At 49.8% G+C, this 71,893-nt stretch overlaps 1 protein-coding gene across 1 annotated transcript; it reads left to right on the top strand.

The window, feature by feature from the left end:
* Nucleotides 1-21,672: 21,672 nt before the first annotated feature.
* Nucleotides 21,673-67,061, top strand: LOC144164361 (2-acylglycerol O-acyltransferase 2-A-like). Its single transcript, XM_077694873.1, has 6 exons — nucleotides 21,673-21,801; nucleotides 30,259-30,451; nucleotides 41,993-42,300; nucleotides 45,359-45,539; nucleotides 47,146-47,345; nucleotides 66,617-67,061. Exons 2-6 carry the CDS (start codon nucleotides 30,270-30,272, stop codon nucleotides 66,766-66,768), a joined length of 1,023 nt encoding a protein of 340 aa, XP_077550999.1. The 5' UTR covers nucleotides 21,673-21,801; nucleotides 30,259-30,269; the 3' UTR covers nucleotides 66,769-67,061.
* Nucleotides 67,062-71,893: the final 4,832 nt, after the last annotated feature.

Genomic DNA, 71,893 nt, shown 5'->3' with positions numbered 1-71,893 from the left:
GCGTCGAAAATATAGACATTGTGAGTGCGCTTCTGTGCTGAATTATTTTTTTGTCAACTTTTCCCACCTCAAGGTAGGGGGTCGACCTATAATCCGGTTTATACGGTAATTCAGGTATAAGGAATGATGATGGTTGGATGTTTATGGCGCAAGGCCAACTAGGGCAAAGAGCGCCAATTCAGGTATAAGTAAGTAGGGGTTATGCTCGAACGCAATTTATAACGGTGTTTGCTTCGTGCACTTGTACCGTGCCCATCTCCGCAGGTCATTCTTATTCGCAGGCTGGAAGGCCACTCATTTCTTTCCCATTTATTTTCAAAAAAGACCAATTGTGTGCTCCGCCATTTACGTTCGGTGCACCTCTCGTCATCACAGGAAAAAACCTTGCGTATGAACGGCATATTTGCTATGCACGCAGCAGTTTGGAGTTTCCCTTGACTTATGTGAGGGTACGTAAAAGTGGTTTTCCCTGATTTGAGTCTGTAATTTATTGCCATTTTGCCGTCCTAGCGCCAGTTTCAGTATGATTTCTTATTGATACCTAGATTAGATTGGAGCTACAGAGCATTGACCGGAAAGTTGGCTTTCCCCCATCACACATTGTCGACGCGCGCAGTTTTCTTCAGATCTTGGCCCATAACAGGTGCGCTGTAGCTACCCTAATGGTCGACCAGCGCGTCTCTTCGTAGATAGCACATATTCAGACAGACTCGACGTCCGCGCACAAGGCGGAAGTGAGCTACGTTTTTTTTTTTTTTTTTTTTTTTTTTTTTGAAGGGCTTGCGTTCGGGCTAGTTGGTATTCCATAACATTCATCTTAAAGGGACACTGAAGTGATTTGTAAACATTGCGGGATTACGAGCCCAAATTGTATAGTCCGGAGTCCCTAGGCGCTGTTTCGACCACTCTGAGCGTGTTTACGCGAATTTATTTAGTAGAAAAATCAATTCGAAAATGCTGTCCTCCTCTCTGCACGCTCGCCCATTTTCTGTGGCGTTTTCGTGTGACGTGAGGAGGAGATGAGCTGGCAATTGGCTGCGCTATTGCTCAGCTCGTCGACCTTCCGACAGAGTCAGTCGGCCGAGCGTTTCGTCCGCCGGCCGCCAACGGGTCATCGCAATTCGTTCGCTCAGTTGAAACGAAGCCAAGACACGTTTGTGAATGGAAGAATGTGCCTTTCTTTACTTGGTTAGTTTGTACACTGTATCTAGCTCTAAGTCAAAGTCGCTTCACACAAGCGCTGCACAAGCGCACATGCGACGCTTCGCTGTCTGGTACGCCAGTAGAAAAATATAAGGTCACTTGAAGGCTGGAGAAGAGTCAGTGAACACAATATAGGTACTAAGGCAATAAAATCATCTGATACTTTTACCGTACAGCGTAAAACTAGGGTGCAGGAAGCACTTTTTTGCGCTGGGCGAACAAGCACAGTGGTCAGGAGCACGACAGGGCATTTTCTACCATCCCTACCCATTCACCCGCCGAGTAACATGTCAGTGTAGAGATTCTGGCAAACCTCTCGGCTTTCTTCTTTAATAAAGAGCTTTCTCTCTCTCTCTCTCTACGCATCTGCGAACGCATTTCCGTCTAAGAAATGCAATTGCTAGACGTGAGATATTGTGGAAACTTGGGGGACGCTTACTGCACGAGCGCAATATAGTCACCTAAGCTGCTTGAAATGCTAAAACTAAATAAAAGTGTAAACTGGTTATACATTATATACCTTATATTTCCAAGGTCAGCAGCGCTCTCCCGTGGCCGAGTGGTCTGGAGCGCTAGGTATGCTGTTGCAAGTGTTTTGCAAGTCACGAGTTGGAATCCCCGAGGGTGCATTCTTTTTGTTATATGTTGACTTTATCGTTTTCAGGCGACGTTTTCTGTGCTGAGTTCACCTTTTTTGGGCCGTAACGTTCACTGCTCCACGAACTAGTTCACAGAACGCGCGCGGGCTGACACTGGCGCGCTAGCGAATTCTCGTTGGCGTGCTGTTGCCAAAAGCACCGACTGCTTGCGGGCAATGGGCACAGGCCAGATTTAACAGACCCTTGGCCTGGTGCGAACACGCTTTTTACGATACAAGCATGAGTGAGGCAAGCTCCAAATATGGTGGAAAGCGCATGGCATTTGAGCATCTGCGGTGACGCGGAGGGCGTTCATCCACTGCGTAGGCCTCGGCTAGTGATTGCTACGATTCCAAGCCGTCCTGGGAGGCTTATGCATTTTACAGCCGACCACATGGCAGAAGCGCGGTACGACGATTACTGAGATATCGAGAACGCCCATCCAACGATGCCGTCGGATGTCAAGCATGTTGTTTTACAGAAACGAAACCGAAACTTGTTTGTATGCTAACCTTCGACATCGTCCAATCACGGTGCGTCTCCTCCCGTCGTCACAGCCTTTAGTTGGTGCGGCCGCCTCAAACCACGCATAGTAGTTTTTCTTCTTTCGCGCTTTGTAAAATAATTACCGACTTGTCAACCGGATAAACGATGAAAAGTGTGCTAATTTGAGCCAGTATACGCAGTGCAAGCAAAAACGGGAGCTTGACAAATTCACTTCAGTGTACCTTAAAAACACACGGATACAGAAGACAAGGACAAGCGCTTCCACATACTGTTGCGACCGGGAAGGCCGACTGCAGCCGGGAAGATGTCCAGAGCTGATAGGCCAACGTAACTGTTTACTTCATAGCGAGAGGTGAGCCGAAGCCAAAGAACAATGCCCCGACGGGCGAGGTTACAATACAGGACTCGAGCAGAGCGACAACATCGATTCGCTGCTCTAACAGGAATGAGTTACAACGCTTGGGCAGCTCTATTTATACCCAAAAGCGATAACGGTCAAACGAAACAAGCGGCAACACGCCACGAACGTCACAGACACACACAGCACTCTTTCCAGAGTTCGTAAGCCGTTCATAGCCTCGGCGCGCGTTGAGTTCGGGAGAGGGGAGAGAGGAGGACTTCGCTGAGTTCGCGGGGCCTCTGTGTCCTAGAAGAGCGTGGAGACGAGCCTCGCAGGCAGCCGCCGAAGTTTTGAAATGCGCCGAAAGTGAAGCGTCTGACGCGGCTTGTCGCAACCTGTTACCGACATGGTGGCGCACGCACGTAGTCGCTTCACCGCACAGCCGAGGAGTGATGCGGGGAAGTACTGCGGCGCTGGCCGATTCGTAACAGTTCCAAAACAAGTACTCGAAATGCGATAGAGGGGTTGTGTACCGTGTTCCATTGGCCTGTGGAAGGGTATATGTAGGACAGACGGCGCGGTTCACGCCAACTCGAGGTTACGCGAACATTAGAATAACGTACAGAAAAGAAAGGATGGGAGCCTGTCAACTTACTGCGGTGAAGTTAGAGCCGTACTTTCAAAACTCTGCGATATTGTTTCATGACTCTGATCAGCGCACGCGTGAGATAGCGGAGGCAGCTGAAATGCAACTAGGCGATTTCCAGCGTGTCAGTACATCGGTGGCCTTGTCGGATAAGGAGGCGGCGTTCTTAAAACATAACTGGTCACGTTAATGACTGACACGTGTGGGACAGCGCCAAATGATTCCGTTATTCTAATATCTTTATAATCGCAACCTTTTCTGTATCTCTTGTCTTTTTGCCGGTATATTTCACCCTGATTCAATAAAATTCAGTTGGATGAGCGCTTGTCCTAGTCTGCTGTGTCCGTGTGTTTTTTGTGCGCTTAAGATGAACACTACATTTCTTTTTTGTTGCACCAGGAAGAGCAAACCCACGGCCATGGTCACGCGGCGCCGCAGCGGCTGTCCTGAATATCAAAAGCATGTCCCGGGAACCGAGTGACTACAAATTCTTGATAACGAAGTGAGGACAAGCATGCGCAAAGGGTAGAGTTTCATAATAATATACGCTAGAGGGGGCACTGGCGCTAGTGTCTATGCGAGGCGCCGAATGGCGGCTTCAACCCCGGAGGAGGTGGCCATGACCAGTGTGGAGATTGCGTGATTTTCGAACTTGGCTTGACCAGGCCGTTGACAAAAGCACTTTTTTTGAATATAGAAGATATAACTAATGTTGATTTCTGTATAAATTATTCATCCTGAAATCAAATTAATCTTCCCGTTCATTTTATATTGAAGTTTAGAAGAATTCTTCTATCAGACTGGAAGATATTCGTACACTGTATGCACGGCTGAGCTTACCGGAGCCGACGATTAGGCCGATTAGGCGGGGAAGCGTTTAGTTTTCTTTTTTTTTTTTTTTTTTTTTTTTGCGAGCGAGTCGGCGATGGCGTGCGGCAGAAGCAGGGCGGCTGCACTGTATTCCTCAAGTTTGCATGGTCCCGCGGGTGGTGACAGCGATTGGGCTTGCACCTTGTTCACTCCAATAATTGCGGGCAGCTGATTACCGGCCGAAAAGGGCAGCCTAGCTGATGATGGTTGCATCGGCGGAATCTATCTGTGAATGCGACCTACTCTCGCTTGTTCCGCCGCTGCTTTCTACCGTGATACGGTGCTGACCACGATCAACTTGGTGCTGACCCACCCGCCGAACGAAGCTTGTGAAGAAGAACGATTGTTTTGTGAAGAGAAATTGGACCCGAACGATTGTTTTGTGAAGAAGACTTAGACGGCTGCACACATGTACAGCCTCCCAAATTTTTAATAATATAGCGGGAGCGACGACCGATCGGCATGCCAGCGCCTTATCACGGTGTTCACCGACCAAATGGGCGAGAGTACGCGCATACGCATGTAACTGTCTGTTGTTGGACTCCGCTGTTCTCCTCAGGACAGCGCACCCCCTGTTTTTAGGGGCGAAGCTCCTTAAGTCATGGGTCTGTCCATCCCTTGTGTCTCGTGGTACGTGACCGCCGCATGCTTTCGGAGATGTCGCAAAGTGGGCCGCGTTGCACGCGCAAGAACCGGCTGCAACCGGCAGCGCAAACTCTGCACCGGGAGCGCGAGCTTGTCTGTGTTCGCCAACGGAGGCGCGAGCGCACGTGCACTGCGAGGGGGAGATCACGCAAGAGATCACGCCACGAACGCAGGCAGTCGTTCTCGGAGATCGAACGAGACGCAAGGACCTTTGCTCGTTTCCTCTCGTCTTGTTCGGGCACAAGTTCGCCCTAAATAAAAGTTCTTTCTTTACTGTTGTGTCCCATCCTACGTGACAAATTGTGGTGGAGGTGCGGGGTAGTCCTCGATGGCGCGGGGTCTTTCACCAGGTCTGGGCCTGGGAGCATTGACTCCGAAAATAAAAGTTGATTTGTACGATGTACGCACACAGTCTTGCGTCTTTCTTAATGATGTAATGGGCGAACTTTCACGGGAGAGTTACGGTTACCGATGATATCCCCCTCTCGAGCTTCGCCCCACTTATCATCATTCATTCCGTGGATATGGCGTGATTTTTTTTTCTTATCTTGCAAAGTCGTTTTGCTACCGCAAAAGGTAGCTAAGCACCGTGGGGCACAAGTTAATAATGTTATCAGATTTGTTATTCATCACTTTATATAGCACAGCGGCCTAAGGCCATTCCGGCCATAAAACTGGTCCTGTTCTAATTTTATTTATCTTCTATGTGACATTCCTCACGCTGGGAGGGGCACGTGAACCGAAAAAAAAAAAATCACACGCATATTTGATATGCGCATGCGCGTCAAATAATCACGGTTTAGAAGAACTTGTTGTTGGGCGAGTTGGTGCATCTTGGTGAATGAACACGGGCCTTGCGCGAAAAAGAACCACACACAGGACGCTCGTCCCGTCCGTTCTGTGTGGTCCTTTTTCGCGCAAGGCCCGTGTTCATTAACCACGGTTTCTCGTGAACGAAGTTATTCACATGCAGTGGCAGGGATGTTCCACTCTCAAGGAAACAGTGTAGCAGACGACACTTATACAGCCGATAGCCCTATGCGCGTGCGCGTACTCTCGCCTATTTTGCCGGTGAACACCTGGATAAGGCGCTGACATGCCGGTTTGTCGTCGCTCCCGCTATATTATTAAAATTTTGGGAGGCTGTACTTACTGCTGGTAAAGATTCTTTTTTTTTTTTTTTTTTGGCCGAGCCGCTACCGCGCTCGTGTTGTCCTCGCGAGCGTCGTCATGAACTGGACATATATAGGATGGAACAGCGTGCTCGTACCATCTACCTTGTGCGAAATCTCGAGTTCGCGTCCGTTTTCAGAAATTCTGTAGAACATGACTATACTTAGAGTAGGGGCTACACGGCACTGCTTTCCGCACCTACTTCATTGCAGTCGAGAACTATTTGATAATTTCAGCCCCTGGAATCGGGCGCTAGCAGCAATTCTGACCCGGAACGGGCCCTCGATGCTTTCTACACCGAAACTGAAACCGATGGCGCAGAAAAATCCGAAGACAAGTGCACATAACAACCACCAAAGCTCAAGTTAAGCCAAGTTTGAAAATCAGGAGTGCACGTCACACATTGCGTCCCATGGTGGTTGAACGATTGCAGCGCCGGTGTCCCTTCTAGCGCACATTAGTGGGGAACTCTATGGCACAAAGGGAGCCTGACGCGCAAGTTTCTTGCGAATCGACCAGGCGGTTTGTGGCGGCAGATGGCGCAGCAATGCAGATTTGCGACGCTCCGCCACGCACTGCACATCCCGCAAACTTTTGCGGCCGACAGTATGTGAACCAGCTGTTCGCTTCTTAGTACGTCCGATTTCTCCTAATCATTTCACCGGCGCCTTGATAGTGTTTTCCTGCCCCCAAAATAAGTGACGGCACCCCTTCCCGCTTCTGGTCTAAAAATCACCCAGTGTGAAAGCGCACGCATTCGATTCGCGTCAAACTGCCGTTATACAGCGAGTGGATTGGGGGATAGGATTGTGTATACTACCCGTTCTGTACAAGTGTGCGGAATGAATAAAGCGTCTCTCTCTCTCTCTCTCTCTCTCTCTCTCTCTCTCTCTCTCTCTCTCTCTCTCTCTCTCTCTCACAAGAATTTTGATTTGAGGACACAAGAATTTTGATCGAAAAATTTCCAGAGTGTTATCAGCAAAACCGTTTCTCGTTGAGGTGCTTTAAGGGATGCCCTTTCATTTGGTCATTTGGGATAGAGAATATATACTCGACAGAAATCGGTCTTCTGTCCCTTTAAGTACAGCGGAATCTCGTTAAACCGTACCCGCATAAGCCGTAGTTTCTTTTTGTGCGTAGTTTAGCCGAATCCCCGACTCGGATTCTCTGTAACCTAATGCATTCGGAAAAACCGTCGTGCCGGTCAGTAAGTACTTTCTTCGCGTCCCCCTCAGGTACGGTTGAACGAGGTTAGTTTCACTGTAGTTGGGTTTTTTTTTTTTCGTTTGCTACAATAAAAACCAATCCGTTAGGTATTCTCTATTAGAAGACGCTGTTACTCTCGATTATGCACTTACATTTTCCTTCAAATGTGCCTGGGGGTTCCGTTGTCCTTTATAATGTGTATATGTATGAGCTGTGCCAACAGTTCACTCGCAGCGAAGATTGCGGCTATGCGGCCATCATTTTTTAACAGCACAGCTGCTTAGGCTCTTTGCTTCGCCGTCCATACGCAGAAAAAATGCGGTTGCTCCCTCTTCCATAGGAACCGGTAAAACACGACAATGAAATGTGCCTTCACAGGAGCAGTCGAATGTTTATTGTGCATCCATATGAACTTGCACATCGCTATTTAAATTACGCCGGTATGGCACCGTAAGACGCATGAACGTTAGACACCGGATTCCATGCGCCGGAACATTGCGTAAATCCGACTGAAATGACAGGCCCTTGAAAACCGTGCGAACTAAACCGAACCGAAACCAAAACCGCACGCAGTAGGTGGCGGAGGGTGCCTCTGGGTGCGTTCCAATTTACCGCCTAGACAGCTTCGTTGCCGTCTTCGCGGACAGTACTTGTGAGGAGGGCTTGAGCTGTAGTCACAACAGCGGTCATAGCTCTCCTCCCGGGATAGGATGCTGCGTCCGTGTATACTGTGGTGGAGTTTTGGCCGTACCGTTTGAAGATTGCTTTCGCTCTGGCATCTCTGCGATCCTGACGGTGTGTTGGATGCATGTTCCGAGGCAGTGGGGCCCTGCCCTTCCCCTCCCCTGAGCACTGGGAGAGAGCACTGTCCAGCTCGGACCCTGACAACCAGCTTTGGCTGGTGAAGAGGGCTCAAGAAGCCGGACGGCCTCAAGGGGTCCTGGAATAAGGACTCTTCCCCAAGGCGAACTGCTTTATAGGGACGTTTATTCCTCCTCCTCCTCGCGGACAGTACGCCATGTTAAGCCCCGTTCCAATTCGAGCGAAGACTGCTTCGAGGAGACAGCATCGAAGTCAGCAACGATGCAGGCTACCTTCCTGTCTAAACTAACAAGTGACGCGAGCGCCACCCATTTGCGTATTAAGGTTAAAACAAAAGCCCTTGTTCCTTTATTTAAATATTTAGTATAATTTACTAGTAATGAAAATGACTTTGTTTAATTTTTAAATTACGTAACGTTTGTAATAACGGTAATATTACTTACAAAACGTGCGGCTTGCGCACCTCAACATGTCTGCTACGACGCTGTCGTCTGCGCTGGTGTTGCGTTCGCGACCGCGACGCCGTTCCAATTTTGTTCCTTTAGACGTCTAGTTAGACTGCTTCGTAGACTGTCTACGAAGCTGTCCGCGAATTGGAACGCAGCCTCAATTCACCCGCGTCCCGCATACAAGAAGACGCTGCCACCGAAGCGCCAACTGTCGGCGCTCATTAGAGTCATGATGAACTACTTCGCTTCGCCTCTCCTAGACATTAGCACCATCTGAATGAATGAGGCAGTGGGAAAGGTGCAAGACGCATTTGTAGACCTACTTGCGCTTAAATTCGTAGCGCAGTGGACGTAGTGATGCGTACCTCCCGTTGCGGCGAGAGAGTTCGTGGCTCGAATCCGGGCGGAGCCGCATCCATTGAACTTTTTCTGGCGATGTCATTTTCGTGACGGATACGACGTTGGTGAGATCTTGGTGTACCCGGGCATAAAACACTTTCGTGTTAAAAGTACCAAGAAAATGCCGAGCGCACGTACCCACGAGGGGGATGCAACAGGAACCGGATGTAAAGAGGAATAATTATCACGCTGCGCAAAACTGCGAATCAGAAACTTAATCATTTTAATGAAGAAAGATCATATAATCACAAGCGAGAATTCGCGAAACATCCGGAAGTAGAGGTTGGAACGAAAGAATGAGCGTTTTGAACAGGGCAAGAATAAAAGCTAACAGTGCAGGCGCCCAGTCTCAGGTACGTACCCAGGCTAGCGCCACGGGAGGGGCTCGCAAAAAGAAACGAAAAAAAAATTGGCTCTAATCCACGCTGTGTAGGTGATTGGGCTGCGATGCTGCAAACAACACCCACAGCGATTGCCCATGCGACGTGACTCGAATTCACACGCGTGGCTCTACAAAGAGTGAAACCAGAGGCTGCGTTCCAATTCGCGGACAGCTTCGTAGACAGCCTACGAAGCAGTCTAACTAGACGTCTAAAGGAACAAAATTGGAACGACGCCGCGGACCTAAACGCAACAACAATGCAGACGACAGCCTCGTAGCAGACATGTTGAGTAACGCAAACCTCAGGTTTCGTAAATGATATTATCGTTATAATTACAAATATTACGTAACTTAAAAATTAAACAAAGCCATTTTAACCACTAATATATTATACTAAATATTTAAATAAATGAACAAGTGCTTTTGTTCCAACATTATTATGCAAAAAGGTGGCCCTGGCGGCACTTATCAGATATCAGTTTAGATGGTTTAGACAGGAACGTAGCCTGCGTCGTTGCCCTCCATGGTCGTTGCTGACTTTGATGCCGTCTCTTCGAAGCAGTCTTCGTTGACTGCTTCTTTCGAATTGGAACGGTGCTTAACATGGCGAGCTGTCCGCGAAGACGGCAACGAAGCCGTTTAAAGGGGAAATTGGAACGCACCCAGAGACTTTGCCAGCCGTCCCAAACGCCGCAGCGAAAGCGGAGTACGCCGCCGTGGCCGCCGCCGCTCTAGCGCGGCCGTGTGCCGGCAGAAACAACACGTAGAAAGAGAGAAAACATTTATTGTCCATTAACCGACCTGAGGAGTGTCTTTCGAAGGGTGAAGAGGAGGGCGGCACGCGCGACTGTGGCGCAGTGTTGTACACGTTCCTCTAAGACGGGAACGAAAGCTCGTGCCTCGTTCTTTCGCAATTTTGAAACGAGTTCCCGTTACAAGTTCCTTTATTGCGAAAGGAACGCGTTCCAGTTCCACTTAGAACATGGAACCTGTCGTTACATTTACGTTACACCTCATTTTTTTTTCAGTTAAAATATGGTTCCGGATTCCTGAGGCGAAATCAAGTGAGAAAGTTGAAACTCACATCGAACGACGTATATTATAGGAATATGAACACCGCCGGCAGGAGTTTATCTGGAGGCAAATAGAATCCAAAGAAACGTTCCTGGACGATTTTTTTTCTTCCAGGGAACACCGGACAAACTCCATATATCTTTAACTGCGATTGTGGTGCACGTTTGTAATAGGTGCAACACATGTGACCCTTCCCACTTCGGTCTTAAAAATGCGCAGTAAGGTTACTGCACTTCAGATGGGCAAATAGAAAGTTACTCACATGCACGAACGCAATTAAATGCCTTGCATTCGAAACCGCGTCCAAAGGAACAATTCAAAGGCCTTTAATGAATGCTGATTTAGTATTACAGTTTATTTAAAATACCATAGGCCCTTTGCAGGGGATTTGGTGAGGGGGTTACAAAAGTGATGCTTCGCGGATCATACACCACAAATTTGCGAAAAAAACAAAACACGGCATACAAGTAATGACTACGAGGTTCGCAATCCAAGTTTAGGTTGGAAGACGTAACAAGAAAAATAAAAATAAAAGTAAACAGCGTAGTCACACACGAAATCTACGCACAAGAATTACAACTTATGCCGAACACAATCAGGGTAATAGATAAAGGAAACAACCATTTATGGCCAAGTATGTGGACGCGACGCACGAATCAGTTGCGGTGGTTAGAAATACGCATAAGGAAAAATCATTGGAAATAACACGGAGCCTAATCACGTGCGTAAAAACATTTACACTATAAAAAATATAGTCGGACACAAAGTGAGACACTATAACGTAAAATAAACAACAACACATACATAAAACAATAATGAGAAAACAAGAAAAGACGTGCCGTGTTACAGAAACGACGTATTCTGTGGTTTCTCAAGCAGAAAAAAGTTAAGTACATAACAAAGTTACTGGATATGGCAGAAGAAAAAAATGTAGAATGAATGAAAAAAATATATGAAAGCAATGAGTGGGAGAACAATTTCCGAATTCATAGTCGCAACAAAGTAGAGTCCCTTGTTTGAACTCAGCAAGAGTTGCATGCCGATGCTGGAGTCAGGCAGACAAACCCGTTTTTTCGTCAACACTTCGTTGGCAATGTTGAAGAGCCGTTCTACGGAAGCGCTTGAGGGTGCTGACGTGTTGTTCTTGAAGAAAAGTTGGTTCAGATCCTCGAAGTTCTTCATCTGCGACAGCGGGTAGTCAACTGATACCAGCAGGTACAGCCACAGCTCATCCTGTGCCTGGGCTGGAAGGGTTTGCTACCCAAAGGAAAAGAAACTATCGGCCGCGGACGAGGTGGTAAAATCTGCACTGGCTGGCTGGATCACCGCAGCCAGCTCTGTCTTTATGTCGTTGGTCGCCTTATCTAGCATAAAACTGTCTGGGATCCATGATAGCTTAAGCCTTGCGATTACGCAACAGACGACAACGAGCTCGCGCTTTCCTTTGAATGGTTCAAACCTGCAATCGCGAACAATTCCCGGTGACCCGGTGACCCTGCAATCCGGGTGACCCTTCGAATGGCCACACAGCGAGAGCAACTCCATCAACAAAAACGCACCCGCGTCTCGCGCGCACTAATGCGGTAATTACCCCTGATAATATGCGGTGGTTTCTCAAGGTACCTGCAGCGCCGCTCGGACGTAGAAACCTTTCCCCGCCAGGGAACACTACTATCGGCCAGACGCGCATCCTGGCCTCACCAGACAAACGATGAAAGGTGAAAAGAACTTTCGCGGCTGCGCTATTCACCCGTCGAACGCCACGAAAGCTCACCCGGCATGAAAGCAAGCACAAGCTGCGGCCCGCTGCGTGGTTATTCTTCTGCCTTCAACCTTCGAGGAAGCACGTTCCTGTGAAGGGCGGGCTAATTCGCCAGCTTATAGGAAGAGAAGCACAATGGCGACTTGTGGATTTTTGTACTAGGGCCTTGGCATCAAAAACAGCCAATTCCTGGCGATGTAACGTTTGCAAAGGAACGCCGTTCCTGTCATTCCTTCAAAAACCTAACGAGTTACCGTTACAGTTCCACCGACCCTTAATGGAACGGTGGCATTCCTCCGTTCCTCCAAAAATTACTCCCACCTCCCCTTGCGGGAACCCCTGTGTAGATGCGACGCATAGGGGGTTCCGTTGTTGTTTCCGTTAGGTTGATCGCGTGAAACGTGCCGTGAACCCCCTGCCGCGGCTATGACGCAACGTGGCGCGGCTATGACGCAACACAATCCAACACAATCCACTTTAATCAAATCCAATCCAAATCCAATTCAAGCCAATGCAAGCCAAGCCAATCCAATCCAATCGAATCCAATCCAATGCCCCTCGCGAGAGAGTGTTCGCTATCGGAGAGGGGGTGAGCGGCGGAGAGCGCAGCTCGCGCGGCGAGGAGAATGGGGGAGGGGTGTGGACGGACAACAACAACGCCGTATGGAGGGACAAGGCGAGTGAATGAGATGCAGTCGCATCTAAAAGCAACTAGTTCCAGGAACGCAGCTCCGTACAACACAGCTATGGCGTAACCTCTCTCATTGCCTCCCCTCACTTTTGTTTCATGTGTAGCGTCCAATCAGCGCCCTCCCCCTCTCAGACGGTGAATACAAAGCCATCCTCTGTCAATCCCCAACTTCACATGTAGCCGTAGCTTAGTCGGCAAGCCGACGGTCTCTCGCGCCGCGTGTCTTCGGGCCCAGGTGCAATCCCTGTTGGTGCCAGTAGTTTGCTTGTGTAGCTTGGACGTAGACAGTAGCCAATAGTAGCCTGGGATGCTTCTTAGTGTAGCCAGTAGTAGCATGGGAGTTTTCAGCTGACGCGGACACAAAGATATCCTTGGCTGGTTACGGGTATACTCCTTCGCAGTAAAAATACCAAGCGCACGTGCCAGTCCGCGTTTAATAAGCAAAAGGAGTCACCGCCAGCTCCTGACGTCCCTCGCTTTGCGCTGCTATAGGGGCAACCGTTACCTGAACTCATAAAACACGGAGACTCCGTGGCGGTGGCGGCAGCACCTTCTCCGACTGTGTCGCGGCCATTGGCGATGGGGCGACCAAAAAAGATCCGGACGCCCATGAAGAAACGGCTTACCAGAACATGCGCAGCGCGCGCTGCCAGGAGAGAATGCAATCGCCAAGAAGAATAAGAAGCAGTGCAGGTCTTCAACGGCGCGGGAGCTCTCGACGAAGACTTTGCGGCGGCGGACGATAAATTATACGATGAGTGGTGTGAGTACTGCACAAATAAAGCGCTCATATACTTTATGTTGCGTCTGATTTCGTCTTCTGCTGGCAAGTGACATATATATACGCAGGGTAAACGGTAATCGAATTTGTTAAGGGTGAAGGGATGAAACTGCGCTTTGTGGTCTTCGGAAACGCGGCAGCAGAAAGAGGGTAAGAGTGCGCCAGATTGGACGCATCGCATCGTGACTTTCTGCCAACGACCGAACAGATGGCCAGGAAAAGGAGGGATGCCCAAGAGGTTTTAGGCATCCGTTAGGTGTGGCCGACAGTACTTAGCTTGAACGATGGTGTTTCCCTTGGATCGTAACTTGTTGCTGACGTTTCGGTTCCATCTTCGATGTATAGAACTCCGAACTATAGGACGCCTTATCTGCGCGGGTTGTAGTAGAGCGCGCGCAAGTCGGTGGTTTGCCTTTTCGTTACCCGGTATATACGAGTGGCCAGGTCCGGTGAGTATAAGGTGTCGCGCTTTCGGGTTGAGGTAGTAGCCAAATAACGCCTAAATATAAAGCGAACGCTGAAACTCCTGCGCCGTTTCGGCCTTAGAAGCACGAACGGAGTCTGCGCTCCATTAAGCTGTGGCGACCGCTAAAGAAGGTTTGCCCAAGCAGGCGATACCCGACTGCGAGGAGCGCGAAATGTTCAATGTGTGCCCTCGTGTCCAGATGTTTTTTTCTGCGTTATTCTGCTGTAAGTAATTGTTTTATCGCGCCAGCAGGAGAGGGAAATTAGCAAAGTATTTTCGGAAGTAAAGTGGCAGCTTGTAGACTGTTTATTTTTAATGTCTTTAGGGCACTTGCAATAAAAGAAACTAATTACGGGTGTAACGCGCCGACGTTACACAGGCTATGAGGCGCGCCGTAGTGGAGGGCTTCGGGTTACTGTTGAGCACCTGAGGGGAATATTTGACGTGCGCCGGAACGTCGACCACGCGGGCGTTTTAAATGCAGAGCATTTCTTTAACTCACGATGTCACCCGGCGTTGGCGTGCCTCGGCGTCCGCAACAGCCGTTCCAGGTGCGCCCTCTCCCCCACTCCTCCTCTCCCGCATCACGCTACCCGCCTCGCTCTCAACAACAGGTCCGCAGTCCGCACCCCTCCCCCTACACTATATAAAAAAAATAATACGTACCGGCGCCTGGTTTCGATCCCACGACCCTGCGGGCGGAACGCAAGGTACATGGTGCTCTACCCACTGCGCCACAAAGCCGACACAGAATGGGAGGCTACGAACGCGCCTTATATCCTTGACTCATTCAAACTACGTCAAGAAGCTGCTGATACAACGCATTCACTACCTGTGGGCGGAACGCGAGGTACATGGTGCTCTTCCCACTGCGCCACAAAGCCGACACAGAATGGGAGGCTACGAACGCGCCTTATATCCTTGACTACGTCAAGAAGCTGCTGATACAACGCATTCACTACCACCAACTCCCCAAACACTAAACGTTAACGCAATACACCCACCCCCCAAGCGACGCAATTACTCGAGTCCCCCTCGCGGGGAGATGGGCCCTTTTTTCACTTTTCGCCTCCATCAGAAAAGCGGCCGCCCCGGCCGGAAATCGAACCCGCGTCCTCCGGCTCCGCAGCACAACGCCTTGGCCACTGATCCACCGCTAAGGCGGGTGGGTCCGTAAAGGCAGGCACCCATTTTTAGGGGCGAAGCATCTTAGGACCTCGCTTCTTCCGGGGCAATTGGCGCCCGTGTAGTGTTGCGCATGCGCGAGGAGTATTCGATTGGATTGTATTGGATTGGATTGGATTGGATTTGGATTGGATTGAAATGAATTGGGTTGGATTGGAATAAATTGAATCTTATCGGATTGGATTGGATTGGAATTGCATATACTGTACTCACGCGTTGTCACTCATTTACATGCGCGAGTGGGCAGTGCCACGGGTGATTTACGGTAACAATGATCCCCAGTGCTTCGCCCACTCGTCATGATTCACTTCGGGGAGATGCGTGATTTTTTTTTAATTACACTGCTACGTACTTAAGAAGCGCCGTGACCCAATGAAAGTAAGGGCCGCTTTTTTGTAACTTTCTAATTTTCTCATGTCGCCTGATCGTGGTTGAACAGAGGCACAAAATCCCCAGTTTTCTGCCTACCAATCGCGCAAGAGAAAAATGGCAGACTGCTGCTGATGTTATTCTGACGTCTTTCAGTGGACTGTAAAAGGGTGCTTGGAAAACGATTATCACTGCACGTTTACACACGCACGTAGAAACACATAAGGGCTAAAGTAACGTCTCGTTTAGACGAACTCGGCTGGGCCCATTTCTCGCATCCGCTAACGTGGGAAAGGTGGTTTCGAAAAAAAAAACATTCGTTGCGGGGCAGTGAAGACAAAACAGTGTGCAGAAATTCAGAGAATTGTCTAATAATCCGTAGCATTTTTACGCCAATCATCTACATTGGGAGTTCTTTACAGCCAGATTTGGCTGTAAGTAGTCAAACGTGCTGGGTTACTTTATTGTTTTAACACGAACGTGTTTTATGCCAGGGTACACCCCGTACTCAGGCGCGTCATATCCGCCACGGAAGTGACGTCGCCAGAAAAAGTGCCATTGGCGCTGCGGCGCCCGGTTTCGAGCCCGTGCGCTCTCGCTGCAACGGGAAGTACGTGGCAATCCACCGACTGCGATATGGGCAGCGACGTGGGCAGCTTTCCGAACGCGCTTTATGTCCTTCTCTATGACTCACTCAGATGGTGCTGCCGTCTAGTCGTTTTAAATAAGCAGCACCGGTGCAGCATTTCAATTCCCGGACACAACCCTCCCCAAGCCGAGGAAGTGGCGATAGCACTTGCGCTTAGCCGAAGCGACGCCAAAGTTATAATCTCAGACTCCCAGCAGGCGTGCCGCAACTTTGCCAACGGTCGCTTGCACGTTACAACACTTCGACTAATCAATCAGAGGCTACCAACGAGACCAGTGAGGATTGTATGGGCACCAGCTCATAGCGGAATCCCCGGCAACGAGATCGCCAACCTCGTGGCTCGAGATTTGACCCACCGAGCCAGCGCTGGTGAAGCCGAAGCCGAGCCCGAGCGCATGCAACCTCTTGTCACGTACCAGGAAATCACGCAACACTATAGGCTGTCCCGAAAAACTTACTCTTCGCCACACAAATCACTACCGAGTGACCAGGAAAGATTATTGCGTACCCAGCAGGTCAACACCTTCCCGCATCCCACCAGACTACACCTCTTTGACCGGACACACGTTTCTCCCCTTTGCCGCTTCTGTGGAGAGCCTGGGACACTCAAACACATAGTGGGCGGCTCCGACAAGTCCACCCTAGACACCCCTAACATCCATCTTTCCACAGAGCTTTGGGAGAGAGCCTTGGCCAGCTCCGGCCTCGAAGATCAGCTGCGCCTGATCGAAAGGGCTGTCGACGCGGCCTGAGCTCAAGGCATCCTGGAATGAGGACGCCTCTCTCACGCATTTTCTGGTTTAATTAAACTTTATTCTCTCTCTCTCTATCTAGGACAGGCGAAGCGAAGTAGCGCATCATGACGCTAATGAGCGCTGACAGTTTCGTCTCTTGCCAGCGCCTTTGTGTACGTGGACGCGCGTGAATTGAGCAAGAGAGAGAGAGAGAGAAAGAACTTTATTCGCCCAGAAGTAGAGAGCTTGGACTCTCTTTGCCGCGTTAGTCAGCCAGAAGATCTTGGATAGAGCAAGGCTCCGCTGTGGCGTTGTTCCCATGACCGCTGTGTTTCAAGCTGCTGTTTCTGTGCATGTCATTTTTTATTTTGTTGTCCCGGAATAAACCGTTTGTGTGCGTGTGTGTGTGTGTGTGTGTGTGTGTGTGCGCGTGCGTGCGTACGTGCGTGCGTGTGTGTGTGTGCGTGTGTGTGTGCGTGTGTGTGTGTGTGCGTGTATGTGTGTGCGTGCGTGTGTGTGTGTGTGTGCGTGTGTGTGTGTGTGTGTGTGTGCGTGTGTGTGTGTGTGTGTGTGTGTGTGTGTGTGTGTGTGTGTGTGTGTGTGTGTGTGTGTGTGTGTGTGTGTGTGTGTGTGTGTGTGTGTGTGTGTGTGTGTGTGTGTGTGTCAGCGCCACTTCGTCTGGCGGGGTCAGGCTCGCGAGCCTTTCGCATATGAGAGAGAAAGAGAGAGACAGAACTTTATTCTGGAACCATTGGGTCAACGACGAGTGGTGACCAGCGCTTGGAGGGCCCCGGTGACCTAAGCTGCTCGTTCAGCGAGTCCTTGATGGACCTGCGGATCCGAGCTGCCTAACGCCGCCTCCCAGGGCTCCACACAAGAGATGAGGGGAAATTAGTTTTGAGGGCATTGCCAAATGACATGAGCAACTGTTTCGTGGGCTCCAGAGATGGGACATTCGAAAGAGGGAAATACAGATGGATAAATTGCGTGTAGTCTGTCGCGACAGGGGAGGCTGTTGGTTTGGAGAAGGCGCCAGTACCGGTCCTCGGTGATAGAGAGTGACAAATGGGGTGGAGGGTAGAGCCGGCGAGAGAGGCGGTAGTGACAAGTAATCTCGTGGAAAGTCAGAAGGCTGTCGCAAGTTGATTGGGCTCCGCGGGAAGGGGTGCGACCTAGGTTCATTTAACATTTTAAACATAGGTTCCTTCGCATTTTACCGATTCCTATGACAGAGGGATCAACTACAATTTTTTTAAGCTTCCTCGTGCTTCTTTTCGCCAATGATGTAAATTTACAACTTTATAGTGATTAAGCGCCTTTACTTGACCAATTAAGTATTTTCCCGCAGATTCAAGGCTAGGTGGAGGGGAGGTCTGCTTTCGCGATTTCTTTATTCGTGTTTTTATTTCGGTCTTCGTTTTTGGTAGATCTCTAGGATGCACATTCTTGGTCTCTTCAGTTAATTTTTGAAAAAAAATTCATACTTTGCATTATTTGTATTTTGTGGTTTTCCAAAATTCCGTGCGATTAATCAACTTCGTTGACGCTGTTATAGCGATTTAATGTATTACTTCCGCCGTTCCCACATATGTGTGCGAATGCAAGATGTTACATGGTTCTGGTTGTGGCGGCACTGGATCGACAAAAAAATACTACACGTTAATACAAGTTTGGGTAATTAAAAGCACTGCTGTGTACCGATAACAATTATACCAATTTTATCGCCAGACTTCAACCGAATAATCGAGATATTAAATACAATTGTTCGGTTTCCGGTCGCAGCGGCCGCTTCTCTGATGGAGGCGAAAAGCGAAAGCGCCCGCGTGTTCGGCATTTCGACGCACGTTTAAGATCGCCAGATGGTCAAAATGCATCCAGAGCTCTCCACTACGACTGCGCCCCTTTGCCTGTGTAGCGTCGGCGCCTTAAATCCCCGCAATGAATCAATAAAATCACAAAAAATATACGAAGCAGTGGCGAGTTCTCATCTACTTTCCGGCGGTCTTCCTATGACGTCACAAAATCTGGTTTGAGCCTTTGGTGGCAGCAGGCCAATGCCAACGCCAAGAATCACGGCCTAGCAATTATAGTGGGTCCTCAAATTGCGTTTGGTCGCATCACTTTATAGCTAACGTGCGTTGGCACACTGGCAATTATGTTTTTAGTGCTGGTTCATATTATCTAACTGCGGCCCATATACTACGTCACTGGAGCCCGCAACATAATTTCTTTTCCGTATTTCTTGCATTCCTCGCTTTTGAAAAAACGTCTTTCGTGGCTGGAATGGAGCGGAGTGAGTTACCGATAGCTCGTTTTCTGAAACTGAACAAGGCTTCATTTAGTCTTCGTGGCCACATTGAAAGGCGACAGCTTGAAACGCGCACTTTTGTTAAGACTATCTACTCTAGTGACCGTCAGCACAAGGCATTCTCCGCAACAACATGGAAGTCTTCTGCAATGCGACCGGAGGGAAATAAACCAAATGAAGGATAACATCGGCGGGGTCTTCTATTCTTGGCGCGCATGGCTGCCGTGAAGAGGTACTTGAGTCGCCTTTGTAGGATACTTCTAACTGCGACGACGACGACGGTGCTGGCACGGGGGCTGCAGCTACGGCGTACACAACACAGCAGATTCTCGCCCAAATACTTTAGTGACTTTTTTTCAGCAGCATCAAGGCACGTAAGATTTTTAGCACATTTAACCACATGCCGATTTCCGCGGCGGACTAGTTGATACCGAGAAAATGTGGTTAAGAACAAGTTTTTCTATCAATTAGAGACAAATATATGTACCTTTTCTTCGTCGTTATTTCCAATGCACATCTACCTCATTCGTCGCTTTAAAGCAATTGGGCATTTAGACGCACTCTAACGTGTTGCCAATTCTTTTTGCAGGAGGCTTTTACAGCCGAGCTTCAGATATGACGAAAAAAAATGGCCACGTATCTGCTCCTTTCGTCGCAAATGTCGACAAAAGACGATAGTCTTTATCGACTTTTGTCAAGTAAAAACCTCCCTTCGCTTTCCCGCTCACCTCTCATGTTGTACCTCTTGCGTCGCGCTCCTCCCAAGGTAAAGACGCCAAAGGTTTGCTTAAATCATTTTAAATTTACCGCGTTCCACTGCTTCAGGCCGGGTGTCTCGATGCCAACGCTGCCGTACGACGAAGACGCGCGTGAATCCAGGCGCCCTACTTCAACCTTTATAGAACCGCGTTTCCCTACTCCACGTGCGTTGCAAACAGAACGTGGAACCTATCTAGTGGAACCTTTCGTGACTGTTGTCGGTTGAGATTTCTTAAAATGGCGCAAGAAGCTGTAGTGGCGCGGGCGACAGCAGGTGACGGCGGAGTGAATTTTTTTTCTGCAGTTTATGAAGTATTTAATTTCGCAAAACTGAAGCATGTATGACTTTTTATAAAGGAACATTGCAAATATCACTTCTGTATTAATTTGTTGTCTTATATTTGCGTAATGCCTTGTTCTTCTTCAACAATGTTGACAAGTATGAACATTACAGCGGACTTAGACGGGTAGATTTAGCTGTTACTATATAAGACTATTGCGCAGGCATTGTTTTACTTTGGCCGGGTGGCTGAATCAGGTCACAGACAGACAGACAGACAGACAGAGTAAAATTTCTGGGTTTAAGTAGCCCAAGAAAGACTATCGTCTTTAAAAATCGCGCACCCCTCCGTCAACCGACAACGATGGTTCAACGCGAACCTTTCTCTTGACGGATTCTTTGGCTGTTGCCTAAGTTTTCCAAACCGCTTCGACATTGTCGAAATGAAGCACTCGGATAGACGCCGGCTTAATAACGCGAGGGACTCAGGCTCGGTTCTGGCCAGCGGAAGCGTTTTTTTCTTTTTATTCATTTCGGTGTTTTCGCGCTACAGACACCATTAGTGAGAGCACCAAAGCTTCGCTTTAAAAGTTGGTACGCGTTCCTTCCAGTTCGTGTTAACGGGACTTCACTTTAATAAATGTAAAAATAAATTCGTTTTGCGTTGAAAGCGAGTATTGATGCAACTACGTACGGAGGGGTGGCGCTAGGCGTGCCCCCAGCGGTTTGACACACTTTCTTGTCTTACTTTGCGACCCGTTTAAGCCCATCTTAACTATATCGTTTGAGTCAGTACACTAACTCCATGGTTTAAACTTATCTTAACTTCTAGCTTGCTTGAGTTCCTCAAAACAGTCATACTACGAATTACATGGGTTAAAATTCAAGATGCAGGCATAAATACGATTTCGACAAACTGACTATGGTGACTCCAGAAGTAGTGCTTGTGTAGGGAGCTCTTTTGTAGGAACAAAACGTTATAAAAATATTTTTGAGACAAGAAGGTGATATAGGCTGACGTGTAGTAGCTACTAAAAACTGACGTCACTTGTTTATTTTTCTCCTCTTTTCTCGGTAGAAGAGCTAAATTTACTGTTATTTGTATCAGCCAAATAGACGGACCACCCTTGTAAGAGCTTCACCGCTTCTGGCTGTCGCAGCTCTGAGTTCAAGTTGCGGCGGGGGGCGTTACAAGTATACCGGCCGATAAACAGGCGCCCTGGTTTCAAAGTGGACTTATCGCTGCTACCGAAACTAGCGTCGGATATCGCGCTTCTGGCAGATGCGTTGCCGTTGCTAAATGCTAGAATGATAAAGCGTCTTTTTTTTATCTCTTTGCCTTTTTTTCTCTTTTTCATCTGCGGCAGCATCGACTTGATGGCTCGCCAGACGGTCGTACACCGGAGCGCCGGCTTTCGTCCCAGCGCGGCGGACGTCCTGTAATTACGGATTGCATGCGAGTGGTGAGTCTGCTTGCTTGAATTTCAACGTTTTTTTCGTTGCTGCTTACAAATTCACTTTGACTGGGACATACACTTCACGCACGTGAAGTCACATAGCAATAATGTAATGTATGTGTTTCATCGCGTGGATTGAATCGTTAGGTCGCACACGCACGAAATGAACCGCTACTATATTACCCCCATTTTCGCTCTCTCCTTGGGTCCACCAACGAAAATGTTTCGTACAAACACATGAGTGACTTTTGCCCCTAATTCACAATGTTGCCTGCAGCCTGTAAGAAAATGAGATTACGACTGCATGCTTCTGACCATTTCAAGCGCTTAAGTGGCATTAATTTTGGCTTCAACTCCGTCTTCCAAGAGTGTCGCGTCATCGCGTATAAAAAGGTCTGACCCAACTCCTGGGTAACACTGAACAGCCGAACGTGAGCGGCGACTATTAAACTTTCAAGGTTTAATAGTCATGATTGCCTGTCATTCACATCAGAGTGGAGTCTGTCTATGTTTACGAAGGGAGATAGCATGGATGAATAAGCCAATGAATGTTCAGGAGCATCTGAAAAAAAAAGCTGATTAAAGCCTTCAGATTTGCCTTATACTCAAGTTGTGAAGCTTTTGTGTTCAAACAGTGCTATTTTGCATGAATAAAAGATTGGCGCACAGATGCCTAGGTTGCAGAGTGTCAATTGTGATGCAGTTTTCGTACGGTGAAACATGCAGTTTGGATTTTTTATTCGAGAGTGGTCCAGAGGCTTGTCCTGGTGGTTGCCCCGCCGCTATGAAGATGAAAATATAAACAACTACAGTAACAGCACAACCTTGCTGTGAGTTCGAACTTGTATATATGTGCGGAAAAAGCAAGCGGTCAAGAGCAGGAAGGTGTTCATCAATTTTTTGTGTTGAGATATTTTTAAGTCATGCGTTCGATTTCCACCCGGGCGGACTGTTTGTCCCACTTTGCTTTAAAATATAAACGTTCTTCAAAACAAAAAATGAATGAACTTTTTTCCAAATGCCCCTTTTGGCGTTCTTGACTGCCACATATCCTTTCTGTGTCAATTCAACGAACCATTAATTACCAATTCTGACAAAGCACACACACACACACACACACACACACACACACACACACACACACACACACACACACACACACACACACACACACACACACACACACACACACACACACACACACACACACACACACACACACACATGCACAGCACATGCACACTGTCTCATTGGTTGTGCCACCATGAGCTTCTCTTGCTATATTATTTGACTTTGGGCATTTGACTTTCCTACTTGCCTCGTACCACGTCCCATTTAGGTTGATTAGGCTGATTAGGTGCCTTTGGGCGCGTAAGTCGAGGCTGGCGAGGGCGGCCCCCAAAGGGCTCTATGATTCCTTATGCCGCGTTTCGCCTCTAACCTTAACTCCTTCGTGACCGCGGAAAAATGTCGATTTTGATCGCTTCCAGGCAACTTTTTCTTCTCTCTTGAGCTACTGGGCACGTTTGGCATTGCCATGCAGTAAATTGTAGCTTATAGATTCCTCTTTTAAACTTACAACAGCAGTTTTGTGAAAGGTGTAATATTTGACAGTTTATTGGTCAAAGAAACAAAAAATGTGCACAAAAAGTATACACAAAACACAAATAGGCGATTTAATTTATCCTTAGAATTATTTGAGGAATTCTGAGATATATAAATTGTTTCTACGTTTCTTGGCTATGATTCAATATATACATCAACGCTGTATACCAAGTTCTGGATTCGTGCGGGCCTACCAACCCAATGGCCCTGAAATCTGTGCCACTCCGCGAAGCCACTCAAGAGTCACAAGAGTCAGTCGGTCACTCAAAAATATGCATCCAAGCATACTTGTTTGTGTTCTCAAACCAAATTCTTATCACTGCGTTGATAAAAAACAAGAAAAAATTTGGCGCTCTTGAGTAGCAGCGTGCGTCGCTCCGCAGCTCTAATTTAACACGAGCGCCACGCTATCTTGAAGGTGATAACGCAATGCGGCGCGGTGCATTTGGCGAAATATACCCGCTGCATGTTGTCCAGACCCTACCCATAAAAGTAACGCCGGAGTCGTCAGAAATTAGGTACTTTTGTTTGTAAATACTGTGCAAAGTCAAAAACGAACCTTCCCTGGCAGCACCTGTCGAAGTTTGAGGCTGTTGAATGGGAGAGTATTCATCAGAACTAAAATCTGAAGGCTCCGCATCGTTGCTGGAATCATCGCTGCTGCCGAGGTAAAAAAAAATCAGCAGCAGCAGTGGCTGAAGTCTCTCACCGCTGTCCGCCTTGGCATAGCGCGCAGCAAAACAGGGCGCCATTTTCGTCCAACTCGCTTCTACCTTGGGTTCTGACTGAATAAGCTATACCCGGTGACAACTTAAGAACGGCACCGGAAGTTGCCGCTGTGCCTTATCACCGTAGCCGGATGTTTCTCCGCGCGGCGCAAGTAGGGCATTACTGGGAATATTTTGAACATGGCGTTAGCCGTTCCTGTGATGTTTTGGCTTAATATGCTTATAAACGACTCCAGTTACGACAAACAAACTGCGTGAGACAAGGCAGACGACATCACGCATTCATAGCAAACCCCTTTCAAAACGCTCGCGCACTGACGTCACGGGTCCGGCGCTTTGGCGGAGTGATACACTACATGAGGTGGTTCCGTTCTTGAGTTGTAACCGATTATATACTGAAGTGAAGAAAGAGGAAAGGGGGAAGGGGAGAAAAAGATGAGAGAATCCCAGGTGGAACCCCATGTCCAGGGCTCCAGTGGGTCCTGCTCCCGTCTTCGCCCGGCTGATTAGGTGCCTTTGGGCGCGTAAGTCGGGGCTGGCGAGGGCGGCCTCCCATAATCCTCGTCAAGTCAGTGGCAGGTCCTTTTGGTGTTCGGCCCCTGCCCAGAGGTGTGGGCAGGCCCACGTGGCATGGAAAAAGGCAGCAGTCTCTCCACATAGCCAGCAGTCTTCTGTGTAGTCGGGGTCGGAAAATCTTCGCCCAGCGAGGTTCATGTCGGAAGGTATTCGTTTGAATCTTACCTAGCATCTGGGCTTGAGTTGCCGTTAGTTCGCGATTCGGTATTGGATATGTAGCCCGCTCTTTTCTGGCATTTAGTAGGTATTCACCGTTCGTTGTGGTGCTAGGGTACCGTAAAGCGTCGGTCACAGGGGGTGATGAGTGAAGTCGGACGCTCACCTGTTCGGCGCCTCGTTAACCGCAGTCCCATGTGTCCGGAGGCCCACGTAATGTGGATTCCGGAAGTACCCTTCCGGATCCCGGAGGTACCCTCGAGGAATTCCGTAAGTACCCTTCGAAGTGCAAGTGGTATTCTTTCTGCCGCTAGCATTCGCACGGCCTCTTGCGATCGGTGATGATGTTGAAGCCGCGGCCGTTTTGTTCTCCCCAGCGAATCGCGAGAAATAGGGCTCCGTTCTCCGCGTGCTTAGAGGTGGTGCTTCGCACGGTGATGCAGTCAATGATCTCCCCTTTACGGGTGGTCACGCGTAATGCCGCCGTTTCATCATGACAACGCCAGAGGCATCAGTTGTCAGCGCCGTTTTTACTTTTTTTGGGAGGTTTGAAAATCATCGTTCACCCGTGTACGATGTAATGTCCGTGTAATGGCCTATGGCGCGGTCACGAAAGAGTTAACGTCTTCTTCGAGGGTATAACCTCCTGTTTAATCGGTACTGGCGCAATACTTTCTCCTTACGTAAGCGCCATTGCCCCTGATTTCTGAAGGCTGAAGTTTGGGCCCTGATGAGTTGCTTCCTCACTAGAGGAAAGGGCGTATTTCTGCAAGTCCTCCGCTTTATCTGCTATAGTAACACCATGTCGTCCGTATGCATCTCTCCCGGAATTCCTTACTCGTCCAACGTTCCACTACCTCGATAGGATAAATCAAACCCAGCTACACTCTCTTCCGATCGTCTTTCCGCACATTTAACCTAAAGCGTGAACAGCAGTGGCGAAAGAGAACAGCCCTGTTTTATTCCTCTACGAATGCAAACAGGCTCTGTGGTTCTGCGGCTTCCCGTGTAATTCACAGCTTGTTATCTTTATACATTGCCTGAGCAGCCGTGCAAACTCTGCATTAATACCTTCTTCATTCAACACATTCTACAGCAATTCGGTGTCCACGCTGTCATTAGCTCACAAAGGTCAAAAGAGTTGGCCTATTGACTTCTGAAGTCTGGGTGAACTGGGGTACCACAGAAATATCATCTTCTAATTAGCGCCGACCTGGCCGGAATGTATTGTGTAGTTCTCCCCCAACAGTTTATTCTCACCCCTCCCCCCCCCTTCCTTCAACAGCTCTGCTTATATGGCTTGCATAGGAATTCCTTGGAACGCTGATGTCCCTATAGGTGGCCTATACAAAATCACGCTCTCCTTATCTTTCTTTCTGAATTTCAATTTTTAGTTTCATTTTGGGTTAGACAACAATTTTTTTAGTGCAAGATTTCAGAATGATGTACCAGTGCCAGAAACTGCAGGGTGACCTCCTGTTGTTCCTAAACAAACGCAAACGCATGCTATGCGCAGTTTCATATCAGTTATATACATATCACATACCGTATAGAGCAATAAATAGTATAAAGCAATAATAGTAGAGCAATAATATAGTACCACATAGAGCAATAAAAGTATCAGTTAACAAAACGTGAAATAATGAAACAAAACGTAAAATAACATAAGACAAAACACGGTATACACACAAGATCATCGTGAGCAACACAAATATTGCCTAACAATTCATGGAACAAAGAAACAAAACTGAACATTGTACAAGCAAGCCAAATTATTCAGGTTGGAATAAGAAAGTCCGAAAACGAGTTTTAAACGCGTAATAGGATTTCAGTGCCTTTATGATTAGGGCTCATCCTACAATTCGCGTCACAGCGATGAAATTTTCTCGCCGTTTTAGCGCCTTCGCTGTGCTTACCAAGTGTGCCGTGCCTGTTGGTCTTAGTTGCGTGATAAGCTACATTGGGATATCGTCTGGTTTTGCTGTCCTGCTTTTAATAATACCTTCCTTTCACTGTTCCTAGTTTAAAATCTCTTTACTAAACCTATTTTCTGTGCCAATCCTGGTTGCTATCTCTGGTCTACCGGAAGCGGTCATACCAGTTCGGCAGAATGTATTAGTCATGCCTCCTTTTATGAGTTAAAGCGATGTCCTGCGGAAGAACGATATGCCGTTATCGCCCGGTATCCGGGTCTGCACCTCTTTAGTTGTTGTTCCCAGTACACTTATACATGACAACATAATTTTTTCACGAGCACTTTCGTTGTTCCACGTACACCTGACACCCATCGTTTTCACTTGCCCATCGTTCTCATGATTCCCACTCCCAGTCTTGGGCTCCGCGTTTACACGTATATCTACTCTCCCAATTTCTTTTCTCGGTACCGGTTCCACCTTGAAGAGGTTATTAGAACAAAATACAAATTTAGTTCATTCTTTTTTTTTTGACCGCATTGACCCACAACAGCGATGCCATCCAACAAATAAACTAGCCCTTTGATGCCCAAAGTTGCTCCGGAGCAACAATTTGTTTTCTCATACTTCGTTTTTTTTCGATTTTTAACACCATCTGTGGACAGGCAAAGGTTCCCGGACCTTGAAAAATTGAAAGAGAGTCCAGCACGTACTTCTGCGTGCTAAAAAAAGTCTTGTTTATACGTGTCAACTCGCATCGATCCCGGGGGCTCAATGGGAGCGAATTTGTGCAATTTCATGGTTATTACAAATAATAGCAATGCAAACTTTACATTATTGTCTTCACATGAGCCATAAAGCATGCTGATCAAGGCAGCTTTCTTGTTAAACTGTTATATGAACAGCCAGTGCCCAGTGTTTCCCAGTAGCGAGTGGATCGCAGTGTCCGTACCACAAGAACCAAATTTCTTTCTAACTTCCCATTTGTGATGTCAGAAGTTCTTTTAGATCATAAAAAAGTTTGACTATCCTAAGCAAGAAATTAATGTTTCGGACATCAATTGGCTAGGCATTAAGATGATAAGATAGAAGTTTATTTCTGACGAGCACGGGGGCTCGCAAAAAAGTGAAATTATTCATTTGAGAAAGTCCGAGGCGTGGTTACAAGCAGCAACGGGCATTACAAAGTGCATCTCATAACAGAAAAAGCATGTTGATCAAGGCAGCTTTCCTGTTCAACTGATATATGGGCAGCCAGTGCCCAGTGTTTCCCAGCGGCCAGTGGGTCGCAGTGTCCGTACTAATGATACACTAATGATTAAGGTAAACGGATGAATAGTGGCGACTGACCAGCCGCTTTTTTCACTGGGTCTTGCGACGTCGTAGGGACTTTGAGCGATTTGCGGCAGCAGCCTCGAGCCACGGCCAATAAACACGACTGCGCGATTGTAGCAGTGCCTTTACTTTCCGCTTGCCCTTAACGCTTGAATGATAACGGGAAGTTAACGCAATGATAACGTGGTTTTTGGAATTAGCCAAATTTCCATGCCGACGTCGCGGAGAGCGAAATATGCGTTTTTCAATATTTTTCGCTCTTCGGTTAAAAAACGGTTATTCGGTGCTAGAATTGAGTAAGCGACTTACCAGAGTGTTTTTTTTCTAATTATACATGCTATATTTTGCATTCATGACCTCTATAACTATTCCTCCCCTTCCTGAAAACCCTCCCCCTTCCCGCTTTTTTTTTTTTTTTTTTGCTTCTCTGTGCGGTATTACCGTTCTTTTACACTCAGTTTACTTTTCTTGTTCCGCCCAACCGTTTTCGCTACTTTCTTTTTCCCCGCACAGGATTTCCATGCCTTAATTCGCTTAGTTCTCCTTCAATGCAACCAATCAGCCCGTCATAGTCCAGTAATTTCGTAGACCAGGCCTCTGTATATCTTTCGACGTTCTTGGCCATGTCCGGAATATTTCGAGCATTTCATTCTTGTTGTTTCCTGCCTTGCGTCTGTCCCGCACGTCCAAAATTCAAGAATAAACGTTTCTTGTCGCTACCAAAGCTCCTTTCTCCTTCTTTATATTTCCACGTAGGGGAGCAAGAGGGGAAGGATACTCCCACCACTAACATTTAGCTGCTGAGTCCTTTGAGCGGACCGCACAATTTGCGCGGCGACGGCGCTGCCGTTCTTGGACGAGCGCCCGTTGACGTCCGAGCCGACACAAGAGAACCACAGCTCCGCTGCTTCAGCAGATTTCATACTAAGTTCAGCTGGGTTTAATTTTCTTTGGGGTTGTTCACTGTAATAGCAGGAATCGCCGTGCTCCGAAGCAGAGACTGCCGGTGCCTGCATAAGCAAACAACCCTGTAGCTGAGGCTCAACCTTGTGAGTTAGGATACTAAATTGTACATTCAATGGACTGCCCATGTAAATTTACCCTTATCCTTTATTTTCGTATGCTAATGTTCTCTTGGTTATGAATTTTTGCCCTCAATGAATTGCTAAACTACCACGTGCTCAAAGGATCAGTTCTGCAACAGTTGTTACCACTATCCTTTGGATTGATATCCCTCCCCCATAAGAAACTCCCTCTTATACTTATGGTATGATGTTACTTCGTTCAGCAGGTCACAGTATTTCGCAGCCACTTCAAAGCTTCCAGTCTTACTAACCTCTGTCAAAGCATGGTTTTCGTTTTTCCTGCACCAATTCATACTGGAACTTTTGATTCTGTGAATTCGACAGGGTGACTCACTAAAGTAATCTCCGCTATTATGCTTTCTTTTCCAATTGTTAATACTTACGGTTAACTGTGTAGTCAATAAAGCCGTGAAAGTCTTTCCTTGTTTGGGGAAGGCGCTGTGCAGGAAGCAGACAAGAACGCAGTGGGAAGCCGTTTTTGTTGTTGTACCGTACCAGTGTCCGACCGATAGGATAGAGTTTGGCTTGTGCTGTCGGATCGACGATATCGCTCCACCGAGTGCCTAAGATAAGGCCCTGCTATCGTTTGGAGAAGCGCATTTTTTTCCTCTGTGCATTGAAATCACTATAGTTTTGCCTTCTTGTCCACTCAGAGCACGTATTGGTGTTATCATGCAATACGCGACGCTGTGTTTAAGTACAAAGAGGATTGGGAGGAAGCCCTCAAAAGCGGCGACTTCTCTGTCCAAATCCTGGCCGTCCAGAGGGCCTACGAAAGGACGGAGGGCCTGGGCCTTACTGTCCCTACGAGGGAGCGGCCCGCAACTACAACCTCAACGTAGTTCCTCAGGACCAAAAAATAAAAGTTCTGATGTGATTCGCAAGTATACCGGTAACTCCCTGCTGCGTGACATTGTCTTGATGATGGGCATGTTCACCTTCTTCGCGTGATGAAAGTAACTCGATCGTGCCATCCTCGGGGTTTCATCAGCCCTTGCACAGTAAACACCACCAAATGTCTTTGTCTCCAAAAAGCGTGAACATGTCCTCACTGTCCTCTCGCAGCAGCAGCAGCCATGAGGGTTCTGGGCGTGGAGTTCGCGCCCCTGAACGTGCCACTCAAGCGGCGGCTTCAGACGTCCGCCGTGCTGTTCCTCACGCTGTGCTTCTTCTGCGGTGGCTGCCTGTGGACCTTGTTGTGCGTCTACTTGCTGTTCTACACGAACTTCTACTGGCTGCCCCTGCTGTACATGGCGTGGTGCGTACATTCCTTTCCGCTGGCTAAACCAGTGAGCGCTGGGATCATGGAGTTTACTGCTAGCGGGAACGAATATTCACTCCTCTGGGGTCTTGAGGAAGTCTGGGGAAAACGATACGGTGCGTGCATAAAGAGATCATGAGCCATTTCACTTAACGAAGGGGGATGACCAGTGAAGCCAGTTAGCATGTGGCATGCAGGTAACAGAGAATTCAGGTGAAGGGTATCAGTAAATTTTATTTATATTGAGCGTTGACGGTGGTGATACTTAAGAAACACACACACATGCACACACACTTCTGATTTGGCTATAATCATGTTGAAGGATGTCCCCATTGATAACTATTATACTCAATACTTATAACCGAGTGATTAGACGTGCAGGCTTGAGGTCTACGTAATGCTTCCACCTTGTAAATGGCGCCTATCGATAACTAATCTCCTCAAGACCCGCATCGAAGTGCTTAAACGTATAATCTTGCTGTCCAAATCATGTTTTGGACGACTGTGCAACTTCGTGGTGATGTGACCGCGTGCACACAGCACATACGGACGCAAGCACTGCGCATGCAAGCATAATCACCCAGGCGCGAATTTCCTTTTTGAGGCTCACATGATGGCAGAAAACTAATGGTGAGCCCCCTCGATTATCTATCCTTTAATCGTCCCCGATCAGCTCCTGTTCACTGGGAGAGCAGCCGATGCTATAACGGCACATGGATTCCTGTGAAGATGGAGCCACTCCTGCAAGAGCACCATAAATGTTCTTAATAAACGTTCCCTCTCTATCTATCTATCTATCTATCTATCTATCTATCTATCTATCTATCTATCTATCTATCTATCTATCTATCTATCTATCTATCTATCTATCTATCTATCTATCTATCTATCTATCTATCTATCTATCTATCTCTCTCTCTCTCTCTCTCTCTCTGCGTTCTGCCCGGGAAGGGATGCGGCATTCGATTTTTCTATGTATTTCTAAAGGACTTTCAGTCCGAAGGAAGTTTTCGGACTGCCCGCGGACCGTATGCTGGTAAATCGCAGATTTCCAGTGAATCTTTCCCTGCTTCGCCATATTGCAAAATAACAGCACATTCTAAGTGCTCTCCTCTCCTCTCCCCGCCCCAAAAAGAACTCCGTTCGCGACCGCTGGTCTTCACCTAGAGCAGCAGCGGCGAGCCAGGCGACAAGCCAAAAGAAACAAAAAAGTCCTTGTGGCCCTTAAGATTGCCTACGTGCATTGAAGGCGAAAGCCTGGCGATAGTTATTAGCAGCTTCTTAATTGCTAATCACATTTGTACTTTTAAAGCGAAAGCTTCCTTGGTGGGACCGATGGCGTCCTGTCAACAAACCAATGCGATTCCTCATAGACCGGTTGGCCGACCGACAAGCTCTGGTGAGATCTTGCGACACATCAGGCGTGTTCGTGAAAGCGGGCTTCTGTTGTGTCAAAACGGCTAGTACTTTAAAATCGCGAAAAAAGTATAACGGTTCTATATAAGACAATACACTCATCGATCATGAAGGAGTACAATAGTATACTTCTATCTTATAAACCACGTATCAGTATACATTTAGATGGTTCGTAGATGCGTTTACTCAGTGCGCAAAACATGGTCGTATGCGCTCGTTCTTCGTTTGTGATTGGAGTATTTGAAGGTTTGGCGATCGATTGGACGCACTTTCAGCGAAGGTTTTGACGCCCTTTTGACGCAGATTTATGCTAGAAAGCTTTCGCGCTTCTCTGATTTTCTTAGGCAGGGGAGGTACATTTCTTTTCTTCGATTTCGTTTATTTCTCGTTTGGCGCGCATTTTTTCGACCGGCTTCTTTGATGCTTTCGACCGTGCATCCATCTCTGTCTTCGTCTTACGGCGCGAATTACTTCCGCTGGCGGACTGGCACACGTCGCAGCTTCCTTAGAATCAGGGTTTTGCGCGACTGGTGCGCGCATGTACACCCGGCAGCAAAATAAGCCGGGCCACGTGAGGCGCGTGGCAAAATGCATCGCCGCGACATCTGACGCTGCACTTCTGGTGTCGAGACATCCATGTGCGCGTGCGCGTCCAGACATGCTCGCTGCCCTGTCTTTTCTTTCAGTTCAATCAGCCCGACTGATCACATTCAACGTTTGGTCATACGGCTCACTTTCTTCGCCAACATGCCTCGCTCACACACAGAGTTGCCTACACGCACCGCTCCTTCGTCGAAGGCGCTGCGCTTGTAGGCTCCCTGTTGCTTCGGCCAGCTTCGACGGTGAAGTGTGCGTTCTCGCTCTGCCCCGATCCAACAGATAACATGTCTTGCCCGTATCGGTGACGATTTTGTGCCGCATATATTCCATCGCGTCTTTGTATTCTTTGCCTAAAACATTCAGTTGGTTGGTAATAAACATGAGCACACCAACGCGGAAAAAACTGAGGCGAGATATAGGGTATTTGAATAAGCTGTGATGAGAAGTCACCTCGCACAAGTTCTAAAGCAGGTATTGGCGAGAAAAAAAACGCCAGCGGAGATCGGCGTGGCCGTGCGTTTGGCAAAAAATAACAAAAATGGCAATAGGTTGCAATACGCGTTAAATTGATTGGCACAGACACAGACCAAAAGTTTGCTGAGCAGGAGGTCGCGGGTTCGATTTCCGGCCGCGGCGGCCGCTTTCTGATGGAGGCGAAGACCAAAAACGCCCGTGTTTACGAGATTTCGGCGCACGCTAAAGATCCCCAGTTGGTCAAAATTATTCCGGAGCTCTCCACTACGGCGCGCCTCATCGCCTGCGTTGCGTCGGCGCGTTAAACTCTACAATCAATCAACAGACCAAAAGTTTCGCGTTTAGACAGCGAAGCAAACGCCATCGCCCTTAAAGGAGTACTGACACGAAATTTCAAAGCTGAGATAATTATGTAAAACGCTTCCTTATTATCAGGAGATATCTCCCACCAAGTTTCAGCAGCAACCGTTCAGCGAAACATATTTAAAATCCATTTTAATCTTCGCCCGCACGAGAAAGCCCAGAGCGGACGACATGACATCATCTGCTACTTGCCCCAAACTGCCGACGTCGGGGCTCCCGTGACGAAGCCGACGCGCTGGCTGTGGTTGGCGCGCGCTGCTCGGGCGTGTGTACACGTCATGGTTTTGGGACTGACGTCATGCTGCCCGGGCCTGTGGGGACGGCGAAGACCTCGGCTGGTCTGTGCACGCGCGTGCGCTCGCTCGCGCGCGCTTCCAGAGAGGCAGCGATACGGCAAGAAAGGTGACGTCACGTGATACATCCTGTCATGGCGGCCGCTCGGCGTTTTTTTGTCGAAACCGAAACTGGCACGAATAAACGACGCCGTAAATGAATGTTTACGCTGCGCTCGACCGTCTAATCTGTCATTCTATGATTAGTGGGCTGTTAGGCACGCATAGCAGCGAAAAAAACGTAACACCAAAATTTCGTGTCAGTACTCCTTTAAAACTAAGATATCGAAATCTTGTTGCTACGCATCCTTTATCAGAGCCAGGCATATAGAGCAAAGCAGGCTTCACCCACGCCGTTCGCCGCCGGAGCATGTGCCAGCGAGACGTGCTGAGCATAAAAAGTTACCCCTAGCGGAAAGCGCTCGGTGCTTTCAGCTTTGTTGCTTGAAGTGAAAGAAAAGACGGGGCGAGTATACAGGGGTTGGACGCGCACGCGCACATCGGTGTCTCAACACCAGAAGTGCAGTGTCAGATGTCGCGGCGATGCATTTTACCACGCGCTCGCGTGCCCCGGCTTATTTTGCCGCCGGGTGTACGTGCTATCAAGTTTAAGTGCCGCAAGACACGCACTATTATTAGAGTGAACTAGAATACTGGGGTAGTGGAAAAGCGGCGGCTGCTCCCCACGGCGCCCTTGCAGCCAAACGTGTTAACCGCCGCGCGTGGCGCTGGTGTGCCCCGCCCGAGGAGATCCCGAAGCGGCGCGCGTTGATCGACGTGCCGCTATGCTGCTGTTCGGCGATTCACGCTGTGTTTTCACGTTTTTTAACCGCTGCACATGGTCTTTTTTGTGTGTAATTACAAGAGGAGCCTTGCAGGCACTGCACTGATCCTTAAGTGTTCTTGATTCTGTCATTTATTGGTAATACGGACAGGGTGTTATGCGTGCGACGGTCTCTAATGGCAGAAGGGCCATGGCTCATGCAGTTTGAAAGGATTGTGCAGTATTGTAGGGTGGGACTGCACCCCTAAAAAATTTATGTGATTGCTAGAAATATTTTATATTTGCGATTTGTTTTGCCCTGCTTTTATTTGTTGAGTTCCTAACTGATCATAATTATCTTACGTCTGCAAGACGTGGGCAGTACATTTCATGAACTTGTGCATTTCTAAAGCGCTATATATTTTATGTTAATGGATAACCAGCCTTCCAATGAAATGTGCACTTTTAAAATGATCGCGCGATAAAGTGTGCCATGTGGTGCTTTTCTTAGAACTATAGTTACGGTTGCGAATGTTGCTGCTTTTCACTGACTTGAGTGAAGTTTTTAAAACGTATCGTGTGTGTTGCGTGAATTAGTGCACTGCAAGGGCCCGGGCCAAGTAGCACGCATTTTCTCGGGCCCGGGCCAGGCTCGCGGGCTTCAACAAAAATATTTTGGGACGTGCTTGCCCGAGAGCATGCCTGCAGTGTCTTCGTGATGGTTGATGCCAAAAAGTTTCCGCATTGATCATTTAGCTTAAATGGAAAACAAAAAAATCAAAGTGCGAGGTCACTGAGGCGCCGTTAAAACTATCTTTCGCTGATACTATACTCAAAAAATATTTTCTATGTCAGGATATATATATATATATATATATATATATATATATATATATATATATATATATATATATATATATATATATATATAGCGAATCAGAAAATGGGAAATGAGGGGCTCTGTGAAATAAGACAGAAAATAAGGGTTGGCAGTCTAGAAAACCTCGGAAAGCACAGGGGAGGTTGTGGTGGGTCATAGAAACAGATAAAGAATTTTTTGAGTCAGAAAGAAAGTGGTGAAAAAATGCCCGCTAGCTGGGTTCGGATCCCACCCGGCGGGCATTTTTTCACCACTTTCTTTCTGACTCAAAAAATTCTTCATTTGTTTCTATGACCCACCACAACCTCCCCTTTGCTTTCCGAGGTTTTCTTGACTGCCAACCCTTATTTTCTCTCTCTCTCTCTCTCTCTCTATATATATATATATATATATATATATGTGTGTGTGTGTGTGTGTGTGTGTGTGCGCGTGTGTGTGCAGGCACACTTGCACACGCACACACACGTAGGCACGCATGTACACGCACGCATGCACGCACGGACGCACACACGCGCGCGCACACGCACGCCGCAATAAAATTATGTTTATTTAATAAATAAAATGATCACGCAATAAAATTATGCCATGTGACTTGGTGCTTTTCCGAGAATTGCGGTTGCGAATCCTGTATTTGCGCTCTTTTCGTTGACTTAACTGAAGTTTTAAGACATCTGTCAGGTGTGCTGCATGGGTCAAATTTGAAAAAATTTCCCCGAATTTCCCCGAGGGGAAGAATGTGAAAGTGCGAATGCAGGAGTTGAATTTGCGCGGTTCGGTAATGTTCGCGAAAGAGAGATCACACACACACACACAACTACAAAGAAAGAAAGATGCATTTATTCACAGACACCTATTTGTGTTGTCGTTGTACTTGATTGCTAGAGCGGATCTCAGCTTTGAAATTTCGTGTCAGTACTCCTTTAAAGGGGTATTCACACGACGGAGCGTTTCAGCGGAGAAATCCGAGGGAGGTCGTGACGTCACCGCAGGCGGAGTTCCGCTCGGCCAGCTCCTTCGCTCACACGGAGGATGCGACTTTCGGACGGACATCACTGTTTGCAGTTGCCTATCTCTAAAGCAGAGCTGCCGTAGCACCGCCGATTCCGCGACGGCGGCAATTTCTGTTAAGCTCATACGTACTGATCTCTTCAACCGACCAAAAATCGGTCGTCGACGCGATGCAGGTGCTGCCGCGCGCAGAGAACGGCGCGCGACGTGGTAGCAACCGGCCGGCCCACCTACAGGACCGCATACTAATGTTAGGCTTAACACTGCGGCGGATATTCGATCGCCGCTCTGGCAAGCGGCTCAAGTGACGATTTTTAAAGCAACTTTCCATCACAACATTACCCCATTTCTCGTATACGCAGCTTTGTTTGCGCCTTGGGGAGCAATAACAAGCTGTCGCTCGAGCTACCGGCGCCGGCCTGCGCCACTTCGCGGCCGCGGCCGCCGCTCGCCAAGCGCCCGTGCTGGTGGTATACGCGGCTCCCTCAGTGCGCCTGTCATGTGCGCCACGCATTTTCGCGTCCGATGTATTAAGAAGCGATAAAAATAGAGTGCCTACAACCGCTCTAAAACTTCAGTCGCGGCCAGCGGCCAGACGAGCAGACGAAATCCCGCCGCCTCCGCCGCCGAGCGTCGGAGGGTTTGTAGTAGCTCGCGAGCAGAAGCTCCGATCTCCCATCGGAGGCGGTGCGCCGGAGAGAAACCGTGACGTAGGGGCCACGTGATGCGCACTCCTAGGAGCGAAACGGCGGATTTCTCTCTCGTGTCAGTACTCCTTTAAGCGGGTGCATTAGCCCTTCTCACGCCCGATTCCTGGCCAATCCCCCACGTGGGTATGTGACATGTCAGCGGCCAGGCAGCGCGCGCCCATCTCCCCCCGTTGCCAAGGAAGACGTGGAGCGCCCGCACCCGCAGCTGTTGCTATGTGGACGGACGGCGGTCACCGGAATTCAGGGTCGCTTATGAAGTGCATTCGCACTTAAAAAAGAAAACGGGAAACGTTTGCGTACGCACGACGCAGTTTGCTCGATATGCAGATCTTGATTGAAACATCAGCAAGAAAATAAAGAAAAAAATCAGAAGTGACGTATGCTGGCCAGCCTAAAGCACGCCACTCTTTCCTCAGTTGACGCAATACGATAGCGAAATCATCAAACAACGAAGAAAAAAATATCGGCATGATAACGAGCTCGATCGGTAAAGCACGGCGCGGTCTGCTCAGTTGGCTAAATGGGATGAAGAAATGAGCAAACAGTAAATACACGACGTAGCTACCTTTCCCATAAAAACCCTGGTACATTAATAGCATTATCAACGGTTTTTACACGAAAAAAGAACTGTAGCCCCTCGGAGAATGCCCCAACGCACGCCTACCCGCCGCTACCCGAGGCGAAAAAGCGCTCGGGCGGGGCACGCGAGCGCCACCGCGCGGGGTTGACACGAAGTGCCTCACTCGGCGCGGCCGCTTTTTCCACTACCGAAGTATTCTAGTTCACTCTAATATTATGCAGCTTTTACGTTGCCCCTTCATCCTTTTGTGAATTTTGTGAAGCAAGTACAATAGCCCTTGAAAGGTGACCTTCTCATCAATTCCTGGCTAATCCCCCGAGTGGATGTGTGCCAGAAGAAGGGAACAACAACATTTTTGATATTCCGTGTCTAGAGTGCCGTCCGACGGTATTATAAGCAGTGCACTATATCGACGTCCACCGGCGCTATGTGACAAAATTACCGCGTGTGGCATTACATCGCTCAAGATAACGTAAAGCTAGGCAACGTAACCTAAACATTACATAAGATAACTTAACGCACACAAAGAAATCATTTGAAACACCAAAACTATACCTAAGGCATAAAAATTATACTTCAATTTAAAGATGAAAATAAAACCGAGGCAAGAACCGGTCTCGAACCACCGTCCTTGAGAACAAAAACCTAAAGCTGATTCTCTACACTACAATGACAGACCCTTCGGCCCGGTGCTAGCCTAGTCTTAAATATTCGAATGTCGTCGGACGGGACTCTAGCCATGCCTGCAGCGGCCAGCTGGAGTGCCGTCTGTCGGCACTCTAGACACTGCGTTTTTGATATGCTGGGAACGCTCGGAGATACCGTCAGTCGTAGCGCGTGTAGACGCTACTACGGGCACCCAGGTTTCCATCCCATCAGGTCACAAGGGTTTTTTAACAGCGAAGCTGTTTATCTGTACAGGTTTTCATGGGGCGAGGCGTGGCAACGCGGGTGCAGCGATGTGGAGAGGGCACAGCCTAGGGGGGAGAAGGCAAGCGCTAAGCTCACGCGCGGCGTAGTGGGAGGAGGGAGAGCCAGCGCCAAGCACAGGTTGGCGGAGCCAAGACGCGGATGGGAGTGCGCGCCGAGCGCAGGTGGGCGGAGTCAAGGAAAGGAGGAGAGGAGCCGGCGCATTGGAGAGCGCGCCTCCGACAGATGGTTCTGCGGAGCGCGTATGTATAGAAAAGTGCGTTGTGCGGTCGTTTGAAGTTCCAGGGATTCCAGGTTGGGCTATAAATAGCCAAATTGGGCTACTTGTTTTGTGGTTGGCGGGAAAAATTGTTGGTTGGCTATTTGAATATTTTTGGGCTATTCTGTATTAGACAACCGAAAGATCTAGACAAAATGCCTCTTTTAGGCTGGCTCACAAAAAACAAAACGAATGAATCGCAGTTTTATACTCTAATCGTAGCAATTTTACAGTTTAAACGTAACCGAAAGAGTCTGAGAAGATACGAAGTTTTAAATGGTTCATAGCAGCTACTGCGCTGAGCAACAAGTTAAAAAAGCGTCCGGAAATTTTATCTCTTTGACAGACATTGACAGCGCCGATGGTATCCGATTTGCAGTACGCAGCAATTTAGGAGGCGACGTGGGTGACACAAATCTGCGGTGTAGGCCAAAACTTAAAAAGAAACGTTCCCTAACAGGGTCGGATACGAGCGAGGGAGAGAGAGAGATTATAGATTACAGCCATTTAATGCATGTTCGAGCCTGCCAACTACGAACTGTTTTCCGTGACACCTTGGAAAAGTTTCAAGATTGCCATTCTTGGGCGGTGCCGTTCATTTGTGATCGCATGTGTGAAAACTACCTTGAAGCGCCTTCCAACCAATCAACTGTTACGCGACCTCCACCTTTTGCACTGCAACAACATAAATTCCCCTTCGATGCCCCGGTGAAAGCTCTCCGGAAGTTGCTTCCGGCATCAAACATTTCTTTATTGGAGTCAGAATATTGCTTGCGGGAATGTAGGCTTGATGAGCTCCGTGACGACTACGTCACGATTTTTTGGAAGAATTTACTGGACTCCAAAAACAGCGGTGCTGTGCGAATGTTTCCGCTGCTGTCGTAACTAGCCACTTCACTTCTCATTCTGCCAGTGTCACATGCTGTGGTTGAACGAGTTTTTAGTCTCGTAACTCGAAGATAGACTCCCAGAAGATAGACTCCCAGAACAGAATGTCCCTAGATGCGTTCGAGAACATCCTTCATGTAAAGTTTATAGTCACGAGAAACGGCAAGAGTTGTAAGGACTTCGCACCGTCAGAGATCTTTTTGGAACGGTTCAACACCACCGCTATGTACTCAGGTGCAGCTGTTTCTGTTCCAAAAGAGTGATGTTTTGTCTTGCACTCATACTGTGAACACCTCAAGTCTGACATCTGACAAATAGAAGACATATGAATAAACGTTTGAAATGAATCGTGTGAACTCTTCAGATCTGGATTTTTGGGCTATTTTTGTGGGTTGGCATTGGGCTACTTTTGGGCTATGGTGGCAGAAAAATTTGGCGGGTTGTTCTGTGAAAACCTGGCATCCCTTGTCGTTTCTCGAATGTTCAGGACATGGGTCAAGTCTCGCGCGTCCTCCGGAAGAAGTCGCCCGCCGCGAGCGCTAACGAGAGTTGGTTCGCGAGCGGGCGCGAACGGGAATCCATCTGCTGGTTTTTAAAGGAGCCATGAAGAGAAAACACAAGTTTGGTTCATTCGAAAGATTGCCTCGTTAGAACCATAACAACACCAGTCATAACGCAAACTTCGCTCAAATAAGCTACATAATTAGGAAAAAATGAAATGACCATGCGACCCACCAGCTCATTTTCCGCCACAGAACCTATGATGTCACTCGAGAATGCTCTGCGATTGGCGGAGGCCGGCAAAAGCAAACGCATGTTAGGCAGAGCTTACAGTTTGCATAGCGAGCTAAATGCCCGTGAAACATACTGCACATTCTTTTTATGACAAAGAACGGTGGAGTAAACGGTTGAAGTTCCGAACGAACACGCAAGCGTGTGCGCCAATGCGTACGAAACTACCGCCGGCCGAGCTCGACATCTCGCCGTCGCGAAGACGAATTTTCGGGTTCGGGGCTCTTAGGGGCCAACGAACCGTCCCAGCACGCACAGCCGCGACCTTGCTTGGTATCTTAATCCCTTCACAGGAGGTTGGCTGTCATATCGCCAACCAGCAAAGGTAAAAATAGAAACGAGGTGAGTAAGGAACAGCAAGCAGCGACGAGATAGTGACAGTCGTCGCAGTTTCGGAATGGTGTTGGCTTGCTGCTATTGTTAGGAGCTCGTTTCCAGTTTACAACCAGTTTACGTGTGGGTGCTATATGGAGTCGACATACTAAGTATCTGTTTCATGGACCGGCTCGTATGACGCCATGGTTCACGTCACGGAATGTGCAATTTTAGCGGGAGATTTAAAATTTTGGCTTAGATTGCCTTATTTCTCAGTGAATAAAGCATCATTTGCTTCCGGGAAAGCGCTTGCGGGTACTATGAAACACCTAATCTTTCGAATAAAACAAACTTTTGTTTTCTCTTCATGGCTCCTTTAAGTGCAGAGCACTTTATGGGCTCGCCTTGTCGTAGTAGCTCGCTAACGGTCGATGTCAAGCGACTGCCGGAATCACGCGGCGCAGCGAGATAACGGACCCAAGTACAGCCTGCATGGTGTCCCGTTGTCAGGGAGTCACGCTCAGGCTTCGAAAACCACGTGGTGTAAACAGTCATAACGGTTAGAACCTCGCGAACCGCTGACGCTTGTCATACATCTCCCCGTTGTTTAGCACAAGGAAAACTGAAGGTACATTTCAGGCAAAATCTGTATGTAACCGTCAGCCCCGCGTTCATTTAGTTACGAACGCTCGTTGGGTTGCTTTTTAAGGTAGTACGCAAAGCGGCCGCGCAAGAAAAAAATGGTGCGTTCGAAATGCCGCAGAAAGGCTCCAGCCGCGCAAGAACAAAATGGCGCGTTCGAAATGACCCAAAACAGCTCCAGCATACGAAATTAAAGCAAGCACAAAAAAAAACAGAACTCCCGCGTCAGTTTCAGCACGGGGCGAGTGAGCATTGCGAAGGCGGGAAATTTGAATTGCGTATTCATCAAGAGAGGAGTGAGACATGGCGCCGAAGAGCGTGATGGGTGGTAGCAGTGAGCGGATAACGGCGCCAATACCCATAATGGCGAATCACTCCTCTGCACTTCCGACAGCTATGAGTGAAACGGCTTTAATTTTTTAAGGGATTTGGCTTCCTCCGGGTCCCCTGACCTGTATAGTACGAGATAGTGCAGTGAAAGTTCCGCTTCAAATGGCGGTCAAAAAGAAACATGTGCTCACGGGCACAACCTGGCCTCAGCCTACACTTGTTCCCACTCTTCCCTTCCGCGCGCAAATGCGAGCAGGTACGTGTACGACTTCAGGACGCCCAAGCGGGGCGGCCGCCAGAGCCACTGGGTGCGCAGCTGGCGCCTGTGGTCCTACGTGCGCGACTACTACCCGGTGAAGCTGGTCAAGACGGCCGAGCTGGACCCGGGTAGGAACTACATCGTGGGCTACCACCCGCACGGCATCATGTGCATGGGCGCCCTGTGCAACTTCACCTCCGAGGCGAACGACTTCGCGGGCCTGTTCCCGGGCATCCGCATGTGCACGCTCACGCTCAACGTCAACTTCGCCTTCCCCGTCTACAGGGAGTTCCTGCTCTGGTACGGTACGTGCAGGCACTCGCGTAGTACGTCTCTGTACACCCTAGTTTGCTGATGGAGCTTCGTACCAATATATATCGGACTCTGTGGTTGGGAGGGTTTCGTTAAGCCGGCCGGTGATGTTATATAGACGGTATTCGTTGAAAAGTTTAGCGGTTAATTTCTTCCCTTGGCAACACTGGAAACGGCCACAGACATGGCCGATGCGCCACGGACACGGCGCTGCCTGGACCACTGCGGCCGCACGCCGAAGGAAAAAAAAAAGACACCGGCATGCGTCATCTGCTCCGTTCCAATCCGATTCTAAATTGTGGCGCCAACAGAGATGTTATTAATCGCACTCACAGTGAAATCGACGCAATACTTTGTGTTTGGCGAAGAGTTCGTAACGTGAAACACAGTCATGTGTTTCACAGTCGCGCTTAGCTGGACAAGTGCCGCCATCCCGCGGAGCCCTACGTAACGAGTGACGGCGCACCGCTGGCGCGCCGCCGGCAGCAAATCGCGGAGCCATGGGACTTTCCTCCATGCGGAGGCCACGGGCGCACTCACACGGTTGCATGGAGGAGAAAGAGGGGTGCCTGATCTGCGGGCCGTGCGCACAACGTCGCCTAGCAACAGACGCTTGGCCACAGCGGCGCACACTTGGTTGCCTGCATGCATTCCACGCAATTGAATACCGAGGATACGTAGTGCTAGCGGAAACTGGGAGCCTCAGAAAGGATTTACGATTCCTATGGGGTACAAGTCTTGAAAGAAGAGGCCAGAGCTTTTTTGCTGTGGCTTTGTTCAGCCTCGCGTTTCGCAACAGGCGATGCCACAAACGAGCATTTTGCTATTTTTGCTGTATAAAGCGCGATCCAACGAAGGGAATGTAGCAGCAGATAACTTATTTTTATCCCTGTAAATGCTATATGCCCGGGTATAGCTAAACATTTGTCTATGTGCGCTTGTGTGCTATAAGGTCTCCCCCTCTCTACACTCTTTTCCTCAATGTATAGCCTCCGTTGTAACGATATTTCGTTTCAAGATAAGTGCACGCCGGACACTTTCGGGTAAGTGCAGAGCGTTAACTAAGCGTGTTGATATGACAAGCCCCAAGTTTAAACCGACTTAAAGGTACCAGACCACACTTAATTAAAGGAAAGAACGCGCAGAATTGAGCTCCCACCACATTTTACTGCGAAAAAGGAAAAAAAAATAGCACTGGCTTAGCTCGGCTATGCCAGGATATACGTAGCGTGAGGTAGGGTTCAGATGGTTATTCTTAGTTTTCCCGGTTGTCTAGGATTAGCTGATTATCATGCTTACTGCTCCTGAAACGATTTCCAATACAATTCAATTTAATACAATCCAATTCAATCCAACTCAATCTAATCCAACTCCATCCAATTCATTCGCGGCGGCGGCTCCGGCGCGCCAGCTGTACGCCGTGTGACGTCACTGGGGCCTCGCGCATGCTCAGCACGGCTTTCCAGGAGCCCCGCGAAACTGCTCAACCTCGGCCAGTGTAGCTCACGCTACAAAATCACTAGTTCTTGGGAAGAAAAATGGCTGGCGCTCGCTCTAGAACCTCCGATTCCACACCGAGGCTACCGAGGCCGAACCGTGCCGCTGTGAAAGCAGTTGCCTAAAAGCGTAGGAGTGCTCCAAGCAAACTTGTAGTTGGCGCTCGGTGCATAGAGGAACCTCTATACCACACCACCAGCCGGCCCGGGTTTGTTTAAACTTAATATAAGAATCACGTGAACGTTTGTTCAAACGTGCCGATAGATATGGCACCACTCGTCATTGGCCCCGACGGGACACGGAATGTTATTACATGACCCAGCGGCGTGTTTGACAAACCAGAATGCCTTCAAACATTCCCCCACTCGAGTTGCCTACTGGTCCGCTTGCAACACTCCTCTTCGCAACGCGGAAGGGCCCAAGCACGTGTGCAAACAAGGCATGGGGACCCACACATACCTGAAGGGGAAACGATCGGTTGCGTTCGGTAGGGTAAATCGTTCACATTCTAATTTCCGCTTCTGGTGGACTGTATCCCTATGCATGTACTCAGAGTAGTGACTGCTTGTTCTGTCATCTCCGCCAAGTACTTCATGAGTCAAGTAGGAACTTCGTCGTTTGAAATACATTTGCCCTAACAAAATTTTGTTTAATTAAAACTTCGTTTCTCAGCTAATGATACTGCATTGCGTTGTGAACTCGTCGATGTCCTTTAACGCTTACGCCTGACCATTTCCGTCAGTCTCGGTTATTTGTTTAATATAGGCTCGGAGGACTCGCCATTGTGCTCTGTGTGCACTATGCAAGAGGACGTATATATGGCAATCTCCTGTGCCCTCAGCAAGCAACCCAGTGTGAAACAGCGGCTCTTGTGCTACTGCTACGAACTTATAGAGCAGAGTTGAATTCTTGGACCGTGGCGGAATCACGCTGACGCGGCGCTTGCGCCAAAAGACCTCTTGACTTCTATAACTTACTCAGGACTGGCCGAGTTTCTATATCATCGTGGTCCTCGGACCTTTTCTCTGATATTGAATTTTTTTTCTACGCTCCTTATTGATTTCATCTGATTCTCCCTCTTAACTTATTCATTGCGTCAGTGTACATTCTCCCCTTTTCTTATGCGCCGCACTATGTTTACACCCATTTGAAGCACCCATTTGAAGCAGAAATCCCCTTTACACCCATTTGAAGCAGAAATCCCCTGTTTGTGGAGCTAACCTCTTCAGTATTCATTACACTCTCTCTCTCTCTCTCTCTCTCTCTCTCTCTCTCTCTCTCTCTCTCTCTCTCTCTCTCTCTCTCTCTCTCTCTCTCTCTCTCTCTCTCTCTCTCTCTCTCTCTCTCTCTCTCTCTCTCTCTCTCTCTCTCTCTCTCTCTCGCGCGCGCGCTCTCTCTCTCTCTCTCTTCAGTGTTTTGAATGCATAATATATTCATGATCCCTTCATTTGGAGGGTGACATAACAAGTCTTGTGTTACGTGGAAGGCGGTTGACTCAATTAATATGTTATCTAGCGTTTCTGCAGTGACGCTTCTCTGTCGTCGTCTGCGCAGGCATGTGCTCGGTGGACAGGGACAGCCTGCAGTGGATCCTGACCAAGCGGGGCACGGGAAACGCTGCCCTCATCGCCGTCGGGGGAGCCCAGGAGTCCCTGGACGCCCACAAGGAGAGCAGCGTCATCACCCTCACCCTCAAGAGTCGCAAGGGGTTCGTCCGACAAGCCCTTGTGTGCGGGTGAGCGGTGAATACTGCCGCTTGCCGCATGCTGATGCGCATTGGTAAAATGGTGGCCACGGGTTTAGAACAATGTGATACCAAATGAAACCGTACGCACATAAAGGGTCGTCGTTATTGGTGTGTTCGAAAGAAAACCTGCAACACTTTTTTTTCTGCTTTTTTTAAGTCAAAATCCCAGATGCTTGCAGAACATCGTCAACCAACACATTCCGTACTTAGATTTGGGGGGCGCACAGTACCTCAGCCAAAAATGACAAATATAAGCCCAACAACTTGCTCAAAAGATTTTTCCCTCTTCCACGGTCTTGGCGTTCTTCGACCACTCGAATTCCGTCATTACGCCGATGTAGCGGGCTTTAAATGTGTTTAGCGCCAAAAGCAAAGCCAATTCACAAGAAAGGAGACAGGACAAGAACCATGAACCAATTTGCCCCCCAACAAGTTTTGTTAAATTAGATGTAGCGGCTATTGGCCGGCTTTCTTTCACTTGCAGCAATGAACGCATTCGATAGCAACTTTAAAAAGAAATCCGCCAAAACGAAGCAGAAAAGGAAGGCGTCTCTGCTGTGACGAGCGAATCGCGCAGTGCCGCTCCGTGCTGGCGATAATTATAGCTTTGGCAGTGCTTCCAAATGTGAAGGAAAAAGTGAAAGCGCTTATAGGAAGTGTTGGCAGAGTCCCCTTAAGATCCATACTAAACGGGAATCAGTGTACCCAATGAGGTCGTGGCCCCTCCTGAAAGCCGTTTCTCGAACCACATGCTGCGAAGGGCAAGCAGCCCAATTTGTGAGCGGCACCTGCTCTCCGTCCTCAGTCACCTGCCCTTGATGACTTCCTGTGACCTTTCATCCTCCTGTCTTTCCTTTCCCCTATTGCGTGTTCCTTGCCATCTTTTCTTTTCTCATTCCCTCAGAGATATGTGTTAGCCCACGACACGACGTCTGACGTCATAGTAAATTCATTATTTCCACTACCACCACCGATCATTTAGAAACGTTCAGTAGAGGTTATTGTATAGTATTCTGAAATGCTTATGCTAGTGGATCGTGCCTCGACAGGACTGATTGATTATATGCTTCGCATCCCCCAAAGGAACCTCGGCGGGACCACTTCCAATTAAGTTCGATCACTTTGCAATACCGATCCAACTGAATCTACATCGCACTAGCGGTTGCCTGACCCCTTTTACTTCCGTTTGTATCGTCCCGGACTACGTCGACACTCTGCCCACACTGTGATGTTCGAGAAACCCTCCAGCACCTGCTCTTTGAATGGGCTCTCTTTAGTGCGCAAAGAGTGTCCCTTGTAGTGTCTTGGGGACTGCCACTTTCTGTGGACATTCAACTTAGGTCCGTGGGAATGTCACAAACGTGCTTTACGGGCTACAAAAGCCCTGATCGCGTACTTGCAACACACAGGCCTAGACCAGTCTCTGTAAATAACTGAACGCATCTGTGCGCTTTAACATCTTCAGCGGCATCCCCATCATCTCTCTCGTGTCATCATCCGCTGTAGCAAGTTAGGCCTGTTAGCCCGGCTAACAACGCCAGACTTTATTAAAAATTGTTCTCTCTCTCTTTCTCTCTCTCTCTTCCCTGTGCAGCGCTGACCTAGTTCCAGTGTTCTCATTCGGCGAGAACGACCTGTTCCACCAGGTGAAAAACCCTCCGGGATCCAGGCTGCGCTCGCTGCAGGAGAAACTCAAGAGTCTCACCGGGGTCGCCCCGGCCATCTTCTACGGTCGGGGAATCCTGCAGTACACCTGGGGCTACATGCCCTTCCGAGAAAGAATCGTCACCATCGGTACGTCCGCACATTCTGTGGAATAGAGTTTGCCGTACGTTCCGTGTGCTCCGTATGTAGCGATACCCGACTGGCCACTTCCGCATCCGTTCCGGTGTGGCGGCTAAGTTCCGCTGACGGGCCGCCATGCGCGCGCAATCGTCCCGGTGGGGTGCGGCCCTCCTCGCCGTCCCCGCGCGCTCAGGCGCACTCGGGTCCCGCTACGCACGGTACATACGCAGCGTACGGAACACACATATGCTAAAACTCTCCAATGCTTTGTTTGAATCCGTGCAAAGCGCACGCAAGAAGCGGTTGATAAAAATTGGCTAGTATCCTTTTGTAAGCAACGGTCAAGGAGTCGAGAATAACTACACTCGAGATGTGGTTCTCGCAACTATTCATCTTTTTTTAGACGCAAGGTTGCAGAGTAAGGTACTCGCAAGCAAGCGAGGGATTTTATTGGTGCCGAAAGCCTGCGTTTTGGTTTGGACACCCCTTCCGACCAACTTCCCGTAGAATAAATCCGCCGCGGGGCTCGCAGTGCGCATGGTACGACAGTGCTCGGAAGTGCAGGCACTCATTCTTAACTTGAGGCGTACTTAATTTCCTTGCTAACCAGTTCGTGTCTACATGTGCGTGGTTGGAGGGAACGAGCTGTAGAAGGTACTTGTGGGTGTCACACTATTTTCTGGCGTAATAATTAAATCACTTTATTATTCAATCAATGACAAATACGTTGACCTGTCTGGTGGTGAACGATGACTTTCCAATCTGCGAACGACCTAGAAGACTGAAAAAGCAAAGGTTTTCCTGGCCTGGATTTGGACCATACACCTCTTGCTTATATCACAAGCCCGCTGATTCTCTGCCCAGCTATCATGAAACATTTTCACCTTAAGGTCAGTGGCAGGTGAGGGCTCTATGGGGGGTAGCAGATACCTACCACATTGTCTCGGCTTGTCAGTGCAATCCAGTTCTAACCCCCGACCCTAACCGTATACCCGAGAGTACTTCCAGGTGGCCTTACGACCTTCGGGCCCACAAGGCCTTTATCCAGAAAGCCAGGTTGGTGGCTCCGCCCAATGGGGTCCCGGAATAAGAACTCCACCTAGTATTTGTACAGCCCCATTATTGGGCTCGCACATCTCATTACTATAGAAAGCACTTTTCACTAGCACCACCGCCGTAACCCTAGTACGCAGAGAGTTGGAGCTGCTGGCTACGCATCTCGCGTTGCTGTCGACGCCGCTGCTTTTAGGACGCACTGCACGCTGGGGAAAGTGCGTAATTTGAAATCACCCCGAATAAACGAGTGTAGCGCTGCTCTACAAAGTCGTTGCTACACGACGTCTGCGTGTCGCGCCTTGCTGGTGTAGCGCGGTTGCTACATGACAAACTGCACATTTCAGGATGAACGCGTAATTTGCTGTGAGGGAATTGGATTTGGTTGCAGTAGCAGCTAGTGGTATGACGTCATGGAGGTCCTGTGATTGGATTGTGTTTCACACGAAGAACGTATGTAACAACTGCCTAGCGGTAATTTGCCCCATTTTTTACATGCATGGTTTTAGGAAAGGCTGGGTTACAAAACCTCTAGGTGTGAGGAGACTGAGTAAGCCTATTCATTCTCCCCGCGCGGACGTAGAGACGTTATTGGATGTAATGGAAAGTTTGGTGTGGTGAAGAGAAGATTGTTTTGGCTTGTCTTATGATTTGTTATTGCTTTTTTTTTTTGCACTTTGGAGGTGGTGCTTTCGACATTGCTCTTGCAGATTCCTCGCGGCTGAATAGATGAGCTAGCTCGCTCCCCTTACACCTTGGCGATCAGCTTTCCACAAGAAAAAGATCTTCTGGTCCACAGGAAACAGATGTTCTGGCCCAAAGGCCGACCCTTAACTGACAGACCTGGGTATCCGGGGCCCAGTGCAGTATATGCTGTTACCTCGCTTTTCTGATGGAGGCGAAAAGCAAAAACGTCCGTGTGTACAAGATTTCGGCGCACGTTGAAGATCCCTAGGTGGTCAAAATTAATCCGGAGCCCTCCACTACGGTGCGCCTCATCGCCTGCGTTGCGTTGGCACGTTAAACCTTACAATCAATCAATATGCTGTTACCGTTAGTTCATAAAAACCAGCTTGGCGTCGAATGCAGGATTTGAATAACGTTCCCTGGTAGCATGTTTTATTAATCAGAATGTCGTGTTATGGTAAATAGTCGGTCGTCGGTGAATCCGTGCAGGTTTCGCAGTTACAGCCTTTAGTCGGGGCAAAAACAGAAGCTTTTTCTTTGGGGAGGTGGGATGGAGTTACCAGATGACTCCTGTCCGTGAAACACGCAACCGGTCCAATCCGGTGTCGGCTTGCTTTTCGTGGACTCTGGAACGAATTATGAACGTGAGGGGAAGGGTGTGGGAGTAATTGTCGGTGTTTTCAACATTACCGGCGCCTGAGAAAGCCTGGGAGAAGTAACAGTTGCTGATAAAGCTCATTTCAGGTGTTGTGTCTATAGCTACCCACGGAGAATTTTTCCTCGTTTTTTTTATTTCTATCAGCCCCCAAAAGACTCAACCGAGATAATTCTTGTGCTAGTCTGGATGTGAAGTGGTGCGTTCAAGATAGACGCGTCTTTATCGCCCGGATAAGGGTATATGGAAAGGATAAAGCCCGGAACGCTGTCTGTACAGCAGGTTCTTGACGCACTTGAAAAGAGTATCCATTGTATACATACCACGTACAATTTACCGTAAAGCTTGCCAGTGCAATGCCCGAGCAGAGATTTTAGGGCATTTCTTAGAATATTTTAGGTTGAAAGATGCGTAGTACTGAGTTAGTGTAGATCACTGGTGTATGCAGCCTCGCCCGCCTGCCCAGGCTTTAAAGGGGCCCTAATAGGCTTTTAAAGGTCGCCATTTGAATCGCTCAATCGTTAGAGTACCCCTTCGCGACAACGTGTACCAAATATTACACCACTGCTTAAAGCAGGGCCGCACAAACACGCGAAAAAGAGTCTTTCTTTCTTTCCTTGTTTAACTACCGACCCTCGTCGCCATATTGCCGCGCTCTGACGTGCGGGAGAATGCTCTGATGCATCCTCAATGACGCACGAAGCACTAAACAGTAGATACGGCGCCGGTGGGCCCCTTTAAAGGGACACTGCAACACTTTTTTCAACTTTTTTTTTTAATCTTAAATGCTTGCCGAACGTAGTCAACCAACACACCCAGTCTTTGATAAGGGGATCGCAAAGTACCTCAGCCAAAAATTACTGCTCTATGCCCATCAGACAACTTGTAGGAGTGTTGTCATCTGTGCTACACTCGGTTACAACTCAAGAACGGCACCACCTCATGTACTGTATCACTCCGCCAAAGCGCCGGACCCGTGACGTCAGTGCGCGCGCGTTTTGAAAGGGGTTTGCTATGAATGCGTGATATCGTCTGCCTTGTCTCACGCAGTTTGTTTGTCGTCACTGGAGTCGTTTATAAGCATATTAAGTCCAAAAAATCACGGGAACGGCTCACGCCATGTTCAAAATATTCCCAGTAACGGTCTACTTGCGCCGCGAGGAGAAACATCCGGCTACGGTGATAAGGCACAGCGGCAACTTCCGGTGCCGTTCTTAAAGGAGCCATGAAGAGAAAACACAAGTTTGGTTCATTCAAAAGATTGTCTCGTTAGAATCATACTGACACCACTTTTAACGTAAACTTCGCTCAAATAAGCTACATAATTAGGAAAAACGGGAATGGTCATGCGACCCACCAGCTCATTTCCCGCAACAGAACCTATGTCGTCACATGAGCTAAGCTCTGCGATTGGCGGAGGCTGGCAGAAGCAGACGCAAATTAGGTAGAACTTACAAGTTAGACGAACGAGCGATTTGCGCTTAAATTTAGGGCACATTCTTTACAAAGCAATAAGAATGATGGGACAAACAGTGGAAGTTACGAAAGCACATGTAAACATAGAAGTACTGATGCGTTCTGCTGTTCGTACTGCGCACAGCAGCACTACGGAGCTTGGGGTTGTCTCAGACGACACTGGCCGATTGACGCAAGCAACGGTGTCTTACGTGACCCCATTTGTCGAGCGAGCACTGTTTCAGGGAACGAATATTTTCTCCCAGAACAAAAACAAGCCAGGTTTAAATGCGGGCAAAAACAAACCAAACGCTTGCCACGGTATGGTGGCGCCATCTAGGTTACGGAACGTAAGGAAACGCGGGAACAAACCAACACCACTGTACAGGGTGGAGACAACCTTCGGACGGTCCCGTGCCGCCGCAATTGGGCCAATGGGCTCAGCGCGTTATTCTTTTCGATTCCCACGAGACCTAGCAACGCGAAACAGACAATATGATTCAAACTTCTTCAGTAAACCGCATTGCGGCGATAATTTTAGCGCGGTTTTGACACAATGACTTGCTTCGGCGGCGAGCGAGCAACCAAAAATGGCGGCGCCAGCGTATACGTGTCTCTACCCTGTACGGCGGATGCGTGAATGAAGGTACTCTAGGCTGCAGAGCGGTCGATTTCAGTGATGTCACTTGGGACCACGAAAACGCACGATTGAGCGGGAAAATCAAAATTTTAACCTAAATTGTTTAATTTCTCAGTGAATAAAGCACCGTTTGTATCCGGACAAGCGCTGGGGGCACTATAAAACACGAAATCTTTCGAATAAAACCAACTTGCATTTTCTCTTCATGGCTCCTTTAAGCTGTCACCGAGTGTAGTTGGTACTGTTGCATGACGGCTAAGAGCGCGAAAACTGGACGGAAACACGGAAAGGCAGATACACAAATCAGCGCTTGTTTGTGTCTCCCCCTCTTTGTGTTTTCGTCCAGTTTTCGCGCTCTTAGCCGTCAAGGATAACTTGTAAACTCGCTCAAAAGATTTGTCTCTCTTTACCGGTCTTGGCATCCTTCGACAGCTCGAATTACGTCACTAAGGCCATGTAGCGGCTGTTGGCCGATTTTCCTTCAGTTGCAGCAATGAACGTTTTTCGATAGCAACTTTAAAAAAATCCACAAAAACAAAGCAGAAACGGGAAGGGGGGGGGGGGGCGTATCTGGTGCGACGAGCAAATCACTGTGTGCCGCTCCGTGCTGGCGATAACTATAGCTTTCGCAGTGGTTCCACACGCGAAGGGAAGGGTGAAAGCGCTTATCGAGAGTGTTGCAGGGTCCGTTTAAATGATGTAGCCAATCAGTGTTCCCGGCTCTGGGGGAAACGCGAGTGCGGTCCCGGCGAGCGGCGCTCCGGCACCGGCGGCCCTAAGGCGGCACGGCGAATGTCACGGCGGCACGGCACGGCGGCACGGCGAACAAGCTTACCTCAGTTTGTAGATACTGCGCATCGTTTACACGGTATGAATAACGCTCAAAAACACGGAGAGTTTCTGGAGGCTGAAACGCCGCTATACGCGCGACTGCGGCAAGCATCTGCCGTCACGGTCGACAAGGAGCCCACTCTGCGGTGTATGCATGCACGATACGGCATACATCGCAGCAGCTAAAACTTGTCACCACTCGGCATGCACAGCTCTGACAATAGGTTTATAAATGCGTTAGAGGGGGTGATACTGCAGTGAAAGATTGCGCCCGTGACCTTCGTAAAGCGGTGACTGAATAACTGCGGCGATACTATAGGCCTTTTCTACGCCGCGACAGCGCCGCATGCAGAAACGCTAGCGGGCGGCTAGTCGTCGGTGGAAATCTTCAATAACTGTCGCGAGCAAGCATGTTGTGTTTGGGACCCCCTACCTGGCCTTCAAGTGCTCGTTTCCGTTATTCTAAAACTGACGTGCCGACGCGAGGAGCACGGCCGCACGGGCGTCCGATGCGGGACGACTGCTGTTGCGAATCAGGGTAGCGTGGTCGAAGTGGACCGTGGTTGGTGTCGTGCCGGGGCAGTCATGATGACGAAGTTAAAGGAGAAGAAAACTTTATGAGAAGTATTTGCATCTTGATCTCAGAGAACAGGCAGTGCGCTCCTGCGCGTGAGAGATTAAATAGGCACGCTGATTCCGTTCCCTTCACCCTTTTTCTCGGCTGACGTCAGTACGCACCAATCACAAAATTCATGGTGCCGAGTAGCGCCCCCACGCACACACAAACACCGAGAGAGACCTTTCTCTCTTGCCCCGGGAAGTTTAAGGTTGCCTCCGCTGGGGCTATTAGCCTGAGCTCGAAGCCCTCTTTGTCCTTTAGATGTCGAAGCTCCAGGAAGACGTCTGTCGGGTGGCTCGTTGAACACATCTCTAGTGTCGTCGCACACACCACAAAAGGGCATGACAATGATGCGCAGGCACACCGCCGAAGCATGCAGTGCGGGGCACCAAGATATGCTATTGTCAGCACCGCTGCTGGCCGGTTGGCGCTTGAGGGGCCACGATGTCGCTGAAAGGGGTATTGTGCATGGCTACATAGTTCACCGCGACGTCATCATGGACCCACCGGGCCGTCGAACGTTGGTGAGGAAGGCACGCGGCCGACGGCAGGCTTTGGTGTTCGATCCGAGAATCGTCTAGGAGGGGTTGCAGAACGCCGCCCACTGGCCCCGCTCGGCAGTAGCGGCTGTAGTAGGCGGGGCATGCCCGTCGACTGCTAAAAAAAATTAAAGTCGTTCCACTCAATGTGAAAGCTGTCGGAAGTGCAGAGTAGTGATTCGCCATAATGGGCTGCAGCGCCGTTATCCGCTCACTGCTGCCACCCAATGCATTACAGATTTCTCGCCTTCGCAGTGCTCGCGCGCCCCCGGCCTGAAACGGCCCCAGCGAGAGTTCTGCTCTTTTGTAGCGTAAGCTACACTGGCGGAGGTTGAGCAGTTTTGCTTGGACCTTGAAGGGCCGTGCTGCGCAAGCGCAAGGAGCATTGGATTGGATTGAATTGGATTAAATTGGATTGTGCAATCCAATCCAATTGGAGTACAGGTGTGTAGAGAATTGTAGAGAATCCAATCCAATTGGAGAACAGGTGTGTAGAGTGTGTAGAGAAAGCACATGGCAACACTTAAAAATGGACTACGATCCCGAGAGTTCAGAAAAAAAAATAAAGCCGTTCCACTCGGTGTGAAAGCTGTCGGAAGTGCAGACCAGTGATTGCTGGAGCCCTTCTGCGGCATTTCGAACTCGCTATTTTTCTCTTGCGCGGCCGCTTTTTTTTTTTTTTTCGCTCATTATCGTAAAAACAACCCAACGACCGTTCCTAACTAAATGAACGCAGGGGCTGCCGGTTATACACACAGATTTTGCCTGAATTGTACCTGCAGTTTTCTTTGCGCTACGCAACACGGAGATGTATAACAAGAGCCAGCGGTTCACGAGGTTCGGACGGTTATGACTATTTAAACCGCGTGGTTTTCGAAGCCTCAGCGTGACACTCTGACGACGGTACATCAGGCTTTACTTGGACCCGTTGTCTCACTGTGCTACCTGATTACGGCAGTCAAATCGACAGGTAGCGAGCTACGACGACAAGGCGAGCCCATAAAGTGCTCTGCACTGCAAAAAAGCGTGACGTACGTACCGCCGAGCGGAGCCAATGTCTGCGCGCATCTCGCATTTTGCCCCGTTTCTCTAGGTGGTCTTGCGCCTGGTCGGTGACGTCACAGCTTCCACAGTGCTTTGGAGGCGCGATGAGTGGGTAAAAGCTCCAGGGCTTATTGCTGGCCCGTTTTAGTTAACGATAACTCGGCAAATACTCAGCGCTTTTAAACCAGTTTTGTTGCAGGACGTTTCTTGGATAGTACTCCGGTGATTGCGTTCGTAGAATCGCAACCTTTGGAACCCTGTTTAGGGCTGCTACAAAGCTCGGGAACGGAGTCTGAATGACGAAGTCATTGGCCCTGCCTATCATCAAAAAATTACGGATAAACTTTCTGAAAAAAAAATCAGCAGGACAATTTGTAGGTCACGTATAGTACACGCACTGCGTCCGGAAGTTTATTATTTTGAATTTTCAGTTTCTCCCTTGTTCTAATTTTGCTAAATTTATTTAGTTGGTTTGTTGTTTCTTATTTTTCTTTCTCCTTGAATTTTATGTTACCCGTTTCTATTTATTTCCGTGTCCCCCTTCCCCCGAAACAGATGTTAAATCTTGCCTCCGCCGCCGCTCGACGTCACCTTAGCGCGTCTTCAGAAATGTCATTTACGTAAACCATACAGATGGTTTGAAATGGGAGGTGCTCCTGTGCTCGTATATTGGCGCAACGCGAGCATTGTTTCAACCAGTTGCGATTTTAAAACTTCATGAACATAGCCAGGGTTCCACCGGTCTGATAACCTCCTCTTGTGTGGCGTGAGTGGGGGTTGAAAATGATTCACATTTTGGGTAATGCGGTGTTCAAGCCCCCTGCGCCACCGCCTGCGCAGCGTCAGAAGAAATGACAGACGGTTTGGCTGCACCCATTACTAAATAGTGTGCGAAAGCATTTTCTGCATCCAATTGGGCATTGCTAGGCCGTTAGTTGTGCAAACTGTTCCTAGCTATGTAAATGCTTTGCAGTCGCTATGTCTTTTAGGGGTGTACACATCATTATAGTGCACTGGTGCACAGCGTGGGTCTACGCACTGATGTCCTTACAGATATCGCGTATGCACCTCCCGGCAATCGCCACGCGGATTTCTGTGTGTGGTGTTGGACATCACGCGACGAATCTCTTCTTTAGACATTTCCGCATTAATTTCACACGTACGTGAGCGCGCTTCAACCTGGAGGACTTAGGCCGCGGCTTTGGACCCAGGAGTGTCTTCTTTTCTCACCAGCTCAGGAGAGGCTTCATACAAAAAAATTACAAATGTGTGATACAGTTTGATAAGCTAGAAGAGCTTTCGAGCTAACAACCAAGCAATTCTCCTCCCTCCAGGGACTCCCCTACACACCCGCTATGACAGGGGGAGGGGTGTACAGCCACCCATCTTGTTTTCCTAAAGGCACCCCCTGAATTCGTAACGATTTTAAAGCAAAGCAGCACTACTTTTGTCCAGCAATTTCATGGAGGATGCGCAAATGACCTTTTGACCGGAGACACACCCCTCGAAGCGCATCGCGTGATTCGCCGGCCCGCTGTTGGCGCGTGCGGGCGCCGACAGCGGTCGCCACCGCCGCTGCGGCCGAGGCAGCCGACCACCCCCGCAGCCTCCCATGCATGCGGCGCTGGGTCGTTTCGAGCAACGTGACTCGTCTAGCCCCCTGCGAAAAGAGCGGTGCGTTCGCCATGAATGAACGCCGCGTTCGTCCGGCCTCCTTCTCTGAGCGTTGCACGGAACCGAACGGCTTTGAGACACGGTCGGCAATACAGATAAATGAAAGGTTTAACCAAGCGAAACCAAGACTCAATCAGACTAAGCCAAGCTTTTGCTTCACATATCCAATGTTAGCGGAGCTAAGCCGCAGCCATTTTTTTCTTTTTCTGTTACACATGACGCGGAATTTTGTTATGTTATATGTGGTCCATCTTGCTTAGATATGTGTGTTGAGGAGTTCGGCTTTCATTCCTGCGTAAAGTGATGTACATGTTCGCAATCTTCGTCATGAGGAATGCCGTCATAAATTAAAGACGACTACTGCTTCTAGCTCATATATACTCCCCACTAGAAGCTGGGACATCCCGCTAAATTTAATTCCTGGGGAAACCCCAGCCTCCTTCGACGAAAGTTACCACTCCCATTAGCCTTGGTGAAATGGGGCCCATTTAGCGAAAATCTGTCCTGTGCTGCCGTCCGTGCCACTCCTGAGCACATCTGTGAGCATCGAGCGACACGAGGTTGTCACTTTACACTTCTGATTCCTCGTTTCAAGAAGGAAAGAGGATCGGCATTTTTGTAGCGTGAGCTACACTGGCCGAGGTTGAGCAGTTCCGCGTGGCTCCTGCAAAGCCGTGCTGCGCATGCGCGAGGAGCAGTGCCGCCTCATGGCGCACAGCTGGCACGCCGGAGCCGCCGCCGCCGCGACTATATTGTATTGTAAATCGTTTTAGCAGCAGTAAGCATGATAATCAGCTAATCCTAGACAACCAGAAAACCTAAGAATAACCAGCTGAACCTTAGCTCACGCTACGTATATCCTGGCATAGCCGAACTAAGCCACTGCCATTTTTTGAATGCAGAGCATTTCTTTAACTCACGATGTTATGCGTCCGTAACTCGGCGTCCGCACCACGGCAGCTGCGCCCTCTCCCCCACTCCTCCTCGCCCTCAACACGCTTGCAACAACAGGTGCAGCGCGCGCTCCGGCGTTGCAAGCACCGTAGCAACAGCAGGTGCGGGCGCGTCGTGGCGTGACGGTGGCGTGATAGCGCGCTCTCTCTCCGCCTCCTCTCCCTCTACTGCGTTCGTTGGGAATATAAACCCGGGTGTCGGCGCGTCAGCCGCACTCCAGTTCTGCTTCGCTCTCTTCTCGTCGCGGTTGTCGCAGTTGCTAAGCAATGGAAGCAAGACCTTCAACTAGTACCGCGACGCAATCGAACTTCAGCGTCGCGGCACCAGTTCAAGGTCTCTTTCTCTCTCTCCCAAATCATACCAACAACAACAACAACCCTACCACCACCATTACAACACCCATCGCCACCGCCACGCGCGTAACGCCGCTAATGCTCTGCATTTACTCGTGTCCCTCCCGCAGGGGCATGTCGGGGTCCCTTTTTTTCTCTCACTCTGACGTGGAAAAAGGAATGTTTACGCCTCTTCCTGGCCAGTAACTCTGTCGACCATTAGGCTTCACTCTGGAACGGGCAATGCCTGGCGAACGAATGTTGTTTCGTAATCAATAAGGGGAGTGGAATGAAAAGTTTTACCGAAAGCAGGTCTTGTCTCATGTCATTAGACACGTTTCGTCGATGAGGAGACCAATGCGAGGTGGATGGTGGTCGGAAATGGACGAGGTCAGGGGCGAACGCAAAGTGGGACCGAGGGGCTGAGCACCCTCCTGGAACTTTGGAACTCAGAGAATTAAGAGTCGGAACGTACGAGACCACCAACCCTGTTTAGTATCTAAAAAAGAGTAGTTACAGTTAGCTATCTTCCTGAATAATGTCCCTGAAGAAAAACAAATACCACAATGCATTTGGGGGTACATGTAAAGTACACTCGAGGCACAACGAAGTTTTTTTTATTCTTAAATTCGAAATAATTCCTTGTTCAGGTCTTTAAAACGAAACTTTTATTCCGTAGTTTGTCAAGTGTCTTTGTCATCTTCATACCGCAACTCACAGTGTTCCACACCCACAACTCATCCCAGCGGTGCGTCCGCCAACGCTGTCACGTTAGGTCTAACGCTTCGCTTTGAGGCCTAAAGACTTCAGCGGGTGCCCGCAGCCTGACTTGCATTCTGCAACGACATCGCTTGGTAAGACGTCAGTCTCCGGGTTATGTCTGCTCATGATTTTAACACGAAAGTTTTATGCCGAAGTACACCAAGATTTCACTGACCTCATATCCATCATGGAAATGACGCCAGTACACCTTTGCCGAAGCGACCCGCCAGCAGGACCTCGCTCGCCAAGCACACCCACAAGACAGCCGCCGACGTGCAAATCGTGCTGAGCTGCAGATTTCACTGCACATTTCACTTTCGTGTTTTACCGATTCGTGTGACAGAGGAATCAACCACAGTTTTTTTTCATTCTGCTCGAGCGACAAAACTGATACAGAGCAATATGCCCACAAAAAAAGACATAACCAGGCAGGTGTATTGGCCAACATTTATTTCTTTCTGGTGGTGTGAGTCTCAGAACACACACCCACAACCGCCCACACCTGTCATACGGGTGTCACACCTGTCATACCTGTCACTTACCATATTTTTTTTGTTTTTAAATCATACCTGCCATCAGCATAAACCTGCATGAAGGTACTGGCCAACGCCTTCATTTGCATTTTCAGTTTCAAGCGAGTCCGAAAAAAACTCACACGTTGTGACACCGATGGAACCTGTGCCCACTGATGCTGGAACCAAAGAACTGTGCCGCCGGCTGTGCGGCGTGGTGTAAACATCAGTGATGACGATACAAGACACACGTCTGGTTACCGTGGGAGAAGCACGACATGGCCTGGTTTCCTATGAAAGCAGGTGCAGTGCTCTTCCAACAGCTTGGTCAAGATGGTTTCTTTATGAACACGACAAAAAAGAATTCCACCTTAACCCCCGCCGGGAGTGAAGGCTGGGGCGGAACTCTTTTCCCAGACGCTGCAAAGGGCCTGTGGCCACTTGACATCCGAAGAATTAGTTCCAGCCCTTCCCAAACAAACTCTGTTAGAACTGAGGGCTTCCTCGCCGGGCTGTAAAGGGCCTGTACCTATAGTTGAAATCCGGACGGTTCCCGGAGTTCCAGACCCTTTCAACCAAGCTCTACTCGAAGCGAGGGAGTCCTCTTCGGGTGAGAAGGGGTCTGTACCCACCTTGTAATCCGAAGGGTTTCCGGAGTGCAGGATTGGTCCTGTAAAGACTCATTTACACTAGTAAAACGAGCTTTCTAGCTGCACCTCTACACTATATAAAGGGTAATTCTACTTTTATAGGTTTGTATGTTGTTATGGCGGGGCTCTTTTTTTCAAGGAAAAAGGCCTGGGTGCCTCACTTAGCAACGTTGCTGTTCGTTACAGAGAATGGTCGCCGTCGTAAAGAGTAAGCAAAAGACATTTCGGATCGCACGGGTATCGAGCCCGGGTCGCCAAAGTCCGCGCCGGGTCCTTTACCACCGCACTATCTCGGCGCGTTACCAGCGGCGGAACAAGTGTTAAAGGGACCCTGCAACACTTTTTTCAACTTTGTTTGAAACCTTAAATGCTTGCAGAACGTAGTCACCCAACACACTCAGTGCTTAAATTAGGGGGTCGCAAAGTATCTCACCCAAAAATTACTGCTCTATGCCCATCAGATAACTTGGAAACTCGCTCTAAAGATTTTACTCTCTTTCCCGGTCTTGGCGTTCTTCGACGCTCGCATTACGTCATTAAGGCCGTGTAGGGACTGTCGGCCGGTTTTCCTTGAGCTGCAGCAATGAACGATTTTGGATAGCAACATTAAGAAAGAAACTACAAAAACAAAGCAGAAACGGGATCTGGTGCGACGAGCAAATCACGCAGTGCCGCTCTGTGGTGGCGACAACTATAGCTTTGGCAGTGCTTCCAGACGCGAAGGAAAGAGTGAAAGCGTTTATCAAAAGTGTTGCAGGGTCACTTTAAGGCGCGCTTATATTCCAACGTTTCCTGCGGACTGGAACGCGGTTGCTGCGGACGGCGGATGGCACGCGGCTAGGCAGCGCCAGCGATAATTTGTACCCCTGCACGCTCCAGCTCCGCGGGTGCAGCGTAGCTGTGCGTAGCCAGATGGTAGTCAGGGCTCCCTTCGGGTGGCGCATGCGCAGAAGGTTTTGCGACTAGTGCGCCGACTCTCGTGAGATCCACGAAACGGTCGAGCCTCCGCTCTAGCCCAGCCGTGGGCGAGCAAGGGAACGCGCGTGCTCCCAGTCCGGGCGGGCTGGCGAGTTGCATTCTGGGATACGGGGCCAACGTGTTCGCCGCGCTCGGCGGAAAATAGAGACACGTTCTATTGGCGGTGAGATGTTTGAGTGGCGCCCCCTGGCTCTGACGTCGGCTTAGGGACTCGCTCCACTGTCGTCTGCTACATTCGGCCGGTCTCCCTGACGCCCGCGGCGGGAAAGCTGATGGAGAACACGATCCTGGCCCGCCTCCAGTGGATTGCTGATCGTCGGGGCGTCTTCAAGGAGCAGCAAAGCGGCTTCAGGCGCCACCGCTGCACGGCTGACTCCCTGGGAGATGTGGTGTCTATGCTGGAGCAGGCCCGCCACGACAAGGAGGTGGCCTTCTTGCTCCTGCTGGACATGAAGTCGGCCTTCGACTCCGTCCCTCACACGGCCATCCTGGACGCCCTGGACAGCTTGGGCGTTTCGGGGCACCTCCGAAGATACGTGAGGGCGTTCCTGACTAACCGGACCCTACGAGTCAGGGTGGGCCGAGCAACGAGCAGCCCAAGAGATGTCAGCTCGGGGGTTCCCCAGGGGAGTGTGCTCAGCCCATTCCTTTTCAACCTCGTCCGGGCTCCACTCCCTGACTGCACCCCAGCTGGGCTTGCATTTCCAGTGGGTATGGCAGTCTATGCTGACGACATCGCCATCTGGGCGCACGGACCAACGAGACTACTCTCCAAGGTGAAGGCGTGTCTCCAGGGGGTGCTGTGGGCAGTCGCCGCCTTCCTCACAAGCCGTGGCCTGCAGCTGTCCGAGACGAAAACGCAGGCCATGATCTTCCACTCGAGGGGCTACAGAGCACGCAAGACGACACCACCGCTCACCTTGAACGGTCAGACTCTTCCGTGGTCCACTAGCGCCAAGTATCTGGGGCTCCTGGTCGACTGCCAGTTGTCCTGGCTACCTGCGGTGAAGGCGCTTCGGAAACGCACAACGAGGGTCCACCAGGGCGTGCGGAGGATGCTGGCGCATGGACAGGGCTGCACACACACCGTGGCGCTGAAGGTGTTCCACGGTATGGCATCGTCCGCCGTCCTCTATGCTCTGCCTTTAGTGCAACTCAAGCCGCGCCGGTGGGAGGAGCTGGAGGTATATCAGCGCCGGGCTATCCGCCTCTGCTTGGGCCTTCCGAGCACATCTCCGGTGGCGGCGACATACACGGAGGCAGGCTTATGGCCCATCCAGATGCGGGCCCTGCAGGTGGGTCTCCACCACATCCACCGCCTGCAGGGCACACCTGACGGCGTGGCACTCCTTGAGCGCTACCGCAGCCGGCCCAACTCTCGGATGGGCATGCTGCTCAGTACGTACGAGAGCCACATCGCGTTGCCGCAGCGGCCACGCCTGGAGCCACCACCCCCAGGCACGGGGCAGGCTCTACGCATTGTCACCACATTGCCGGGGGTCCGTAGTAAGAGGTCGACTCCACCCCAGGCTGTCCACCAAGAGGTGGCTGCCCTGCTGCAGGGCGACGCTGCCGGACATCTGCAAGTGTACACGGATGGATCTGTACAACAGTCGATGGGCAGAGCCGGAGCCGCCTGCACGGCCCTAGAACTCGGCACCAGCCAGGTGTGCAGCCTGCCCTTCCCTGCCTCATCCACCCACGCAGAGCTGGCTGGACTTCACTTGGCTGCAGATCTTCTTCTCAAGCAGGGCACCCAGGCCCGGGGGGCCATCATCCTGACTGACTCACGGTCTGCCCTCCTCCGTCTGCGTGCCGCCGACCAGCCAGCCAGCTCTAGCGGCTACGTTGAGCGGTCGCTGGCGGCCAAGCTTCATGCGGTGGAAGCGCAGGGGTGTCCACTGCGACTTCACTGGCTGCCATCTCACGTGAACATCACGGGCAACGAGGTTGCAGACGCCTTGGCCAAAGGTGCTGCTCGCCAGGCAGGGGTTCCAGCCTCCCGGGATGTGGTGTCATTTGACGCTGCAAGGACTATCCTGGCACGAGTGGTGGAGGCCAAGCATCCAGATGCCCGAGTAGTCAGTGGCCAGGCCCCACGGGTCTTGCCCGGACGCATTAGCAGAGACGCCCGGTCGCTCCTTCTTCGCCTGCGGCTCAATTGCTGCAACGTGGGAGCGCGCTTGCACCACCAAGGCCGCCGAGCATCCCCCACCTGCGCCGACTGCCCAGAGCCCGAGACGCTAGAGCACTTGCTGTGCTCTTGCCCGCAGCACGACACCGCAAGGACACAACTCCGGGCCGAACTCCAGCGACTCGGTGCCCCAAGCCACAAGCTAGAAGACTACCTGTTCCCCACGGGACCGGACGCCATCCGACGGGAGGTCTTCCAGCACCTAGTCAACTTCCTGGTTACAACAGGACTAGCACTGCGTTTGTAGCCATCGAGTCATGGACTAAACGAACGCGATATAGACTATCTCCCACTCTCCTAACGCTCTCCTCTTCCCCCTTCTCTCTTCCTATCCTTTGAAGCTCCAATCCCCTTCCGTGGACTGGGTCGTATGAGGGTGAACTCCCCGTTGAGTTCAACAATATCCCCAGACCTTTTCTCTTCCCTCCTTTGTTATTAAATCACCACCACCACCACCACCGCGCCGCTGCTACACCCGCGCCGCGGCCGCCCGCTTGACTGGCAGCAGGTGCTGTGCTAGAAATCGCCCCCTTTGATGCTTTGGTGCTTTAAAAAGCGTATTTTCAGTCAGATTCAGACAGCTCTGAATGATTTCAAGCTCTATACCCCGCAAGTTTACAACACACGAGGAGAGAGAGAGAACGACTTTCATAGAGCATCGCTCAGACGATCGTGTGTACCTCGTCCAATCTAGCGTATTTGCGAATTTCAGCGCTCAGAGCTAATCGATAAGTATTCAAAATGCGTAGGCTTCCCTAAACTATTTCTGAGATGCCCTTATGAAGACTCAGCAGTCTAATGCTACGCACCAAGCAGCGGGTCGGACAGCAGGAAATAAAACGGGTGTCTTTTATTTCTTTCGTTGTTGTTGACTTGTGTTAGATCAATGTTTTTTTCTGTGCCCAATGCATTAATTTTTCTGCACCGTCCCAAACGTTCTAGGAGGTTTGGGGATGTTTGCGAGGCTCACAAAGTTCGTGTGGATATTTTCTTCGCGCTCTAAGGTATACAGTACCTTCGAATTCGGAAATGGGCTTTCCTTATGGCTGCGCACAAAGTACATACCCACAGCGTGAGTTGTTTATTCACATTTAAATGCAATGAGAAGTTTTCAGCTATATACGCCGCCGAAAAACGGTGCAGATAACGTTGTCGACAGTACTCAAAGGCGGCTTTTGAGCACCGAATTTCTATCGAACCATCATTATCGTAACGAACTCAATCTCAACCCGAACAATTATGTCATGATTACGGTGTTGAAGGCTTGCTTTACTTGCTAACGAACGCTAATAAATAGTATACATGCCGGTTTTCAGTATAACACAATTCGAAACCGATGAATATGTCTAAACAGCTCTTTATTGTTTTCCTACCCCTTCACAAATCCTGGCCTACTCGGGATGACGTTCGATGAATTGAAGAAAATTACTCTTACTCCCTCGTCTTGGCCTGAGGAGCCTGCCCACTAACCAGCTCGATTTTACTGTTAAAGTTTTATCCTCCTCCTCGTCCTCCTCCTCTTGAGTGCAGTTTTACTATAACGCCTATCTGAATATTGGGATGATATGGCTGCGGTGAATGCACCGAAATATCCCTCCAAATCTGAACAAACATAGTCTTACTGTGTGTTTGCCATACAGGTAACTCGTTTTGCTCAATAAGCCTCCATACTGGTTAGAAGCCTGGTATAAAATCAGCGCGCGCCTATACACACAGCAGATTTTTTCGGAAATCAACCTACATTATTTGTGCCCCAAAGTGCATGTCGGCACACTTTCATGCCGTGACAACGTAAAGTGACTTGATACAATAGTTTCGAGCGTTAGGTAAGGTTGCCAAATCTGTTTTACCTTACATACGATTAGCTGGAATCGTAATGCCTTCTGCCAAAACTGACAGCCCCGAAAGCCTGCAATTTGTTTTGGTAGTCCATTTTCGCTGTTGTCAGTTGTCATACTCCGGCGGTTACCTTTGTTCGAAAGATTGCTGAATACAGAAGCTGACGCCTAGCTCCGACTCTTCACGCTCCGCACAGGACCAGCTTCGCAGCAATGCATGGGCGACGCCGGCAATGTTTTTTTCCGGAGCGGTATCAAAAACTATACTTAAAATCACGCCTTCAGCTAGTTCATGCGATTTTAAGTCTTTTGTTGTGAAAAAAAGTTGTGCATACGCGAGATCTCCTACGGACAAGCACAAAAAGTCAACCGCACGCGAAGAAACAGCATTGAGCGCGAGCCCGAGTGAAGCAGACGACAAATGCGAGAATCCCTAAGCCGACGTAACGGAGGCGCGCTCCGCAGCGTCGCCCGTGGTCGCGCTCACCGCCAATATCAACGCCCGTGCCACCGAATTGCGCCGAGCTCAGCTGAACGCGCCAGCGGATATATGACGTCAGAGTATAGAGGGCCCTCCATTCGCCGAAGTAATAGCGTGGCCGTGCCGGGCGCGCGCCGACGCTACGTCGGGGTATAAACGCAACTTCAGTCTTGCGGGTGCTGCTTGACTGGTGAACGCGACGGCACGTGTGCACAACAGGTGAAGGCTAGCCACAGAAAACTGTGATTGTGGGGAAGCTGTGTATGCGGGAATTGTGTCGCCTGCAGTCGACGTTAAGACGAGAAACGAAGGGCGAAGAAGCGGAAAAGACAACGAGAAAGTCATTCTTTCGCTTTTAAATCGCGCAAGCACGCATACTTAAGTGCCAGAAGGAGTTTTGGTGTGTTTCTTTTTTGTTCTTTTAAATGCAGAGCATTTCTTTAACTCACGATGTCACCCGTTCTAGGAGTCCGTAGTAGTCCGCATCGCTCGCAGGTGCGCCCTCTCGGCGAGATCGTGGCGTGATAAAGGCGGGTGTCGGCGAGGCTGGAACGCACTCATCGCCGCGTTCCCTCGTCAGCCCCGCTCCTCCTCGCCTACTCTCCACTCGCACCGCGCGCTCTCTCCGCGGTCGGTTCGCGCCCAACAGGTGGGGGCGCGCGCGTCGCGGGATCAACAACATCTGTGGCGTGATCGTGACGTCAGCATCGCGCGCGCGTAGCGCGATCGTGGCGTGATAAAGGCGGGTGTCGGCGAGGCTGGAACGCACTCATCGCCGCGCTCTCTCGTCAGCAGTTGCCACAAGTGCAACAACATTAACGTAACGCAAACTACTTAACGTCGTGCGCCCCCGGAAATGCTCTGCATTTGATCGGGCCCCTTGCGAGGGGGATGTTTCTTTCATCTTTTTTTGCTCATCCTTGCGTGTCGTCTACCCGCTTCTTCCCTCAGGTCTGCCTCCCCCGCGCACCCTTCTAAATAAAACCCTACATGCGCCACTTAGGATAGAAGTAAGACAGGGAGAAGGAAAGTGCCAGTTTTCGACTGTTTCGTCGCTGAGGAAATAACTCCAGCTGGCACCTCGCGCTGTGCATGCTTCTTGCCTATTTGTAAAACACTTTTAGAGCCATGAAACCAACACCGATCCATTTAATGCACTAGCACCCTACCCTGTTCCGAGTAAGAGACTTGGTGTTGTTCTCAGCCCATGCTGCTGTTTTTCGACTGCTCACCCCCCCCCCCTGCCCCATAATCGGTGCTGTTCTAAGGCGGGGTGAAAGAAGTAAACCAGTGCGAGTTGCTCGCATGTCATTGTTCCAGTGGCCTTTGAAGTGCTCGCTATGAATAAAAAGTTTAGTTTTGTTCTTTACCTACATTCGCAGTGGGCAAGCCTATCCGCGTGGACAAGAAGGAGAACCCTACCCAGGAAGACGTGGATGTGCTGCACGAAAAATATGTCACCTCGTTGATGCAGTTATTTGAAGACTACAAGTCGAAATATGACTCCAAGGACCGAACGCTCAGGATAGTCTGAAGGGAACACTGCTTGCATTTTACTACTGTATAGTCCACCATCATTTTGTCACCATAACGGTGGAGCTACAACGACCTCTCCCACCGCGGGAGCCCTCCGCATTAACCGCTGCTGTTGATCACTCTCATGCCACCATGACGAATGTCCCCTCACGCGAATAAACTGCACTACTCGTTTTCATTTGGGTAAACTAATATTTCTCTCTGTCTGCATCGTCTTGAGATCGATTCGTAATTTTACAAGATTTCTCTTTTCAGAAAATAAACGTGCATTTCATTCATCCACTCTCGTAACTTTGCAAAGGAGTAATTACTGTCCACCAAAACGCCAGCATATACGGTTACAGCCGAAAGTTAAACAGCTTTCCCGAATATATGCATCACCCGCCGCGGTGGCTCAGTGGCTAAATCGTTGTGCTGCTGAGCGCGAGGGCGCGGGTTCGATTTCCGGCTGCGGCGGTCGCTTTTCTGATGGATGCGAAAAGCAAAAACGACATTCCGTGTGTACGACATTTGGACGCACGTTAAAGAACCCCCTCAAGTGGTCGAAATTAATCCGGAGCCCTTCACTACGGCGCGCCTCATAGCCTGCGTTGCGTCGTCGCGTTAAACCCCCACTAATCAAATATATATATCTCCACGTGAAAAAAAAAATTCGGTCTATTCTGCCGGCGAGTGTGTATAACCAGCGGGGCTGTGCTGTCATTGTCACTTAGTACCGGCGATCGCGATGGCCTTGTCGTCGCTACGATGCGCACGCGGACCTGCATACCAGCAACTGTATACAGACGGATTCTTGAATAATGTCAGATCGATTCACGTAAGCCGCTGGGTTTCATCTCGGACAGGATTCACGTGAGATTGCAAGCGGAATGTCTGTAACAAGAAGCGCGTGAACCACTTCCTTTACAGCCCCGACACATCAACGTTGAAAAAAAATCACGCCATATCCACGGAATGAATGATGATAAGTGGGGCGAAGCTCGAGAGGGGGAGATCATCGGTAAACGTAACTCTCCCGTGAAAGTTCGCCCATTACATCATTAAGAAGGACGTAAGACTGTGTGCGTACATTGTACAAATCAACTTTTATTTTCGGAGTCAATGCTCCCAGGCCCAGACCTGGTGAAAGACCCCGCGCCATCGAGGACTACCCCGCACCCCCACCACAATTTGTCACATAGGATGGGACACAACGGTAAAGAAAGAACTTTTATTTAGGGCGAACTTGTGCCCGAACAAGACGAGAGGAAACGAGCAAAGGTCCTTGCGTCTCGTTCGATCTCCGAGAACGACTGCCTGCGTTCGTGGCGTGATCTCTTGCGTGATCTCCCCCTCGCAGTGCACGTGCGCTCGCGCCTCCGTTGGCGAACACAGACAAGCTCGCGCTCCCGGTGCCGAGTTTGCGCTGCCAGTTGCAGCCGGTTCTTGCGCGTGCAACGCGGCCCACTTTGCGACATCTCCGAACGCATGCGGCGGTCACGTACCACGAGACACAAGGGATGGACAGACCCATGACTTAAGGAGCTTCGCCCCTAATAACCGGCTATGAGGTATACGGTGATTGTTACTAAACCATGGTCTGGAGACACCTCAGTGGTTCTCAAGGGTTCGTCATCCTCTTGTCGCTTGAGTCGCCTAGTTGCTTCGCGATCCACTTCCGCCTCACGCTTTCGGATTGATTTGATCTGCCTGCTACGCGTTGCGCCTTTGGTGGTTCCCTTTCGCTACAGTTACCCGCCGCGGTGGCTCAGTGGCTAAGGTGTTCTGCTGCTGAGCACGGGGACTCGGGTTCGATTCCCCGCCGCGGCGGCCGCTTTTCTGGTGGAGGCGAAAAGCAAAAAAACACCTCTGTGTTCGAGATTGCGGCTCACGCTAAAGATCCCCCTCTGGTGGTGTAAAATAATCCGGAGCCCTCCAGTGAAAGCACCTGCGATGGAACGCCCCGCACTTCAATATTTCAAGTGCGCAGTTCAAGAGTTCTGCTGCGGGGTCATCAAAAAATGTGTGGAAACCTAGACCGTGCCTAAACTAGAGCTCCACCCTAAAAAAAAAAAAAAGACCTCTTGTGTCTGCTAGCTTAATTGCAAATGTCGTAGAAAGACGGTGCCGTATTTGCACGATTCTAACGCGCCCCAGTGTGACGCGCCGGTAAGTTTACTTATAATTTTTTTTTAATATTTGAAACCGGTTTTACCCCTAGGATCTAAAAGAAATGACACCGCGTGCCTGGCAGAAAGGGGGGGGGGGGCTGAGGGGGAGTAGGAATAAAGTTTACTTGATATCCTAATTCTCAACCCGTTGCAATGGGGGGTATTCTCAGCCCAGAAGTCCCCGGGCGGTCGCTGCCTGGCGGGTCCTGCACGTTAGAATCGTGCAATTACGGTAGTCTTCTGTCGCCTGTGCCACGTGACTGCCTGCCGTCTCTCTTGCGCCACACACTCACGCTTTTCCCCTTCTCTCTTGCGCGTCCCGTGATAAACACAGCGGAGGTATGTAATTCAGTTTTTCCAGCGTTCGCACACCCCGCGCGCCGTCTGCAAGCCCTTGTGCAACGAGCTCTGGACGCTGCTCGGACTCGCGGCCTCCTGGACTTAGGAGGCTGAACACACCCTTGTGTCCAATAGAAGTTTATTCTTCCTCCTCCTGCCCACTCCCCGCTGTTCCGCTGCTGCTACCCCACGTCCCTACCCCTCTCCGCGGCTCTCTGGAGCGCCGACGTAACACCCTCTCGGTGCGTCGGCTGCTGTCACGCTGCACCCCCTCTCCCTACCCGGATTTCTGTACAGGGACATACCCCCACTCGGGTATCTCCCTGGGAACGTATGCAGGGGGGACTACATGCAGGCACTAAAAGTAAACAGCTGCTCTAGAAAATTCGGCACCGTAACATTAAACTTTTTTATAAGTGCGACCTGGCAATTTTTAATATCACCACGAACACCTATAGGGTAAAGATGTTTCAGTGCAAGTAATGATTGGAAGGTCGCCTAAACTCACTACGGCACGCCCGAAACGCCCAAAACACTGGGAAAAGTTAAACAACTTGTTGCAACCGTAGAGCTGATACTGGGCCGCCATACCCAAATCCCGATGTTGTGACAGTAGGAAAAACAGTCACGTTGACAACAACTCGCCACCAAACATTTTATTTCGCCGTTTTTCTGCATACTATCAACCAAATGACGTTTTTTTAAATGACGAAAGTTACGCTAATTAGTCGCCCACTTCACGTGAGATTGGATTAAAGACATTGATCGCTCGCTGAGCGAACCCCTCTTGCTGGCAGCGCTGATGGTGGGTGCCCTGCCGGCTGCCGGGACGGTCAGCGGGTGTGCCAGTAATGTGCAGTGCGGCTAGTGCGAAGCGGGAGGCGGCGGGACGTGCTCGCAGGCGATGTAGTAGCTCCCGACGTCGCCGTCAGGTCCTGGAACGGGCACGGCCCGGGCACTCTTGCACAGCGTCCCAGTACGCTCGACCGGGCAGGCGGGAGGGTAGTTGCCCTCCTCTTCCTCCTGGCCTTTTTCCATGGCGGCAATGGGGCATCCGGAGAGGCTGCGGTGGTACACTCTGCCGGGAAGCACGTGGCCCCTTCCGTCACAGCCAGGGGTGGGACACATGTAACTGGGATGGTACGGCACCGTCGTACTGAGCGCAACGTTACTTGCTTTCGGGCAACCGGACAGGCTCCGGCCTCCATATACGCCGGTCACATGTCCGAAACAATCGCATCCCGGTGTTGGGCATGGACCCTTCTGCAGCATGCCATAAGAAGGACCTCGCAGGGAAGAGAGTTGCGGTTGGCGCACCGAGCACGGGTCTTCTTCGTCGGAGTCGATGGCAATCCGTTCGCCGTCGGCCGGGGGGAGAGCCCGGTAGCCGTAGTCCTCCTGTCCGCGCTTCTCTACTCCCTGTCCGTGGGTAGCAGCAACCGATGAGGCGAGGAGCGCGTTGCCCCGAACGTCTACTATGGTTGGGCCAGCGGCGTTCGGAGCAACCTCCATCATGGCGGGCGCACCAATGGACGCTGACCCTTTCGGAACGCTGGGCATCGAGAACGCGCTCTGCTGCTGCTCGCACCGCTGGAGACCAGGGTCCGACGAACGCGAGGCCGACGTTGAAGCTCTGGCCAGGCTGGATGTCTTGTCAGACTGCATCGTGACACGTCGGCTCTGCTCGGGCGTCGGTGCTGTTGATTGAAGAAGAATGACACGTCCGCTATGGCAGGCTGGCCGTGGCTTGACAGATTGCTGCTCGGGGGCGCTTTTGTCGACTTTTCTGAAGGATGGCACGTGCCCGCAAGGGTAGATTGACTATGGGTAATTAGCTTACTGAAACTACGGGTTGCTGCTTTCAACTCATGAAACCCTGGGTGATTTCTTGCCACTTTCTTAGGCTAATTGTACTTGCCCACAAATTCCTGAAGCTGCTGAAGCCAAAAAATCGGCGTTTCCTAAAACCCTCGACGCTGACTGGCTAGCAGGCCGCGAGGGCACGCGCTGGCAGCTCGCGCTCTTCCGCAATGTAAAATGCGCCGCGTGAACATACGTGACCCCGGGGCGGCGCGAGATTTGAATGTAATGCTCGTGCAATTCGGCAGAGTGAGTGAGTGAACGTCTCTTGTTAACAGGAGGAGGAGAGAAGATTGATCAATAGAAAACACGTTTATTTCGTTTTCTTGCGCTTGGGCGCTGGTATGAATAAGCGTAGTGTTTGTAGGGGGATTGGTAAGGAAAGGAAAAGTCGGAAAGTATAATTATGCCGCCATTTACTGCGTCAGCGGCCTGGACGCAACAAAGTGGTCGCCTGGAGTCGTAGCCGTTGTCCCGCGCGTCGCCGCAAAGTCGGTCATCAACGACTGGTGCTGTGGGGTCCAAGAGAAAAAGCAGCAGGGCGCGCCACAAGCTCGCAGCGTACCCAGCAGGGGCTTAAACGGCGTACAGGACCAGGACTGGAGAGATGTGGGCCACGGTCAAAGCCGCACGTTGGTGAGGGCACGGTACCGAGGAATACTGTAGCGGGGTTAGCCCCACACTAGATGTTGTACGACTGCCCTGGTATGGCAAGTGCTGCAGGTGCTATTCCAAGGTCACTCAAGGAGCGACAGGTGGGCAGCTCAGGGAGCG

Source organism: Haemaphysalis longicornis, unplaced genomic scaffold (genome assembly GCF_048455015.1).
Source record: "Haemaphysalis longicornis isolate Haplotype H1 unplaced genomic scaffold, Haemaphysalis longicornis Haplotype H1 scaffold_13, whole genome shotgun sequence".
NCBI lineage: Eukaryota > Metazoa > Arthropoda > Arachnida > Ixodida > Ixodidae > Haemaphysalis > Haemaphysalis longicornis.
This window is presented reverse-complemented; position numbering and strand designations above follow the sequence as displayed.

Excerpts from the sequence above, each read along its gene's own strand:
- LOC144164361 (XM_077694873.1), top strand. The coding sequence starts at position 30,270 with ATGAGGGTTCTGGGCGTGGAGTTCGCGCCCCTGAACGTGCCACTCAAG. Across the intron at positions 30,452-41,992 it reads CCCCTGCTGTACATGGCGTG|GTACGTGTACGACTTCAGGA; the intron begins GTGCGTACATTC and ends AAATGCGAGCAG. Across the intron at positions 47,346-66,616 it reads AGAAAGAATCGTCACCATCG|TGGGCAAGCCTATCCGCGTG; the intron begins GTACGTCCGCAC and ends CTACATTCGCAG.